General features: G+C 39.7%; 1 protein-coding gene across 1 annotated transcript; it reads left to right on the top strand.

Annotated features, from left to right (window-relative positions):
• The first annotated feature begins 21,039 nt into the window (after positions 1-21,039).
• Positions 21,040-68,670, top strand: MMP20 (matrix metallopeptidase 20). Its single transcript, XM_008522756.2, has 10 exons — positions 21,040-21,265; positions 28,697-28,944; positions 33,279-33,427; positions 35,258-35,383; positions 36,194-36,355; positions 38,674-38,815; positions 51,058-51,194; positions 52,200-52,356; positions 65,364-65,467; positions 66,510-68,670. Exons 1-10 carry the CDS (start codon positions 21,140-21,142, stop codon positions 66,608-66,610), a joined length of 1,452 nt encoding a protein of 483 aa, XP_008520978.1. The 5' UTR covers positions 21,040-21,139; the 3' UTR covers positions 66,611-68,670.
• Positions 68,671-72,089: the final 3,419 nt, after the last annotated feature.

The raw sequence follows: 72,089 nt of genomic DNA, 5'->3' as shown, positions 1-72,089 counted from the left end.
CGACACTACACAGAAATCACTCCTGGTTTCTTTTCTTTCTCATTTCACTTTTTACTTATTCTTCTGTAATAAAAACTAGCGGTGGGGGAGAGAGGACACCAAATTTTAAATGTCACATGCTAGACTTTTTTAACATTCAATGCTCCAAGGAAACAGGAACACCTCTTTTAAGAAATAGAAGAAACAAAACTGTGAAATAAGAAACTACGAAGGCTGCAAGATATAAACACACGAAAACAGAACAACCAGTTCTGAGGGAAATAAAGCCTACTGCAATGACAAAATGAAAAATAAAAGTATTAACTAAGATGAACTTTCTCTTGAATTCTATCTCCAAAAAGAAAAAAAGAGTTAATTGAAAGAGTCTGTATAACTTTAGCTAAAGTGCAAGTAATCATTGTTTTTTGAAGTGGCTGTTGAAGAGAAGACCTACCTTACAGTAAGTAAACCTGTTTTAAGTGATTGCTTTTCTCATTATAATAACAGAATAATCATTTGTAAAGGCCAGAAATTTTCTTTTAAAACAGCAATAGGGAAATGAGATGTGAGAATGAAATCTAGAAACTTCTCACTTGAGAAGAGAAAGAGAAAGATGACAGATGGTAAAAAAAAAAAAAAAAGAAGTGGAGGGGCCAGCCAGGTGGTGCAGTGGTTAAGTTCATATGTTCCGCTTTGGGGTCCCAGGATTCACCGGTTTGGATCCTGGGTACAGACCTAAGCATCACTTGTCAAGGCATGCTGTGGCAGGTGTCCCACATAAAATAGAGAAAGATGAGCACAGATGTTAGCTCAGGGCCAATCTTCCTCAAAAAAAAAGAAGTGGAAATAAGCCCGGATGACCAAAAAGAAACCAGCGCCCACCTAAGGAGAAGCCAGCAGTGGCTGTGAACTCAGACCTCAAGGTGGAAGGTGAGGAGAAGACACCAACAACCTCCTTCTGTTCCCTGTGGGCTTCAGTTTCTCAGGAATGCACATTTTCAGCCAGAGCCAAGACTCTATTCTTAGAGTCAACATATAAACAGGAAAAGCCAAGAAGTTTAAAATTGAAAGTGCAGGCAGGTTCAAAACCCCTTGAGGTTTATCCCTCACCTCCACAAGCTAAAGGCCAGGCACTTAATGGGGTACAGAAGACTCCCCGTGTTCTGCCCCCCAGCCTCTTCCGCCTGTGTCTTGCCGCTCTGCCTGCCCTTTAGGCTTTGGGAACGCTGGGTTGTCGCATTCTTGCACATTCTAGGCCATCTCATCCTGTCCCACTTCCTAAAGCACTACCCTTCTTCTTTCCTTTGCCGGGGTCACTGCTGCCCATCTCATCATCCTCCGGAAGCCTTCTCTGACCCCTGCAATAATCCCGTAACAGTGACTCCTATGTCCACCCTTGACCCCTGTTTTATAATTGCTCTTCTGTATGACTGTCTCTTGGACCAGCTACGGAGCTCCTGAAGGACAGAGCTGGGTCATGTTTACTACGATATCACTGGTGCCAGGCAAGTGGCCTTGTTAAGTGAACAAGTAACTGGAACGTTTGTAAACTTTAATCAGCTATCCTTTCAACTTCCGCTGGAAAAACTTCACAAGCAATGTTCTAGGGACTGTGGAAATGACCAGGGGGAGAAATTTTAAATAAGGAAATCCATAGCGAGCCCTGTGTCCTCAAGGGAATGCTTTTTAACTGTGGAGTGCTTGGGCAGGGGTAGGGGAGATAAATTTAGGAGATATTTAAAAGATTGAGGAGAAAAGTAGCAAAGAGAAGAAAAACAGAGAGTATGCTTATAACCACTCGTTAAGCTATACGCATTTGCTGAGCGGTTCTAAGCATGTTTGAAGGGATTCAAGTCAAAAGGGAGGGCTATTGGGAGGCTTTGCAGATAAAAGATATCTTATGATTATAATAATTATATATGATATTAAATTATAATTGTATGGTATATATGTGTACATAATATATAATGTATGATGCTATATAATAATAACAAACATTATCCAGCACTTTCTATGTTCCAGGCATTGTGCTAAGCATTTATACATACCATCTCATTTAATTCATACCACTTAATGTAGGTTTCAATATCCTCATTTCATAATGAAGAAACAAGCTTAGAAAGGTTAATTAACTTGCCCAAGATCACAAAACTATAGTGCATACTTACCTTGCATATATTTAAGAAATCAATAACTTAAGTTACTGAAATTTCCCGTCACTATGCATAAACAGACTTGTCCAAACAGTAGGTGTTCTAAAAAGAGCTTGCCAACACTATTGTCTTGTTACAAAAACATCACCCATGTCTCAAACGGACCAATACTCCTTTCCTAAAATGGAATGTTGTCTTTGTTTAGATTCTGGCTAATTGTAAGTGAATCATATCTAGTGAATTGTTTCTTTTGAATTTGTCCCAAATTATTAGGGAAAGGGTTTATGAAACAAATTAAGGTTTTATTTAACCATCATTTGGGTCTTGAGAAAATATTTATTGACGTAAGCACTTTGCAATTGCAGAATAAAGACATCTGTGATTTTGCCATCATGGAGATTAAAATAAAATTATTTGAGAAGCTTGATGAATGCAAAATACACTTTTAATTGCTGGGAACACTGAGCAGGAAGTCCTGTGGTTGTTTTATTGTGCACTCATGAATTACTATGATTATGTGGTTCAGGACAACTAGCCTTTATTTAGATACACTTTTTTTAAATCACTGCTACCCACATAACACTTAATTCAGCATTTTCCTTATCTAAAAATGCGAACTTTTATATTTAGCGACTTCTCAATTCTATTAGAATCCTGACTCTGACTGCATTTGCAGAATTTCAATATTAAAATTTTTTTTTATTCTTTGGACAGAAAGATTAAACATCATCATGGGCACTGAGGAGCAATAAACTAAAGGGCTAGCATCAAATTATTTTAAGTCATTACTATTAAATTTATTTCAAGTTCAATTCAGAGTAAGTTTCATTGAGTTCTACTCTGTCCACCCTCATAGAAATCATGGCTAATGATTGTGCCATCGTAAAACTTTGCCCCCTTTGTCTTCCTTGTACTGCCCTTTTGCAGATGAAAAATTTTTCAGTTGACTGATAGCTTCCAGTATTCTGCTTTCAGAGAAAGGCTCTGGCCACCCAACTTCAAATTGAAGGATTTTGTTGCTGCTGCTGTATTGCCTTCAATTTCAATGGAAAGGCTAGATTTGTGACGCTGCCTGGCGTCACAAATCTATATCACATATATCCCCTCTTATGTCCACTGGAGATTAAAGGATTTTTAAGAAATGCACCCCCCCTCCACCCCAATTACACTCAGTGCTAATGGAATCCACACCATTTAGATCATAGCATTTGGATGTGTAGTGGACACTATGGCACAATGTCAAGATGCCCCTCCAAACTAGAGGATTTATTGTCCCAGCTTTTGGGGGCACTGCAGCAGACAGCCCTCAGATGTTAGCGCTCTTCTGAATTGCTTCAACAGAAGGGATTTATCTCTCCCAAAACCATGTCCCCTTCCCAGGACAGATCACAACCAAAGACCAGTCCATGAGGGGGAATAATGCACATCAGTCAGATCTCAACTCAGCACAACTCTGAAGGGCCTTGTCAGCTCCAGAGCTGTCCAGAGGGTGGTGAGACTGTCCTGAGACCATCTCACAGCCCAGCTTCTGCCTCTGCTTAATCCTGCTTCCTTCCCTCCCCTTCCACAAGTGGTGGTCCCAAAATCACTCCCCAATAACTTCCTGCACTCTCATGTCCATCTCAGAGTCTGCCTCCAGGGGAACCCAATCTGTGACAACAGACAAATTCTTACTTTGAGAAACGTACCACAAAAATTAGCCTGTTAAATATTTCAATTACAAACCATATTATGTTTAACCTTTTTCTAGAGCCTAAAGAAACTACTACGTGCTATTATTCTTACCTACCAAATCTTCATTCCATTTCCATTTTTCACCGAGTAATTTTGTTAATTCACTCAACCAATTTGTTAATTCATTCAACAAATATATTTTGCTAATTTATTAAACATTTTACATTCAGGGGCGGGCCCCATGGCCGAGTGCTTAAGTTCGCGTGCTCTGCTGCAGCGGCCCAGGGTTTCGCCGGTTCGGATCCTGGGCGCAGACATGGCACTGCTCGTCAGGCAACATTGAGGCGGCGTCCCACGTGCCACAACTAGAAGGACCCGCAACTAAAATATACAGTTATGTACCAGGGGGCTTTGGGGAGAAAAAGGAAAAATAAAATCTTGAAAAAAAAATTTTGCTTCAACAAACATATTTACTAGATGTCAAGTTTCTTTCTTAAGGAGCTCAAAGTGTAATAGAAGGAGAGGCAGACAATTTACCCAACAGTGTGAGAAGTATTAAGTTACAGGTAAACAGATGATCCCCAAGCTGAGTCTAAGAAGACAGGCAGGCAAGGCAAATGTGGAGGAGGGCATCCCAAGTAGAGAGCACAAAATAGGAAAGGCAGAGCAGGATTAGAGCTCAAGCACAATTTGGGGGTGACAAGGAGTTGGTTATACATGTAGCAAAGGCTGCAATGAGAGAAAATGGGAAAGAGGCTGGAGGCTGCACAGGCGGCAGGGGAGCATCAAGCAAAGAATTATGGGCGTTTTCTTTAAGGCCAAGTGGAGCCATTGAAAGTTTTTACATACAGAGTAACATGATTATATTTTATTTTTAAAAATGTTACTTTGGTAACAGAATAGAGTTTGGATCACAAAGTTACAAAATGGATGTAGCGAGACTGCTAAGGAGGATATTTTGGTAAATCCAAGTGAGAAATAAACAGGGCCTGAACAGAGACAGTGAAGGAAAAACGAAGAGAAACAGACTTCAAAGACGTGGCAAAGATAGACTTAACAGGACTTAGTAAACTGCTTAGAAATGAGTTTTTGTTCTTTAAACATTATATATATATGTTTAAATGTCATTTAAAAATATTTTTTAAAATAACACAGATTATCTCCAGGTGGTAGGATTATGGGTGATTTCTAATTTACTTACTTTTTTAAACCTTTTTTTTTGTAAGTTATTGACAGAGGCTTTGTAAAAATGTTTGTAGTAAAAAAAAAAAATCATTAAAAATAAGTAAAGACTACCCAGTATCAATTAGCGCAGCTAGCCCAGATCTTGATTTCTAAATATTGTTCTCCAATAAAAGGAACCAGGGATCCTTGGAAAAAGGGCTGATTCCAGGGCTGGGCCAAGGAAAGTGCAAGATGAGCCGGGAATATGTTTTGGTGCCAGAAGACACAGAAGTGCCCCCAAAATAATGGAGGAATGTCAAATGGAAATGAGAGCCAACTTGAAGGGGCTCCTAATGGTCACATTTGGGCAATTTAATCAACAAAATAAATAATTACCCTAACAGATTATAGTGTACAGAACAAAATAAAAATCCATGAATCTATGACTGATATAAAAGAATGAATAACTAAGCAGGTGGCAGAAAAAGCAAAGCTCTTCCTTACAATTGAATTCCAACAAATAAATGCATAAGGAATGATGGAAATAGAAAGTCCCCACTGCAATCATTGTTTCACGCAAGAATCAGCAGCAGATACCAAAATTAGTGGGCAGAAGTAAGGGAAAACAGCAAGTGAAGAAATCTCCCAGACATCACCTGGACCAAGTGATCAGTTAACAGCACCAATAATGATGTGATGTACCAGGAAGGATACAACACAACTTCTACGGCATTCTTACCAAAAGTGCATAATCTGAATTTAATCTTGAAGAAGCATCAAAAAACTCCAAATCAAGGGACATCCTCTAAAACAACTGGCCAACACTTTTTAAAAGTATCAAGGCCGTGAAAGACAAAGAAAGACTGAGGAAATGTTCAAGACAAAAGGAGAATAAAGACATGATAACTAAGTGCAGCGTATAAGAGAACCATAGAATATAATTATATTTTCCAAGACAAAAAAAATTAGTGAGAAGAGTGGCATTGTTTTACATTTTTGAAAAATTTCTTTAATGTCTAGCTTTATAAAGGGAAATTTGTTTTTCATCTCTGCTTGTGCATTTAATCTGTTGCACTATCACGTGTCACACGGCATCTAGAAAACTCCACTATTCATTCATGAGAGATGAGACTATAAAAGGAAAATAATGTTTAGCTTTATTATGAGCAGAAGTTGATCTCATGGATTCCCTGAAAGTTTCTTGGGGACCGCCCCAGGGTGCCTGGACCACAATATGAGAACTAGCGGATTACATAACAGTATTGTATCAAAGTTAGTTCCCTGATTTTGACAATTTGGCCGAGGTTACATAATATGTTAACATTTGGAGAATCTGAGTGAAGAGTATAGGTGAATTCTTTGTACTATTTTTGCAACTTTTTTGTAAGCCTTAAATCCTTTCAAACAAAAAGTTTAAAATAAGAATTAAGTAAGGAATTTTCATAAATAAAAAGCCAGGGAAGAACAAATAGAGGTAAAGAGAAGCAGAAGTCAAGGATAAATTCCTGCTTTGGGTAGATGTTGGCAGGACTGATATTAAAAATATTTATCAACCACTATGGCATAGGTACCAATGAATCAAAAGGCCATGAGCAACCATGACAGTTCAATCAGTGCATGCCAGCTACATACCAACTCTGAAGGCTGATGTCACTGCTGAACTAGAGAATCTGAGAAGTAATAGGATGGGCGGGGGGGGGGGGGGGGGAGTGACAAAGACACACTGGAAAATATGGTGAATTTTATTTTATTTGAATTTGAGAGAATTAGTCTGAATTTTGAATGCAAGTAACAGGATTCCAGCTAAAATTAGTTCAGGTCAAGGGGCAATTTACTGGGAAGCTCACACAACCACAGAAAATGTGTGTATCTGAACCTCAAGCAAAGTGAAACCCTTTCAGCTCCTCTTCTCTTTCTTGCTCTCTCTATGTCACCTCAGCTTCATTGTCTCCTACTACCACCTGGCATTTCTACCCAGCCAGGGGCATGGCCAGAACTTCACATCTCCATCTTCAGAAAGAGCTGTCTCTAATCCCAAATTCAATAATCCTGGAAAATCAGTCCAATTATTTCAGTTGGGTCACTGATTGGCCCATAACTGGATCACTTAAAGGTGGCCAGGAAAATGGAACACTGTGATTGGCCCAGCATGGGGCACGTATCTTTCTCACCTGGAGCATTTCTCTCCCTTCCAGAGAGAGATGGCCTATGAGAATTTTCATTCAAAATACACTTTTGAAAGGATAGCTTCCCAGTGAACCAGTGTGGCTGTCTAAGCAGAGAGTATGATAGACAGCCACTACATAGTGCTTATGGGAAGAGAGTCAAGTGGAGATTCCAAGAGACTACTGGAATATATCTTAAAAGAAAAATCTGGGCTGAAGATAAAAATTTAAGTTTCACCAGCATTCACATGGATCTTGAACTACAGTAATTAATGAAGTTACTGAAAGAGAATACAGAGAAGATGAGAATATGTAGAAGAGAATACTCAACTAAGATGATTAAAGATGGACCCTAGAGAGAACCAATGTTTAAAGGCCTGGATAAGAAAAAGGCAGTGGATTAAGGACACTAAGGACATGAGTATAATATGGTGTAATACAGCTATGTTAGTATGAGGCCACATTAACTGAGCACAGTAATGGTAGATCTCTTTACAGAGAAGTACCCATCATTTTCTTGTTTTTATTATCTTGCTTGATAAAAATGTTGAGATATTTATAAATTCAGAGACTAATTAATTACTAAATTTTCCCAATTTAGGATGACTTGTTCCATGTACATTTAAAATTATGTCACATTTCCAGCCATTGTAATTTTTTCTGAGAATTTTAGAGGTCGTATAACTCTCCTTCTCCAATTAGGGCTAGACCAAGGCTAATATTTAGCCTGATAATTTGGCACCCTTTCAAATCTATAACCTTTGACTATTTCTTCAATATTTATGTAAAGGAGATCAGAAAAAAATGTTTTCTACTAATAAAGATCATATCTTTCATGTGTAAAAGGAGATTTATCACAGCACCTAATGAATCACAAAATGTTAACTTATTCGGATGTATCTTTTATTTCCATTTTCCCTTACATAATTAAGTGAAGCTGTTACTGCACAAAGGGCATGATCTCCTCACCACAAGACAAAAGCCAATCGTCAACAGGCAAGATGGTGGCAGAGAAAGGGCATTTTATTACAGCTTGCTAGCAAGAGAGAAGATGGCCGACTAATGTCCAAAAGAACCTTCTTAAGCAGGGCACAGAATCTTGAAGCAGTTATATAGGCCAGTGGGTTATAGCGGAGGGAGTTAGGGATACTGACCTTCTGGTGTTACAGACTGGGAGTAGCCACAGCAGATCTTTCAGTTTCATTGATGATGGCTATCAGCATAGACTCGCTGTTTGGGGGGTCATCACATTCCTAAGGATCTCAAAAGAACTAAGTTATCGTCCTATCCCAGCTGGAAGATATATGCACTAGCAGGGGTCATAAAGTCTAGAGAACAGGTGGCTCTCCTGGAGGGTGCAAATCCAGCCGGGTTAGTTAGTCAGAGGTCATTCAAAGTTGTGACATGGTCTCTTTTCAACAATATGGCTTCCCTTATGATGCGGGCTTGGCGAGACAAGGAGTCGAAAGAAAGATTTCTTGGACTCTCAAGGTCTGGTAGTAGTGTTCCTTTTTTCAGAGACTAGCATAGAGTAGCATGGGGACAGAACCCATGGGCAGCGAAGAGCTGCAGACATGGGAACAGGACCCATGGGCATCAAAGACCTGCAAGGGTTGAGGGCACGGCTAAATTTATAAGGCATAGGTATATGAGTTATTTCTTTACAAGACAAAGGAAAGAGTATGGGAAAAAATCGTTGAAATGGTATTGGTGTAGGTGGGGTCTGGTTATTGCGTGGTCCTATAATTTGGATAAGAATTAGATCAGATCAGGTCAGGACGTCCTATGCTTCCCAGAGGATGATACAGATTCTGTGTCGGGCAGGAAGACTTGGGCTTTTCTCCCTGGGGCAGGCTTGATCTTCATCATCCTCTGTCAACCTTGTGTTGAGTTGGTTTCAAAGCTAGAGTTAATTTGCATGGGTATGGTTTCACAGAATGTTTATAATATTTTTTAAAATTTTTTTCTTACTTGAGTATTGTCAAAATAGTTCCTACTTTTCTAGGGTATTTATTCCTCTCTTTGGTTAATACAACAATTTAAATTTACAAATAATTTTCACACTCTTTCATTAGCTCCTCGGAGAAACACTGTGAAGTAGGTCTATTTTTTAAAAAAGATTTTATTTATTTCCTTTTTCTCCCCAAAGCCCCCCAGGACATAGCTGTATATTCTCAGTTGTAGCTCCTTCTAGTTGTGGAACATGGGATGCCACCTCAGCATGGCTTGATAAGCGGTGCCATGTCCATGCCCAGGACCTGAACCAGAGAAACCCTGGGCTGCTGCTGCAGAGCGCGTGAACCCAACCACTGGGCCACAGGGCCAGCCCCTGAAGTAGGTCTTATTGTTTGAGTCTGAGTCCTATATTTCCAGCGTAGGAAATTGAGCCTGAATTATTTAGCTGGCAATTTAAAAAAAAAAAAAATTTAATGTCGAAGCTGCTTAAAACTTACAGAGAAGTTGTAAGAATAGTAGAAAGAACTCCCACCCAGAGACTTCATTCAGGTTTTGCCAATTGTGCCACTAATGTCCTTCATGGCAAAGGGTCCTTTCTGGCACCCGTTGTCATGTCCTTCTGGTTTTTTTCAACCTGGAACAGCCCCTCGGTCTTTCCCCCCCTTTCACGACCTTGACATTTGTTTTAATTAAAGGTGGTTATTTTATAGAATATCCCTCGATTTGGGTTTGTCTGCTGTATTCTCACGAACAGGCTCAGGTTAAGTATTCTTAGCCAGATACTACAGAAACTTCATTCTTTTCTTTGCAACCCATTGAGTGGCACACGATGTCTATTTATCCCATTACAGGCAATGGTAACTTTTTTCCTTGGTAATTAATACATAGTTTGTGGGATGATACTTTGTAATGATGTAAAAATTCCTTTCTTCACCCACTAGTTTTAGCATCCCTTGATGTTTCTTGCCTGAATCAATTATCACTAAGATGGTTTCCAAATGGTTATTTTCTAAAGCCATCATTCTTTCTACACTCATTTACTAGCTGGCTTTCTACTGAAAAGAAGGGCTTTCTCTTCTCTCCATTATTTGTTTCTTTATATCAGTAGAGACTCATGGGTTCCTATTTTATTCAATGGACTACAACCCATTACTATCATCATGTATTTTGTTGCTCAAAGTGTCCCCAGATCAGGCCAGAGGAGGCTCCAACAAGATGGCTTGTATCCTTTTGACACGTCTCCATCATTATTTGAGCACTTCCTTATTACCCGGCACCAGAGGATATTCCAGGTTCATCTTTTAATTTTCCTCCCCCAGCTCTAGAATCTGCCATTTCCAAAGATGTCGAGGTTTTTTTTGTTTTTGTTTTTGTTTTTATTCCACCAGAGGTGGTATTTGGAAACCAAAATCTGGTGCAAGGTGTGCATGTTGTAAGGGATGTATCCCTGCTCCCAGCCCTTTGACTCTTTCAGTGGACAAGGTAGAAAATGTATGTGTGTATACACATACACACACTTGCACATTTGGCTTCATGTTTATTTGTATGCCATGTGAGCTTACACCATTACCCTCACTCCCACTCACTCAAGCTTCATTGCAGCTTTCCTCCTGTCCATATCTGTACCTCTCTTTTCTGATGGTGAGAAACCTGGCTCCTGTCATCTTAGCCCTCTGTATGTAGCCAATCTCTTGACCTTGCCATGCTGCCGCCTCCCACTGACCCTCATACCTACACCCTGACCTCTGCTCAGGCCTGCTGTCCCCAAGTAGCCATCCCCCTTAGGTCTTGCTTAATGGCTTTTTGATAAAGAAGGAAGGAAGAGAGGGAGGGAGGAAGGAAACCAATAAATTATTTTTTAAAAAAGGAATGGGAAGACCAAGGGCCAGTTTAGGAGCTAGAGAAGCAGGCAACTAGATAACTTGTTTAATGCTGAAGAACCCCCAAGTCTGCCTTATTTCTCTTCTCTCTCTACTCTCTCCACAGGTGATCTCATCTAGTCTTGTAGCTTTAACATCATCTATACTTAATGCCTGCCAAATTTATGTCTCTAGTCTTAACCTTTCCCCCGACTCCAGATTTATATCCCACTGCCTGCCTAAAATCACATGTAACAGATCCAACACAGAACTCTTGATTTCCCCCGCTATCAAATTTACACCTTCCCTAGTCTTCCATATCTCAGTAAAAAATAATAATTGATATTCACTGAGTGCTTACTATGTGTCCAACACAGTTCTAAGAGCTTTATATTCTCTAACATTTAGTCCTCATGACATTCCCATCAGGTATGCATTATCACCATCATTCCCATTTTCCAGATGAAAATATTGAGGCACAGAGAAGTTTGGGTTGCAGACACTGTTAGTGACCCATTCTTATCCCATCAGCCTACACGAGAGGTTACCTACAGACAACTGTCTCTTTCTGAGGCATTTTCTGATCGTGGGTGCATACCCAGCTCGTGTGGGAGAGTCTGGACGCTCCTAAAAATGAATGTCCCAACCAGCTTCCTCACCCTTCCTGAGGACAATTCTGAAGTATGCTCCACAGTGAGGCCCCACTGGGGCTGAGTCCCAAATGCCCACAACAGTAACTTTCTCATTAATGTCCCCTTTATTGGCTTTCTTCCTTTCCCTGGGAAATGACACAGGAAGCCCCTCCTACTACTTCCGGTTTCACTGCACCTAAATTGTTGCCTCGGAGTCTACTTTTGTAGGAGACATTAAATAAATTGCCCAAAGTCACACACGTACTTAATGTTGGAGTTAGGAAATAAACTCAAGCAGAGTGCCTTAAAACGAATGCTCAAAATCACCATTCTTTACTACATTCCCTTCACCATTTGCTCAGACTGAATAGGATGCATTCTTGATGCCTCTCTGTGTCACCACATTCATGCCATCAGTAAGCCCTAGAAGTTCTCTCCCTCTATATCCCAGATCTGACAACTTCTTCCCACCTTGGACTAAGCTAGTGGCCCTCATACTTAAGCATCTATCAGAATCCCCTGGCAGGCTTATCAAAACACAGGTTACAGAGCCCCATACCTAGAGTTTCTGACTCAGTAGGTCTGGATGGGGCCCAGGAATTTACACATCTCCAAGTGATGCTGCTGCCGCTGGTCCAGGGGCCACACCTTGAGAACCACTGGTGTAACCATCGGACACTGAGCAGCCCTCCTGGCCTCCCTGCTTCCACTTGCACATCTCCACAGCAGCCAGTCACCCTATCAAACATGTTAGATCCTGTGGTGCATCTGTTCAAAACCCTCCAGGGCCGCCCCATCACACACACAGCACAGTGCAGGAATCCAAAGGCAGCCATGATTCACCCGCTGCTGCTCTGCTGCCTCCTACCACACTTTTCTCATTACCCCGCTCTAGCCTTCTCCTCGCTCCTGCCTCTTCCCCAGACACACCAGGCTCTTTCCCAGCTCAGGCCTTTGTAGCCACTGTTCCCTCTGCCTGGAACATTCTTCCCCTTAAATATTGACAAGACTCACTTTCCAGTACTTTCAAATCTCTACTCAAATGTCATCTTCTCACTTTGGTATCCCCTGCACTCAGAACAGTGCCTGGCACACATACAGGACACTCAACATTTTTGAACATATATAAAACAAAACTGAAGAGGGGGATGTGGTGGGGGGCATGGTAGATCCTTCAAAATGGTTAAATTGATTTTATGTATAGACAGAACTCTAGAGGAAAAAAATAGAGCCTTCAAAAGAAAACTGCTGGGCAAACTATCAACTTCTAGAAATCGCTGATTCGTACACTGAAATACGTCTATAATTTAGCAAATTGACTCACTAAAACGATTGGGTGAATGGAATGTGCTCTAATGAGACTTCTGACATCCCACCCTTTACCTGGCTGCTGGAAACACATTCACTACCCAACCTCAAAAGCTTACATGGGTGATCACTGCACAACACGCCCGGGATTTTACAAAAATAAACAAAATGCTAACTATACTGACATGCTTGGTTCTCATGGATCATGATCTGAGATAAACATAACTGTTAGCCCTCTGACTTGGGTCTCCTACAGCCCGCCCCTCAGTGACCCTCTCATCTCCATCCTCATTCCCCTCCAATCTGTGCTGCATACTCCTTTCAAAGCAATCTTTCCGTAAATACAAACCCAATCATGTCATTCCTGGGAAAGAATCTCTCCAGTGGTTTCCCATCACAAGCCGTTAATGTCTAGATGCCTTAGCCTGGCACACAAGGATCCCGTGACGTTGCCCAGTTCACCCCTCTCCGGGCCCTTTAAATAAACTCAGCAAGCCCTCAAAAGCCCTCGCTGTTATTGCGGCTGCTCCAGACTTGATCCATGCCATTCTGCTCACCTTCTGCCTTTTTTGTTTTGCCAACCATGTTCCAGCTCTGTGCCTTGGAACCTTATTTCTGTCCTGTCCCTTGGATCTGCAGCTTGGGTTAGAACTTGCTCTCCTGGCTTTCACCGTTGGCCATGGCTCACCCAGCAAATGACTCCTGGCCTCTGCCTTCCTGTTTGAGTCATCGGAACTGCGGGTGAGAGGTGTTCTCCAACAGACAGGTCTCTGCCTACCTTTCTGTCCTATCTCCTGGTGCTGCCTCCAAATCGCCTTATACATAGAAATGCCTTCAATTTCCTAAGAATAGATGCTTTTTTGACATCTCCTCACCCATTATCCCCTCAGCTTGGAATTCCTCTCTCCACTTCCCTTTTTCATTCCTCCTTCTCACCTCACCCATCTTGCGGGTGAATTCCAACTCCTTCAGCAATCAGCACTCAACTAAAGCTCATTATAATGGAAAGCACACTCTGATCACTCCTTTTCTCCATCCCACTCCCATTCTCAATAGCTTAGGCGGAAACAGGCTTTCCCTCTTCTGCTCACATTTGAATCTTTAAATACTGCTATTATTCCACTAATTACACTGTAGGATATTTTGAGTTTACATCTGAGTCTCTCCCTGGAGACTCTAAGACTCCAGCAGGAACAGGTTTTTATTTACGTTTTGTATCTCCAGAACTAAGGCTAGTACCACCATATAGAATAAATGCAAGTTTTAGACTAAGAAAATAGATGACGAATGGTCAAAAAAATGAAAAAGTAAAATATGCCACTGAGTTCATCATATAGGTCTTCTGTTTTGTCAAATACAAACTTAAAGGGTAAATTGACACAGTCTTTCAAAATTTCACAGACTGTTTAAAAGATGTACGGTAACGTTAAAGGAAAGTTTACGAGAATGGTAGGTATAAGTTCTTACCACCTTAACACTACTGTTTTCATTTCTCCAGATTTCCAGCTTTTTTAGTCTGTATGTACATACTTTTCTATAGCAAACAGAGAGTCATATTTTTGTCTGACTTTGTATTTTGTTTTTTTGGTTAGAATTGTTCTTTAAATTATGTAACATTGAGTTGTCATGACTTATGTAATCACTTCTCTATTTTTAGACATTTAGGTTGTTTCCAAGATTTTGCTTTTATAACTAAACATAAAATAAACCTCTTTGTTTTTATTCTTTTAAATGATTTTCTTAGTAGAATTTCTAAGAAATGGACTATGGCCTAAAAGATATGAAACCGTTTACAGTTTTGAGGATGTATTGTATAATTGCTTTTTAGAAGGATTCTACCAATTTGCAATATAAAGGCTCATTTTTCGCCACAAAGAGTCAGGCCATTTTTATGTAAGATCTTACTCAAGTTCTCAATCTTACTGCAGTAGTAAATTTTGAGCTCCTGGAGTGTAAAAATAGTGTCTCATATCTTTGTATTCCCAGTGCTTAAAAAATAATTGATGTTCAATAAATATTGAATATGTGAATGAATACAGGTATTTTATGTATATAGAATAGAGGTTTCATATTACATATACACACACACATATATAATTTGAAAGAATCACCTAACCTAACTTCTCCACGTACATCCTGAATCCAAGCAGAAAGGCAGAATCCCACGTAACTCAATCCCTTGTGAAAGTGTGGTGTTCTATCCTATAGTCACAGACTTCTGGAGGCAACTCCACAACCTTCTTTAATAGCTCATTATAATGGTAACAATTGCTGGATCAGATGTTTCCTTCTCTCAAACCAAAATCACCTATGGTACAGGGTGAGTGTGTTTTCCTCTCTTCTCCCCTCCTCTCGTTTCTTTCTTTTCCTACTCTTGGTAAAGATGAGCAAGTCAGTTTCTGAATCAGAGCCTGCCCGGCCCTCTCTGAGCTTCTCATTCTCACAAGCGGTGTCAGATCCTCTGCTTATTTTCTGTATGGGATTCAGAAAGTAGTCTTTAGTTTCAAATACACATCTTTCTTCTCTTTTTATTCCATCTGATTCTATAATATTTGTTTACCTGGAAATTCAGACCATCCATTATTTTCTATTCCTAATAAAAGCTTCTAAACTTTTAAAAAATAATATCATTAAGAAACAAAGTATGTGATTTACAAGTTAAATAAATAAACATTTTTTAAAAGGCAGGCATTCAAACTAGGATATATTTACTGAAGAAGTTTGGAAGAAAGACTGTGGTAAGGCTGGGTGTGGGCTAGAAGGCTAGCTGGTGGCTGATTGCTAGAAGCCTGACTCACTGAGAGGCATTCTTCAAGACTGTGACTAAACTTGGCAGCCCAGAAATTTAATCATTTATGAAAGCTAAATTCACTAGAGATAGAAATATAGAAACCAAAGTAACAATTGGATCATTTGCAATGAGAAACATCATCATCAGTTAGGGAGCTGGGCAGTCTGGTCAGCCCATCTTCTTTGTAGGCAGACTCACGGGAGTGCTAGAGAGCTGCTTGGTGACTGGAGTCAACCAAGTGGTCTGCCTACCAGCCAACTAGAGGTCCAGTATTCCCCAGGACACTGCTCACCATACACACCAACCAATATTCGCTTCCAGTAAGTGTTAAGAACACAGACATTAAGCACTAACAGATCTGGGTTAAAATCTTGGACCCACCACTTAATATCTATGTGCATTTCAACAAGTTATCTACCCTTCCTAAGCCCAAGTTTCTTCACTTGAAAAACGGAGCATTCTACAGTTGCTTAAAAAATGTACAGAAGGTGCTTGGCTCAATGTCTGGCATATAATAAAGGCTTAATAAATGTTCTGACACCTTAGGATAATGCCACACACCTTTGTTTGATTCTTTATATGGGTTCATTTAAAATTTATCCCTCTGAGGACAATCTTGTTTTTCTTATTCCTAGCTTTAATCATTCAATCAGTCAATCATTCATGCATTCATTTGTTCAGCAACTGTTTATTGAATGCTTATTTTGTGCCAGGTATTATTCTATGTACTAGGGATAATGTTGTGAACAGAATATATAAAGTCTCTATCATTATGGAGCTTACATTCTAGTGGTGAAAGACAGATAATAAGAACATAAACAATATATATAGTATGTCAACGTATACATTTAATGATGTAATTCTTTTTATCCCCACAATTGTTATTTTAATTGATGGTCAATTCAGTAACCAATGGTATCTTAGAAGTAAGAAAATGTCATGTATTCATTTTTTATTAACCCATCACAATATTTTTGGGAAATATTTGCAATTCATGGAAAAAGCAATTCTGAAGTCTCCCATTGTGAACTAGACTGAGCACTAAGCATCCATTGGCTGTTTTAATCCTCTCAACATCCTTCTGAGATAGGTATTATGCCCTATTTTACAAAGCAGAACATAGTTTAGGAGATTTCACAGATTGTAGTACACATTTTCTGGGTTTGGTTTTTGATTTGTCCCTTGACTGCCAGCATCAATTTCCTCTCTGGGGAACATTCCCAATACATATATATTCCCACTCCCATTATATGTGTATATATGTATAATTGGTGGTCTGTATGGAAGATGTCCTGCCTCTCAGTATGGAGGCCAAGTTGAGGAGGTCCTCCTGCTTCTTGCCTCTGGACATCAAGATGACGGCACATGAACCAGGCCCAACCAACAGAATCTCCCATTCCTCAGACTCTGAATGCTGAGAGTGTGAGACAAAGACAGAAACAAGAGCCCAGCAGCAGTCACCTTGGCCGTCCCGCTGGAATACTATCCAGTGGTAAGAGGCAAGGTCCCCAGCAACAGATCACGTCTCAGTTTTGGTTTCTAGTGCTCTTGGCCCTGCTGGTTCTCCCAGCCTGATACTCCGGCCTTCCTGACAATTCTTTGAGATACCTAATATTCTTTCAAAAAAAAAGCATATTTTCTCTTAAATTAGCCAGAACTTGTTTTCATAGCCTGAAACTTAAGAACACTTACTGGTAACACATCTAGAAAATGGCCAAGTCAATGTTTAATTCTTTATCTATCTACATACAAAGTCTGTGCCTTTTATTTAAGCAAGGCAACTAGGTAGTCCATTATTTATTCAACAATTATTCATCAACCCATCACATGCGTAGCAGGCACCGTCTCAGAAACTTACCTGTTGGGGATTTACTAAAACACCCATGGAATTGAATTCGGCTGGCACCTAGCAAGTAGTTCTCTACAGTGAAATTAATTCTATCATTTAAAACCCCATCTCCTTGTGTTAATGGTACATGGAAATTTGAGTTCTGTTTAAAGTTTCTGAAAAGTAGGATCCCCAAAACATCATTCCTGTCCGGAGGTTCCCAGCCTTCTGTTTCACGTATACTATTTTTATCATCCAATTTTTCTCCTCTGCTTTCCACATTTCTCTGTTGTATGGTCTCTAATTTCATTGCCTTTTCATCATTGACTTGCTTTGACATGATCATTTTAGGTTCGAATGATTTGGATTTAACTTAGATTTGATAAAAGAAAGATTGAAAGAAAACAGCCTATGCTCCCCTGTGAAGAGAGAAAAATCAGGATGAGGAAATGCCTAGTGAGAAACTACCAGCTTGAGTCTGTCACTCTCTTTGGAAAGGTCAAGAGTGTTGCGTAGCACTGGCCTCAAAGTGCAATCTATTCAAACCAACGTGTAAATGACTTATAATAACATAGCTTGGTATTTCTCTGCAGTTTTTGCACTTAACAATCAAAGTGTCATACTTGGGAGATTGATTGTATTTATACATTAGAAGAGTGGATACTGGAATCTTCTAGAAATATCTAGGTCACACCTTACAGGCAGTTATTTATCTCAATTTGCTTCCAAAAATGGAATTTAGCATACTCTTTAGAGTTCTAGAAGTGAGAATATTTTCTGATGTGGATTAAGGCTGCCCCAGCTAGAGAAGCCCAAGGTGACCTGGCCTACGTGCCAAACTATACGACCCAGTGGACTTTTTTTATGGTATGAATTAGGACTGCCCCAGGGAGAGAAGCCCGGGGCATCCTCACCTGCATGCCGATCTATATGGCCAGATTCGTATCTAAAGTTATATGACCGCACAATAACCAGACCCCATCTGCACTGAAATCATTTAATGACTTTTTACATCATCTTTTCTTTTTTTTCCAGTAAAAATAAGTCACGTACCCATGCCTTATTAGCCCTAACCCTCAACTCAGGGCAGCAGCAGGAGCTCTGACTGCCCGTGGGTCCTGTCCCCACGCACCAGCTCTGCCTGCCCATGGGTCCTGTCCCCATGCCAGCGGGGGCAGCAGCAGCGGCAGCAGCAGGAGCTCTGACTGCCCGTGGGTCCTGTCCCCACGCACCAGCTCTGCCTGCCCATGGGTCCTGTCCCCATGCCAGCGGGGGCAGCAGCAGTGGCAGCAGCAGAAGCTCTGCCTGCCCATGGGTCCTGTCCCCATGCTATTCCACACTATTCTCTAAATAAAAGAGCACTACTGCCAGATCTTGAGAGTCTAAGAAATCTTTCTTTCGACTCCTCGGCTCACCGATCCCGCATCATTTTCTACTGGCCCCAGAGTTTCCTTACTGTCATTCCTTCCACCCCAAAGCTTCCTCCCTGTTGGCACTGGGGCCATCACGATAGACTGGAGTAGTGATTTGGGAAGAAAATACGGGAATAAGATGACCAAATGGAGGGAAGTTTCAAGGACTCATTCCATGTGTTCTTCAATTTTGGCAGCAGTTATGAAGGTGTAGCAATTGCGCTGCAGAGGACAGGAGAGTATACAAACGCAAATTTTGAAAAATTACTGTACTATTCTTTTCCTTTCCTCAAACAAAAAAGTGACAATGAATATATGTTTGCACATTCACTCATTTATAAAACAAACTTTGTTAAGTGACTTTTGAATCATTCAATCTTCAAGGAGCTTACAATTTAGTTAGCTGAATATCTCCATCTACCAGAATCTACTAGAATTCTCTATCAGTAGAATTCTCTATCAGAATCTACTAGATCTGTGGTTGTCTTTCTTTTTTCTTGTGAAGATGATGTTTTGTGTGTCTCACAGTACATGACAGAGATGATATTCACATGTGTGACAAACTCTCATTGAGTACCTGGGGTTATTCGCGAGACCCCACACGCAGGCTGTCACTCCACTGTTTTCTCTTCTATGCAGGAAAGTATATCAGAATGCAACAGAGCAAGAGAGAGAGAGACACCACTGTAGTAACAATCTTGAATCTAGTCTAAGTGTGAAGGTAAGTCATTCACACACTTTCATGGCTTAACAAGCACTAGGAATAAATTATTTGCAACAGACTTCACGAATGACTTGCAAATACCAGGTATGTCACCACTAAAACACACTGCTGTAGATGGCAAGGGCAATACTGAATACTTTCTGTGACTGGGATGTTCTTGGCACTTTTGATACATTTTTTAATTTATCCTAGACCCCATAATTCTATTTGCTCAACTAATCCAGTGGTTTTCCAACTTTAGCATGCATCAGAATTACCTGGAGGGCTTGTTAAAATGCAGTCTGCTGGGCCCCACTCCCAGAGTTTCTAATTCAGTATGTCTGGGCAGGGCCTGAGAAGGCATTTCCAACAAGTCCCCAGGTAACAGTGATGCTGCCGGTCCATGAACCGCACTTTGAGAATCATTGATAAAGGTATCCATTCATCCCTTCCAAAAACATTTATTAAAACCTACCAGGTGCCTAACACCAAAGTAAAAAGACCAACTGAACATTATTCTATAAAAGCTAACCTCTATTGAGCACTCTGCTAAGGGCTTTGTTATGACCTGATTTACTCCTTTATGACAATCCTACAGTTAGGTATCTTTTCCACACAGTATTATTATGGTCAGTCTTTTTCAGATTAAAAAAAAGTCCTGATGTTCAACAAGGTTAAAGAACTTGCCCAAAGTCACACAGCTAGGAAGCATCTTAAACAAAATTTAATCTGTTTGTCTGATGCCAAAGTGTTTTTCTCACCATACCCTCTCTTCTCCAAGCTATCTCTAGATCAAGATCCGTCTAAATCAGAGCCAGGAAAAAGAACATGGCTCCAGTTAGCCAGTGTGCAGAGAATGGGGAGTTCTGTCTAACATTTTGGTTAGCTAAGACATATCTTTGTGTTAACTTATTCAAAAGCTTTCTAACAGTTATCAGTTCACTTTCTACCCTAAGTCAGCATAATATAATGTACTGTTTCCTTGATGATTCAGGATCTTACGTGTCCCAGAACCATCATTATACACAGCATTCGTTCCTGAGAAATGTCGAACTGACTGCAGAAGATAGAGGCAATTCGACTGAATGTGTGGGGAGCCCAGAATTACTGAGGACAGATTAAATTATATTCTAATTATTTCCCTTTTCTGTAATCAGAATGGAAAAGACTCGCAAAGTGAGACTAAACAAATGTTTCAGCTGAGCTGGGTTCAGATTAATCAAGTTTACCCCAATTTGTGTAAGTAGCTGACAAACTTCATTTAAAAGTCTTTTTCTCCTTTTGCGACTCGGTAACTCACAAAGAGCGAAGCTTTCCTTGACTCCTGTGCACCGTTGTGTTACCCCGTCATCAGGGAGAGAAATGAGCTGTATAATTACCTTTTGAGACATGAATCATCCTTGCTCTGAGGGCCCAGACCTGTTCGACTCTATAAAAGCAGCTGAAGGTGGAAGTGCAAACGTGCACTGTCTGTCGTCCCCCAGGCTGATATAATTACCACGCTACCGTGAGGAGATGAAGGTGCTCCTTGCATCTGGCCTCGCTGTCCTCCTCATCACGGCTTTGAAGTTTTCCACTGCAACCCCCTCCCTATTTGCAGCCACCCCCAGGACCTCAAGGAACAACTACCACCTCGCACAGGTTTGTGAATCTTTGCACAATTCCCTTTTCCTCCTCTTGCCCTGGAAAACTTAAAAGGGTATAACAAGAAAATAAGAAAAAATCTGTTATTGTTTTAAAATCATCGTCTAAGTCCGCTGAAGTCTGATAGATACTATCTCCTGGACAGCTAAGACTAAGGTCTGGTGCACAGTGGGTGTACATGTTGCATGAGTGAATAAATAAATGAATAAATATCTATGTAGGAATCTTGCTTCATACAGAATTTGAGGTGGCTTGCAAAATTACATGCAATACAATAAGACAAAAGAAATATTTGAAGAATAATGCAGGAGGAAAATAAGGGCAAAAAAATAAAAATCAAGGTGTAAGATTCCCACACTAGAGGTGGATTGTAAATTTAGTGCTAAGCTTCCTAGCAGTCACAATAAAAAGATTTCCTATGGGCACATTTTAGAAAATGGCTCTTCTACTCACAGTAAACTTGATCAAAACCTAAAGTGAACCAAGTTTGTCCTGAGTGCCTACCCTCTTTTTATTGAAGCGTCTTTCCTCTCTAAAGCATATTCACCAAGTACCTTATTTGCTTACACTTTCTGTATTTTCCTTTTTTAAAATCTCCCCCAAATAACTGTTGGTAAAGATCTGATACAAATAATTTGTAGTAGAATTTTTGCAAAGGCTACACATGACTCAAATTGATTCAATATACAGTCATGTGTCGCTTAACAACGGGGATGTGTTCTGAGAAATGCGCCCTTAGATGATTTCGTCGTTGTGTGAACATCATAGAGTGTACTTACACAAACCTGGATGGTACAGTCTGCTACACACCTAGGCTCTATGGTACTAATCTTATGGGACCTCCATCGTATATGCGGTCCGTTGTTGACTGAAGTGCCATCAGACGGTGCATGCCTGTAAATTTGCTTCAAAGTGTCATTTTGCATTTAAAAGGAAGGTGGCAATCTTCAACCTAAAGAAATGAGTCTCTAATGATGGAACTTCCAACGTTAGTGAAAGATGTGTGGATGAGATGTTTTTGCACCAGGGACTGTCTTTCAAAATGACAGCGTATCTGTGATTACCAGCTCTGCCTCCAGGTTGCTTTCCTATCTGTCGGGCTGCACCGTGTGGTGCTTCAGTGGTTGCGCTGCAGAGCTGACCTACACCCTGACACACCGGTGCGTCCCTACGGATTGCTTTGCTGCCCGTCCATTCTAACTGCTCAGTCCCCCTGCCATACCAGTCATCAGCTCTGCATATAAACAGAACAGTGGATGCCAAGTGCAGACCTATTGAATTGAAATTTCTTTGACTCAAGCCCACTTTTAGACGAACTAAATTCAAAAATAACATATCTCAGAATACTGGGGTCTATTTCAAATTGTATTTCACTGGTGCCACCTGGTTTTGAGTCCCTTCTCCCCAAATATAATTTTCCTCCCTAGCCTCGTGCCACTCTGATGCAGAAACTACAGAGTCTCTGCAACCTCCAAGAGGAGGGTCATGCAGAGGCCAGAACTGATCTGAGGTGGCCGAAGACTATGATTCTAGTCCAGGTTCAGACAAAGTATGGTCATCGGGCCAAAACTGGCCACATCTATTTGTTTACATACCATCTGTTGCTGCTTTTGCATCACAATGGTGGAGTAAGGTAAAACCAAAAATATTAACTATCTGCCCTTTACAGAAAAAATTAGCTGACCCCTGAGCAGTCTTACAGGAATAAAGCCAGAAAGTCTTAAGAAAAGCCATCCTTGCTAGGAGTATTTGCGAAGAATTAGGTGGCCTTGGAATGTTGGGGATCTTTGGTGATCCCTTACTTCTTCATCTCCAAAATAAGTCAGTGCGCCTCAGTCTCCCTTATGGCATACTCTCAGAAAGACTCCAACCAGAAACCAAGGAAACTTGTCAATACCTTGTCACCCAGCAAACAGCACCTTCTCTTGCCTGCAACGGGCTCAGTCACCAGCTCGGGACAGGACCAGTTGACACCTTTCAGCAGGCTGGAATGATCTGGGCAAACCTCTAAAGTGGATCTCAGTGACTTAGAAAGAATAATGTCTCACCTTATAGTTTACAGAAATATATAACAACTTTGGTGCAGCCTTATAATACAAATGAAACAACATGAAAATAGGCTTATTTCATGATAATAGCTTAAGGTCACTCATTCAACAACTATTCATTGAACATTTACTGTATGCTGTGTGCCAGCATCTCTTCTAAGTACAGGAGAAACGTCAGTGAGCAAAACAAGTAAAGTCCCTGTTCTTATGGCTGTTACATGGGGATGACGGAGGAGATGGGGAGGTGCTAAACAAGTCAGTCCATAAGCGCCCAATATGATTTCAGTAAGTGATGCTGGAAAATAAATTAACCAGGATGAGAGACAGTGACTGGGACAGTGGGGGTGCATTTTCACCTGAGTAGTCCAGAAAGGCTTCTCTGAGGAAATGACATTTGATATGAACTTGAACTATAAGAAGGAGCCAGTCATGTGAAGATCTGGAGACAGAGTAGTCAAGGCAGAGGAAAGAGCAAGTGCAGCAGCCCAGGGTGAAGAAGCGCGGATGGAGCATCAGGCTAGTGTGGCAAGAGATGAGAGACGACGGGAGGAGGGTACTGACTCAGTCCCAGAGTCAGGCCAGGCCAGCGGGTCATCGGAGCCAGGGAGCTGGATCAGGTAAGCACTTCCACACTGCTCTCTTCTTTCTAGATGGCTTGCTAAGAGAGAACAAGTGGTTTTTTGTGCCTGGAAACTCCAGACAGGAAAATTTCCAAATACCATTCGCTTCTTCCTAAACCCACGGTGACAATAATCTATGCTTGAAAACATAAACAGGTTTTTAGTTGATTTATTTAATGCCACTTGTATTCTTTAAATTCTAATTGGCTAGTTAGCATAAAGACTTTGAACATGATAGAAAGATAAAATGCTTACTTAGTCTCATAATCCAGGGTTTTATTCCACTTTTTTGTTTGTTTTTAAAAGGCAATATCAATACAACACTTAAAACAGATTGTTAAATTGTCCTGAAAAATAATATAGATTTTCATTATCATGTTATGAACTCATAATTAAAGAAAATGAAAAATAAAAACCTTCCAAATACAAACTGTTACATTCAGGTGCTTTTACTACCATTTTACTCTCTGTGTATAAAGCTATTTTTAAATTGTTATTATATTCAAAATTCAGTTCCTACTTTTCTGATTATTATGTCATAAGAAAATTTCGATTTTAATATTATTTTCATATTTTTAAAGAGTTGCAAATATTCCATAATATGAGCAAGTTATAATTCACTTAACTATCTCTTTTGTTGGACACACAGATTATTTTCATGTGAATAATGTTTCTATGAACACCTTGTGCATCAGCCTAATCTAAAGGATTATTGTTTCAGGATAGAATTCCAGGAGTGGAATTAATGAGTAAAAGGGTATATACACTTTAACGTCTTTTGATACATTTAAAAGCATTTTCACATTGAGGACCTCATTGGATCCTCACACCAGTGTGGTCAGTAGGACGGATTCCAATCCCGTTTGACAGATGAGTAAAATGAAATCAAAAGAAATTAGAATTGTTAGAATCCAGGATTTATCACACAGCAAAAATTTCCCATAGTTCCATTTTTGTGATTTAGCCAAAATAGAAAGAAATGTTGAAGAAACCATATCTTGAACTTCACCTTGTCCTGAAGCTTACTTAAATCTGAGTTTTGAACTCTTAACTCTCAGGAAGGACACTAGGAAAGTGCACTGAATGAAGAGTTGGGAGGGAGCTTGGGCCACTAGCTTGCTGGGACTGCCCTCTAAGGCCTCAGTTGTTTTTATCTATCAAATGTTGGAAGAGAAGTAGAGAGAGGACCACCTGAGAACCAATCTTATGATCTTCTAATTTTGACAGTGGGGGAGTGGGGAGGGCAGGGTGCAAATGGGACAACTCTGGTGAGTCTGAAATCTTTGACTCAGCGCCACAATCAGGTGTTGAGCCAACAACACACAAGTGTTAGAATTAACACAAACCCAATTCTAAGGGCACATCTAAATGCCTCATTGAACATTGTGACTCTAAAAAGTATGCTAAAACTTTGTGAATAACTTTGGCAAGAAAGTGCCCAGAATCATTTGGGCTCTCAGCACCTCAGAACATCTGATAATTCTTCAAAGAAGCGTATTTTCATATTTCACCTAAAGAAAAAGAGTTCAAATATTAACTAAACATCTACTCTGAGCCTAGAACTGTGACAGCCACAGGGCCTGTATTTGTGAAGGAGTCATGGTCCCCACAGGAAGGAGCTTGCCACCCAGCAGGCAAGAGTGATGAGAAATCTGTGGACAACAGTGTCACGTGGCAAGTATTTCCTAGTAGAAGAACCACATCCTGTGGGAGCAACTCCCTTGTATCACCATAGACACCAATTTTTGTTCTCTTTTTAAGTAGAATTAGTTTCCAATTTTATTTTACTTCACTAAAAGGTACTGTTTTAATCCTATCTACTATGATTGGTCTTAAGCCTTCTGAAGCGCAGGTCTAGCATCTTAGTCATATTTTAAAGTAACATTTTATTGTAAAACTGTATATGTTCACAGTAGAAAAATTATAAAACATATATAACTAAGAAAGAATTATCCTCAATTCCGTCACTAAGATGCAACCACTGTTAATCCTTCACTCTTTATCTTTCAAAACCACTTTTCTATGAGTTAGGGCCGGGACTAGGGCGACGGGAGGGAGGCAGGGTTGAATGCTGGCTTTACTTAAAAGTTTGATGCTTTGTGTATCATGTATTTTTTCACATTAATTTTGATATTTTTTCAATATTGCATTAAAATACTATTTTTCTTGATTATTTCAGTTTTTGGGCGATTTCTCACTTCCTCACCCTGGTGCCAGTTTATGACTATATATCTGTGTGTGTATCCATATACACACACTTTCATTTATAAACATGGCTTATACTATACGAGTAGTTTTAAACCTATTTTCTACTTAGTGTATCATGAGCATCCTCCGTTATACAACTATATTTTTTAATTATTTCAATCTAATTAATTTATTTCAAAATTAGAATATAGAGTGTAACATATAACCTAAGAAGGGAAAACATATTTGAAATCAAAACTGTCTCAGAAAATAAGAGCTTACCTCTGAAGAGCATAATCCAGATTTACCAGGAGCATCACGTTATCATAGCATCAACTTGAGCAAACAGGAATAGCTCAGAGAACCAACGTCATCTTGAAAAAGATCGGAAACACAAGATGCTTACTTAAGATGGTGGCCTAACCAGAGATGGACACGGAACCAAATAGTCACACCTCTGTTTTAGAGCACCTCAGCCAGGTTCCAGGGCCCGGGAGCTCGCTCCACACTGCCTCTCCCTTTGCCTCCTCTGGGCTCTCCTCTCACTGAGATTTGTAGAAGGGATGGCCACCGGGGAAGGGAGCTTCTCTCACAAGCAGGGCAGGGAGCAAGGGTCAGTTGACCCCACAGTAAGGAAACAGCACCTTGTCAAACAAGTGAGCAAGTCTTACTCCTTTTTTTCTTTCCTTAACAATTAAAGTCCATGTTCATAGCAGAAAACTTTGGAATATAGGAAAGGGCAAAGAATAAACTTTCACCCATAGTTTTACAAGGCAAACAAGGTTAATATCCAGGCATATTTCCTTCTAATATTTATGTTACTCATGTTCATTATAAATTATATATATAACAAATTATATGTATTACATATAAGTTATTTATTATATATCAATATGTGGATTAATATCTTAATTTTAAATATTAACATATATTTATATATATATAGTGAACATGAGAATAAGATAAATACATACACATATATATTTGATTTGGTTTATTTATGAAATTATGATAATTTGCATAAAGCTTTCTCCTCTGCTTATTTCAATGTTATCACTATTATATTGAGTGCATTATTCCATATCATTAAATGTTTTTCAAAAATGTGTCTTAGGGGAGGCCTAGTATTACTTCACGTGAACATATAATAATATATCTAACAAATCCTCTATTGTGAGATATTGTTTGCTTCCAATATTTTACTACTTATATATATAAATATGTATATATAACATATAAAAGTCATATACATAATTGATAAAAAATATATATAGTTAATGTGATATATAAATAAATATTATTATGTACAGTAAAACGACTTACATATAATATATAAATATAACATTTTATGTATAATAAAAAATATACATAAATCTTTAGCTGCTCTTTGTTTATTTTCCTGAAATAAGTTGGCTGGGTGAAATTCCTGGGCGAACAGCAGGCTCTAACCCTGCATTTGCCTGACTCTGCCTTGCTCACTTCACCTAAGCAGCATAGACAAGTTTTTGAATCATATATTACAGGTTCTAAGCCTTTACGTACAAATGAAAGCCTTATAATTTATGGTTAATTTTACCTGTCTCAAGAGGCAAAGAGCCTGTCCCAGGAATCCTGCCTCATGAAAACAATCTCAGTCCCACATATTGAACACACTAGAACTGATTAAAATCTTCAGTTGGGAAACAGATTGACGCTCTGCCCACATATAAGATGAGAGGCTGGAACATAACTTTTGAGAGTTAAAAACATACTGAGCTTGCACAATGTATAGTGAAAATACCAATAACTGCTTACCTAGTGGTTCAGTGGTTAAGATTTGGCGCTCTCAGCACCACAGCCGGGGTTCATTTTCAAGTCAGGGAAGCACACCACCCAACTGTCGGTTGTCATATTGTGGCGACTGCATGTTGCCGTGATGCTGAAAGCTATGCCACCATTATTTCAAATACCAGCAGTGTCACCCATGGTGGACAGGATTCAGTGGAGCTTCCAGACTAAGACAGACTAGGAAGGAGGACCTGGCCATCCACTTCTGAAAAAATTGGCCATGAAACCCCTATTAAAAGCAGCTGAGTGTTGTCTGGTATAGCACAGGAAGGTGAGAGGATGGCGCAAAAAGACAGGACAGGGTTCCGCTCTGTTGTACACAAGCTAGCTAGGAGTCAGAATCAACTAGATAGTGCTAGCAACAACTGCTTACCAGAGACATAGGATAGACTGTTTCATAAACTGGGTAAAGATTTCGATGCCAAATGATCCATGGGGAAGAGGTGTTCACATCATTTTCCTTCCATTATTTCTCCCTCTTAAAATATCTACTCATTGCAGAAAAACTATAAAATGTAGGTGAGAAAAAAAAATCTAAAATTCCCACTACCCAAAGATAATTATAGTAATTTGGCGTATATCTCCCTAAGCTTTATCTATGCAAATATATCTAAGTTTTTTCAAAGATGGGAATATGCTCTACACTGTAATTTTAATATATCAAGAATATTATTCTTGTCTTACCTGAGCAGGAGTATTTCCCAGAGACTGTGCTATAGATGTGTCAGCCTACCTCTCCATTTCAGGCGTACCTCGACAAGTATTACACGGTTAAAGGAGGCCACCAGATTGGTGAGATGGTTGCACGAGGAAGCAATTCCATGGTGAAGAAGATTAAGGAGCTGCAAGTGTTCTTCGGCCTCCCGGTCACCGGGAAGTTAGACAAGTCCACGATGGATGTGATCAAGAGGCCTCGCTGTGGAGTTCCTGATGTGGCAAACTACCGCCTCTTCCCAGGTGAACCCAAATGGAAAAAAAATACTTTGACCTACAGGTAATGAGATCTGAGTCTCTCCAAATTCAGAGAGAAACATCCTTTCTCTTTCCTCCTTTTCTTTTAAAAATATCTTCCTTCTGATCTGTATAAAAATCATGACTCATCAAAATCATATAAGAACACTTAGGTTGAATCTTTAGACAATGACGATGAAGACAGCACAAGAAAGTATGATCCCCAGATTATTGTAGTGGCTGGCCATCTTAGGCTTTACAAACAATTGTATCAGTTAGGGACAACACATTTATCTTTAAAGAAAAATAATCTAGTCTAGGATTAATAACCTGACAGTGCCAACCAGTTTTCTTAAAACAACCTGCTTAATCAGAAGGATATGATGAAACTCACCAATCAATAAATTAATTTCCATTGATTCCAAAAATCATTTATTGATGATTTACTAAGTGCCTACTATAAGCGTTCAGTTTTGGAAATATAAAGGTGACTAGATAACCATCTCTGACCTTAGGGAACCCACAGCCCTTTGGGAGAGGCACACACACAAGCAGATAGTTGCAGCTCTGTGTGAAAAGTGTGAAACCACAGGTCTGAGCAGAGAACTGTGGGAGTACTTAGAGGGAGCTACCAAGTCGCCCAGGGACCGGGTAAGTGACATCTGAGCCTAAAGTCAAAGTAAAGTAGGAGCCCGTCTGCCTTTAGCCCCAGGCTCCCCAGTCACCCATGGTATCCCTCCCACCACCACCACACTGTAGCATGCCCCCAACCTGGCCATCCCCTGGCCTCCTCCTGCCTCGGAACAAGGATTCTGTGTTGTCCGAGGGGGCATGCCCAACCAGAGTCTGGTCCTCTTTGCGCTCTGCTTATTCAGGCTGAAATTCCTGCTCAGCAGTCTGGACCCACTTGCTGGGCTGGCCCAGCCTCCTTCCCAGTTCAGTCTGGGTTGGACCACCCATGGTGCCAGCCCTTCCGCCTGAATGTGGGGCTGGAGGCAGGCTCAGGGAGCCTGGGTATGTGGGCTTCGTGCGTGCCAGACAGCGGTGGCATCGGAAAAGAAGGGCGGCCTTCATTTGTACTTTTGTCCCAGGCCTCGCAAACGTTAGGTGTTTTCCACTTTGAAAAGCAGACTGAGCAAACAGTGGCAGAGGGTGGCGGGAGTAGAGGATGCAGGAAGGGGAATGGTGGGAGGCCGGGCTGGAGAGACAGCCTGAAGGGCAGCTAGAAGGTGAGACTCAGCAGTTTGGGCTTTTGCCGCCGGTTGTTAAGTTTCCAAGAATTTTGTGAGCTGGTTGCCAAACACAGCCATTATTAAAATTAAATTATGTAAACTTACAATTAAATACATTTATTAAAAACAAAGGTAATCAAAACGTCGCTTCCTAATTATTTTTCTTTAAGATTAGCACCTGAGCTAAACACTGTTGCCAATCTTTTTTTTTTCCTGCTTTTTCTCCCCAAAGCCCGCCAGTACATAGTTGTATATTTTAGTTGTGGGTGGCTCTAGTTGTGGCATGTGGGATGCCACCGCAGCGTGACCTGACAAGCAGTGCTATGTCCGCGCCTAGGATCCGACCCTGCGAAACCCTGGGCCGCGAAAGCCGAGAGCATAAGCTTAACCACTCGGCCACGGGCCAGCCCCCTAATTATTACACTACCTTTTACTATTATGTGTTCACGAAGTCTTTTACATCTATTTTATCTGCTTAGTGGAAATGATGTCCTGCCCCATATCTCTTCCCAACTTTGCGTTCTGTGGTGGCAAGTTGGTGGCTTGAAATTCACCATAGTGAGAATGTTTACAGTATGGAAATGGGCAAACCCTATAAATCAGGAGGATTGGTTATGGACGCAGTTGTTAAACTGTACCAGCACACTAGCCAGTCCCCGTGGTCAAATGAGAGAGGGCGCAAACCCCGAGAGAGGCTACATGATTCCTGAGGCCACTTGTTAGCTGCTATGAGTCTATGAGCCCATAAGGTGGTGCTCTGAACACAATTATTAGCCTCTGCTTGAGCAAAACAATTCCATGAGAATCAAAACATTTGGGGAAGAAACCCCACAAAAGGAACCAAACACACGAGTGATTATGACATAATTAAGAGTAAGATAGGAAAAATTTACATACACTCATGGAGTCTTTTCCACCATTTTCTTAAAATAAACTGTATCATAGAATTTTAGTCTATGACTGTGAACAGCAAAGACAGGGGCATAGATCAAGATAATTTAGGATTTGGAGAAGTATCATATTCTTGTGATAAGTTGGGCAGACCCCAAACCCACAAGCTCCCACTGCCCATCCCCTCTCGCTCTGGAACAACTCCCCTGCCCCCTCAAAAAAAAGAAAAAAAAAAGCACTAGGAGCTATCTTAGTATTCTGTCTGTATAGCTACTGGATCCCAGAACAACTTCTTATAATATAAGCCAGAGGATTAAAATACATAAAATATATCATAGTGCTTATGTGCATAAGCTTTGGAGTCAGATAGAACTTGGCTCAAATACTGACTAATCATAAAATGTGGGTGATTACTAAGACCTCCTAAGGGTTGCTGTGAGGATTAGATGGCATACCACATTAAAAAAGTGCTTAAAACTGTGTCTAGCACTTAGTATGTGTTCAAGAATATTAGCCATTAGCACTGTTGCTTTATCAATTTCTAGACCCTGGGTCAGGATTTTTCTCTAGATTCTCTTCTTTTCTGGTGCTGTCCGTTTTGGCAACTCTGTCTTCTCTAGCTCAGCACACACAGTCAGCTCAAAGATATGGCTGGCTTGTCTACAATGCAAGGGAATTCAAGGTATTACCCATACAGAGTCGTGATAAATCAGAGATTCATATTATATAGTGGGCTTGGCATATGTATATATGTGTGTGTGTATATAAATATATATATATATATATTTTTTTTTTTTGGTGAGGAAGATTGGCCCTGAGCTAACATCTGTGCCAACCTTCTTCTATTTTGTATGTGGGACGCTGCCCCAGCATGGCTTGATGATCCGGGATCCAAACCAGCAAACCCTGGGACACTGAAGTGGGGCACACAAACTTAACCACTACGCCACCATGCCGGCTCAGGCTTGGCAGTTTTTGAAAGCACTAAATGATCCCTTTTAGTGTCCTGGTTTCCTCTTCAACTCTATAGCTCTTTCCTCTTGGCTACAATCCCTGGACTTAAAGATCTCCTTGCTCCTTCCCTCTCCATTGCTAAATTGTGCTATGTACCATCCTCTGTGTAGGACACGTTCCCTTCCTTTTGGGCCCCAGGACTACTGCTGTGGGTTTCTGGTTGAGATGGCACCACTCGTATCAGACTAAACTAGGATACTTGTTAAAATGCAGATTTCAGGATCACACCTGTGTATTTAACAACCTTCCTAGGTGGTTAGCACAGGGCCTAAAATTTGAGAACCACTGAGTCGGTCCTAAAAACCACTAGCTTTTATTCATTAATTCACCCATTTATCAAGCATTTGCTAAGCACCTACTCTGTGCAAGGCTCTGGGCTAGGAGCTGGAAAAAGAGAAGGTAGGCTCAGTCCCTGCTGTCAAGGTTGGCTCTTACAGACCTAGCTTCTCCCTCCACATTCGTCATTCCGTCCCAGCCCGAGGTCCCAAGTGGAAGCTCCTCTCTCCTGCCCTGTCTTCACACACATGCTGCCAGAAACCCCCAGCCCCAAGCTCCAGAGCAGCACGTCCTAGAGTCACCAATTGTCCTAGAGAACCACCAAACTGTCTACTTGCTTTGTCCAAAAAGCTCTATACTTTTCTGCCTTTAGATGTCACTGTCACACAGCATTTGATGAAAGCCTCAAGCCTTTTTTCAGTCCAAGTGAGAATCCTTGTTCAAGGCTAGCACTTCCTCTTTAAGAAATGTATTATTTTAAGAAAAAACATTCCCCCGTGGCCCTGGGGAAATCCTGATGGCCTTTGACTAAGAATTTGCAAAACCTCAAAACTCCACGTTTTTGTTTTTTACAATTCAAAATTTTCAGTCCCTTTTAGGGAAACAAAAGCTCCCTTCTCAATTAAAACCGCTTTAGGGACAGAGGACTTCTTGACACTTGTAAAGTTACACATGGTATTACTCTTTAAAATTAGTGACAATATAGTAACAATGAAAGCCCAGCTGATTCAGCACCAGATTATCTCAACTCTCATTTCTCCCCTTCATTTCTCCTATGGTTTAACATGTTTCAGTAATTTAACAAAATGAAAGCAAAACCAGAATTATGGCTCTGGAGAAAAAAATCTCAATTGTAGATTTATGTTCAATGTTTTGATTTTTAACACAATCTTGACGTAATTCTTGCCTTCTTCACTTAGGAGCATTTTACTGAAAGGAAAACGTGTTCCTTCTATTTTCACAGAATATCCAAATACACAACTTCCATGACTCCTGCTGATGTGAACAAAGCAGTAGAGATGGCCCTACAGGCCTGGAGCAGCGCTGTGCCCCTCAACTTTGTTAGGGTAGACTCTGGAGAAGCCGATATTATGATATCTTTTGAAACTGGAGGTACTGTGGGGCTTCTTGGATACTGTCTGCTAATCCAGAGGAGAAGTGTTCCAATACTTTTCCTTCTACAAAATTTAAGCCAAGTGATCAATGCCATCCTCCTTCACACAGTGATGTTATGGGCAGAAGCCAAGGTCACGGCAAAGTCATGATCTTCGTCTGACCAGAAACTAGAAACTGGGGAGTTCTCAGCATTTCTTGTCATCATTAGACTCAGCCGTAGAAAGGACTCAGTATAACAGTTCTCAGGATGGTTTTGCCCCATTAAGGGCGGATTCTGTCAGATTTAGCTTTCCTATTGTCTAGGAGGCCATCTGACCTCATGCTATTCCCATGATGTTGTGCATCACTATATACCCTATTCCATATTAGCCAAGAATCCTCACCTCGAATCCTCGCTGAAGGCAATCAATTCCACAGTGGCCCTGACGGCTTTCCCCCTGCAGCAGTGGTTAGGAGAGTGGCTTTGCTGTCTTGCCTCCATTTGCAGACTACCTTTTGGGAGTCACAGATTGCCTCCAACTTACCCATTTTTTCTCCATCCCCCCACTCACTCTGGTAAGTTGTGGAGGTATAACTTTGCACAGGGATGGGTGGTGGACTCTGAGCCCTTTTCAGAGAAATATGTCTAGTTAGGAGATAAAGTTAGCAGTTAGCAGATAAAGTAGATGGCCCATGAGATTCTCTTCCCTTCTCAACTTTCTAACAGTGAAGGAAGTGAGTGCCACTGCCTTTTTCCCTCCACAGATAATGTTTCTAGACGTCCCTGCTATTTCAAGTCTTGATCTTAATTTTAATCTGATGTCACTGGGGGAAAACATGCTTAGGAGCTAGGAGAGAGAAGATTAAGCAAGTACTGAGTATGAGCCCTTCAGAGATGGCCCTGGGTGTGACCTGGCCCATGGCAGGTCCTGCTCCTCCCAGAGGACCAAGGCCACCCCCAGTGAAGTGGCAGGGCAGGGTGGCGCTCTTGATCTTTCAAGCTTGTACTCTGTCCCCTAAAACACAAGCTGACTAAGGACTGCGCTACCATTCCACCAGGCCCTCAGGGCACGCAATCTGATTAAACGGGACAGCACCAAATCCTCAGAAGTGGCACACTGGAACTTTGTTATGTTGGTTTTTAATAAAACACCGTATCCTCACTAAAATCCTAAAAAACTGTGAAAAGTGACTTCTACTGCATCCCTCATTTTATTCTTCTTCATTTTCTATTAAATGTAATGAACTGTTAATTATATATAGACAAACAAAAGCATATAAAGCCTTAAAAGTTAAGATTTTATAAACACCTTTATTACTTTCATTTTACATATCAAAGTATATGAAAATTACAGAGAAATTTTCTTTTTTTTGGCACTTCCTTAAATTGTATTATATTGTGCTGTAGAAACAAAAAGCACACGCTTCTTCAATTTACTGTTAATGTCTTAGCTGAATCATATGTTGAAAGCTACACTTTGCCAACACGTTCATCTTCCAATCAATGGATGAGATTGCTGTTGGATGGCCATTTGTTCTTTCTCCGTATGTAATCTACAGCATGCGCTTAGTCCACAGTGTGCCATGTGGCAATTAATAGACGTTGCAGTAAAAACAATAACAAAAGCATATTTTTAATGTTTACTATCGTTGAAATACAAAATACCCCTTTTAATTTTTCGATGGACAGATTACTCATGGACATGAACTTCTTACAACAAAAATCAAATATTGGAAAGTAATACTATTTTAGATGTCGATGCTATTCAAAAAGTTCTCCATTCCCTGTACCCCTCAAAAATTGCTAGAAAGACTAACTCCTGTTGACATTTCTCCTCGCTTACTTAGATCACGGGGATTCCTATCCATTCGATGGGCCTCGAGGGACTCTAGCCCATGCATTTGCCCCTGGAGAAGGCCTGGGAGGAGATACACATTTCGACAATGCTGAGAAGTGGACTATGGGAACGAATGGTATATATGCACAATTCACCATAACCTGGAAAATATTGTACCTTCTTCTGGGCCTCCATCATGAAACCTTGAGGTTCAACGTCCCAAGCCACCCTTTAACTAGGGAGGCTGGCTAGGAAAAACAAGTAAGCCAAAAATCCAAAAGGGAACACCATAAGGGAAAAGATTCGCCCTTGATTGTGCTGTAGACTTGTCTGATCTCTGGTTCATAGCATATAATCTCAAGAAGTAGCAATGCTCCCCGCAACACACAACTTTTTTTCTTTAGCTATACAGTATTTAGTGTTTCTTACTTGTACTTGGAAATAGGCTATGTTCAGAAATATCCTGAGGGAATCACTAGTCTCTTGAAAAATGTGATGGGAATGGGTATAAAAGTTCCAGAATATCATGCATGTCACCTGGATATCTTTAGTGTGAAATTTTTGTAGATAAAAAGAAGTAGGCTGTCATAGCAGGGAACTAGTAAAACATTTGTGGCCTAAATCTATGAATTATTGCCAACTATTATCATTTTGCCATTATTAGCTCTAAGGCCCTTCTATCAATCTATTTAGCATCACTGACAATAAACAAAATGGATTGACTTACATTTCCATCCTCTCCCACCCCCAAGCCTCTTCTAGCCAAGGGGGACAGAACTAGACAAAAGTCAGCAAAGTGCCAGAATAACCTATCAACCTTTAAATAATCCAGTTACGAAAAGAAAAGGAGTTAACTGTGATTTGGGTATATTCTCCTGTAAAGACAGAAGATATGGATGATAAAACCCTGTGTTGATACTGTCTTTTTCTTTCTCATATTGTCTAGGTTTCAATTTATTCACTGTTGCTGCTCACGAATTTGGCCATGCACTGGGCCTGGCCCATTCCACAGACCCATCAGCACTGATGTACCCAACTTATAAGTACCAGAATCCTTATGGATTCCATCTCCCCAAGGATGATGTGAAAGGGATCCAGGCATTGTATGGTACATTCACTCACAATTCTTTGACCACTAGCCCTGAAAGTGACAGGCATTCAGTCTCCAACTTAGAGAAACCATACTTTGCCAGGAGTTACCAGCATAGGTAAAGATTAAGCTAGAGACCACAGCCCCAAATATGACCTCTTGTGAAGAGCTTATTTACCAGAAATGAATAGTGCTTTCTTTTCTAAAATGTGTGATTAAATTTTACATCTTTCCTCCAAAGCATGTTGGTCCCTTGATAGCCATAGAAAATATAGGCATTCGTTTGTTTTTTGAGTGTAGGTCAGCAGTTAGACATTGGGAGAGGATGGCTATATTTTATAGTTCATATATTTAATGCTTACCCATTTGCAGATAAGGGACTTTTATCTTCCCAAAAACAGCAATGATGATGATGATAACTACACCACTCAGTCATATAGACAATCTACAGTTTACAAAACATGTTCATATGAGTCATCTCACACTATCCTCATGACCAGCCTGTGGGATGTGAAGTGCTTTCCTCATTTGATAGCTAAGACATCTGAGGTTCAAAGATTAGTAAGTATCCCAAGATATTCAAAATTATCTCATCTTAACATTCTTTCAAAGGTAATAAAAGATTATTAGAAATTCTATATCCAATTTTCCTTAACAGAAATACAAATCCATTAATCCAGGAGAAGGAATCTTGAAACATCATTAGACATTTGACACGTTTTCTTTAATGGGTAAAAGGAAGAAAAATCTAGGAAACTGATTTCCATTAAGCCTCAGAGCCTGGCTATTCAGCCTTTACTTGTCAGAGACTCTCTTCATCCTCTCAACCTAGAAAAGGACCTGGAAAGCCTAGAACCCTCATGCCTTCCTCCACGTTGGCCAATCCATCTGGCTGTTTAAAAATGGGCACACAGATCTACAATCAGATTTCGCATATAATCTGAGACATAAAAGACAAATTTATCCAAAGATGTGTTCAGCCAGCTCTACCTACTTGAGAGGCAGCTTATGTGCCAGTTCTGTCTCCCCTTTGACTGAAAGAAAAAAATGCTGTGAAGGTCTCCATTTTACAAACTTGGCTCCTGAGTGCCCATTGGCAGAGCTCTAATGTGAAGCAGTTCTCGTGGGCCACCAACAAGAACTGAACCCAAAGGCTTGCCTGCACTTTACAGGTCCTTGTGAATTAGAGAGCCAGCACCATTCTGATAGCCACTGTCACTCAGCCAGGAGCTGAAGCATATATTTTGATATGGCCATTTTTGCATGGATGAACAAAATGTAAAAACATGGTTTTATATTGCTGAGAAGCATACACATCACCCACCCCTGACCACCTTGCCACCCTTGACCATTAGTACAGTACTTGGCACATAGTAAATATTCAAAAATTGATAGCACATTTCTGATCTGACCAATTTCCAGTTCCTGATCTTTTCCCAAAGCCTCCCTGCCCCTCTGATCTTCACCCCATTGCTGACCCTGCTCCACCCCTGATCTCACCCATCCCTCACCTTCGTGGGCCCTTCCCTGTGCCGCACTCCTTCCCTGATCCTCACCTCTGGTTACAGCAAGACTTGATCACGGGCAGGGACCTGCTGGGACCAGCGGCTCAGGCAGCCCCAGCTCATTCTCCTGTAGCTGGCAGATAGTCCTCAGGAACGCACTGTGGGAGATAAAAACTCACCAGCATCTTTCCCAAGCAGCGGGTCCCTGTTTTACAAGAGGATCGCCCAGAAGATGCCTTTCAATAGCAAACACCTTCAGGGTACTTCAATGCCCCAAGAATGTGCTCAGTCTTTCCTGGATGCCTGGTAAAAGGCTCTGCACAGTGCAGGATGCCCAGAAGTGGACAAAAATAATATGAAAACACACAGGACGGTTATAATCTTATTGAGTCAAAGAATTAAATTAGACAAATAATCAGTGGCAACTTTGAAAATACGTTTCTAATTTGGAACACCTGTAGCGATCAAGGAAGTTGTGTAGAATGATAAAATAATAGCTACCATTCTTTGGAGATTTACCATCTGCCAAGCACTCTACTAAGTGCTTCTCAGGCATTATTGAATTCTCACAAAAACTTTCTGAGATAGGTACTATTATTGCCACCTCCCATTTTACTAACGAGGAAACTGAGGCTTGGAGAGGTTAAATTATTTGCCCACATCACACAGCCCAGGAACTAGTGAAGCCCGAATTCAAACCCCAGTCTGCCCGCCATCAACAGCCATGCTCTTTATCACCTTGTCATATGCAGGGAAAGTGGGTCTGTAGAGAAGAAGAGCACAGACTCTAGATTCCTGGTACTATCTTGACCAAGTCACTTTGAATCCTAGGACCTCGGAGAGCATTCCTGGGAAAGCCCACCATGCCCCACGCCCCACCTCGTAATCCATCCATCCCTGACCTCTGTGACTCCGGCTCATCCTTTGATGCTGTGACAATGCTGGGAAAGGAGCTCCTGTTCTTCAGGGACCGGTAAGACAGTGCCACCAATCCTTATCAGGCCTCAGCTCCACACATTGCTCTAGAGGGACCTGTTGCTGCCGTGTGTGAAGATCACACAGAAATACTGTCCTGTATGGCAGAGGGGTGGGAGGCACAGGTCTTTAGGGAGATATGGAACTGCCAAAACTACTGTTTGTGGAGCATCTGCTATGCTCTTGGTGCTGGCTAAGTGTGTTCCGTAGGTGCACTGTATTTCTTCTAACCCTTTCCACTGTGAAGCAAAGATTAGAATCCCCAATTTACAGATTAAGAAAGAAGTTCAAAGAGAGCAAGTAACTTTGACAAGGTGACTCAGTTTCATTAAGTGACTGAGTTACGACACTAGCCCAGATTTCTCTGATGTCTCCCTTGTTCACCACTGTATCCCTAGTGAGAGCACATGGGGATGCTCAATAACTATTTGGAAATGAGGGTTGGATAGAGGGACAGATAAGTGGATGGATGGACAGATGGATGGCTGGATGAGTGACCAGATGAATAGATAAATGGGTGGATGGTTCCAAAGTCAGCACTCTTAAATCCCTCTTTCTCAGGACTTACTGACTTTTCAACTGTCAGTTAGCTATCAGATAATGCAGAGAAGGGGGAATATTGGTAAGTTTTTGTTATACTACAAAGATAGCTACTGAAGAATGCCCTGAGGTTTGAGTTTCTAATATTGTTGTTTTAGGAATGTTTCTTTTGAAATTATTAGTAGAAGTTTTAGTAGTTCTGTGAGTTGTAAAGAATGGTGAGGTGGAGTTGGTATTTAAATTTAATAGCACAGGGGCCGGCCCGGTGGTGCAGCGGTTAAGTGCACATGTTCCTCTTCGGCGGCCCGGGGTTCAGCCAGTTTGGATCCCCGGTGTGGACATGGCACTGCTTGGACAGCCATGCTGTGGCAGGCGTCCCACATATACAGTAGAGGAAGGTGGGCACAGATGTTAGCTCAGGGCCAGTCTTTCTCAGCAAAAAGAGAAGGATTGGCAGCAGATGTTAGTTCAGGGCTAATCTTCCTAAAAATAAATAAATAAATAGATAGATAGATAGATAAATAAATTTAATAGCATAGGAGATGGAGTAATTTATGGTACTGGAAATGCTGGGGTTTTTAGTGAAGATGTTATAGGAATATCGGCATTATTTAGCTATGAGAGTTGACTAGTGGTGGTAGCTGGTTGTTCTTTATTTATTATTATTATTATTATTGCTATGGTGATTACTCATCGAAATTACATAGAAGCAAGTAAAATTAGTGTAATAAGGAAAGAGAGGAAATATAATTTCATTAAGACTTTTTGGTTTGAAATTAATGTGGAAGTTTTTATTTGGAAATAGGAAATAGGTTTGGGTAAGAAATTTTCTAGTCAAATTAAGTCTAACAATACTGATGCTAGTTTTTGGCTTGCTGAAAGATTGCTGAATGGTGAGAGGCAGTAAGTAATAATCGGAAAAAAAACCGAGGGGGTTGGAAAATTTATATAGGTGGGAAAGAGATTAAATTTTAAGTTTTGTGTTATAAGGTTAAGTTCAAATGCTAGAATGAAACCTGAGAGGGTTATGGTGACAGCTATTAATTTTAGGTGTCGGGTATTGTTATTTGTAGATTAGTTGTTGGAAATAAAAAACCCAGTGGAAATGCTTCCAATTAAAACGCATTTAATAGAATTATTAGGAGAGGATTACTTTCATTCATTAGAATTAGAGTGGAGAAACAAGGTTGTAGTATAAGTGAGAAGAAAATAATTGGAGTGCTGTAGACCACTGTTAGGGAAGTGGCAATGAGTGTCATTAATAGGGCTCAGGCGTTGGGATCCAGCGTTATAATTCTGCTCACCACTTCCAATGTGTGGGTTTTTTTATGGAGGCTTCATTACATAAAAATTGATTAAATCATTGGCCATTGGCGATTGATTCAACTTCCAGCCCCTCTCTCCTTCTTGAAAGTCAAGGGGTCAGGTCTGAAAGCGTCAACTCTCTAATCTCATGGTTGGTTCCTCTGGTGATCAGCCCCCATCCTGAAGTGCTTTCCAAAAGTCACCTCAATAACATAACAAAAGACACCTTTGTTGCTCTCATCACAGAAAATTCCAAGGGTTTTAAGGGCACTGTGCCAGAAACCAGGACAAAGACCAAATATATATTTGTTATTATAAATCACAACATCACAGACATGTCAGTGGTTTTGATGATTAAGACTTTGGAGTAAGAGCCTGTAAGGAAATGCATTTCTGTGAGAGCTAGGCTTCCAATAATAAGTGAGGTTATAGGAAAATGTAAACCTTTAAATAAGATGCCTACTTTCTAGAGAATGTCTTCTTCATCGTCTAAGTTATGAATAATAGACCCAGAGGATGTAAATAATATGGCTTTAAAAAATGCATGAGTGCAGATGTGAAGGAATGCTAAGTATGGTTGGTTAATGCCAATAGAAACCATTAGGCCTAATTGGCTTGAAGTAGAGAAGGCAACAATCCTTTTAATGTCATAATGTCTGTGAGAGCTCAGATTGCTGTAAATAGTGTGGTAATAGCACCTAGATAAAGTGTTAATGTTTGAATAATTTTATTCTTTTCTATCAATGGGTAGAAACAAATTAATAAAAAGACACAAGCTACAACTATTGTTCTTGGGCGAAGTAAAGCTGAGACTGGCGCTGGGCCTTCTCTGGCTAAGGGAAGTCTCGGGTAAACGCCAAACTGGGCGAATTTACCAGTTGAAGCTAGAAGTCCAATTGGCAGAATGCAATCAGGATTAAGATTAACTATGAAGATTTGTTGGAAATCTGATGAGTTTAAGTTAAATAGTTCCTTTTCTCCTCAAACTCTGGCTTCACAGGGAGCATGGCTGCTGTCTCCATGACACTGGTTACTGTAATTGTCTCTTTCCTTGGAGGAAAAGAGAAACTTTCCTATACTCACCTCCATTTCTCCCTTTACTGGGGACAGAATTCAATCGCACCAGAATAGGCAGAGGTAGCTCAGAAATGTGCATGTGTGACATTATTTTTTATGCTTTTTTCTTCATTGGAAAAGTATTCATTGAGCCCATACAGTGTTCCAAGCACTGTTTTAGTGGCTGGAGATGGAGCAATACTCCCCCGGCATACCTCACAGTTACGTGAGGAATAAGGACATTCAAAAAGCACTGCCATCTCACTGTGTGCTCACATGAGCTCTTCTCTGTGCATCTGGAGAGAGAGAGAAAGCAAGCTCTCTGGTGTCTCTTCTTATAAGGGCACTAATCCCATCAGTCCAGGGGCCCACCATCATGACCTCATCTAACGCTGTTTACCTCCCACTGGTCCCATCTGAATACCATCATACCATCACTTTATGGTTTAGGGCTTCAATGTATGAATTTTGGGAGGAATCAAACATTTAGCCCTGTTGGAAAAAACAAAATTCAACCAAGTAAATTTGAAGACCTAATTGGTTTTATTAAATGATTAGTGAATCAGGCAGCCTCCCATCTAGCATGCAGAAGGTGCTCCAAGGGGTTGTACAAAATGGAAGGTTTTTATAGGAAGAAGGGCATGGCAAGGGAGCTATTAGCAAAAGAAAACAAAAGATTGTTATTTTTAGGCCAGGCCATCCCCTTTTGGGGGAAGGAAACAGCAGGGGGTTTTATCACTCAGATCACCCCTTCCTCTTCTGAGGATGGAGATGGCCTATGTGACAGATCACCTTACCAGTGCTTGACCAGAAAATCCCAGACTGGATTACATTTATGCGAGAGGTTGAAACTGCAATTAGACCAGATGTTACATCTAAGTTTCATATTGTGGGCTTTAGCATGAGTGATGCCATTTTGGGCTTGTGGTTTTCTTTTTAATAGTGCATAACACAGAGCAATCACATTGTTAAACTTGTTGTTGTATATCCTTCCAGATTTTTCTCTGGATGGGGGGATATATTGTAAGTATTGGAGGGGGTACAGGGATGTCCACAAAAATGGAATTTTACTAGATATGCTGATTTATAAATTTTTTTTAGTTTAAATCTGTCTTTTTTTAGTTTCTCTTAGTTTAGTTTATCAACAGCTCATTTTTCCATGTTGATGAATTTTCATCTTCATCTTCATTTTATGTAAGTATATGTTATTCCAATGAATAGATACATCATTACTATTTAACCAATCCCATACTTATGAAGATCTAGATTGCTTCTAATTTTTAAAAATTAGGAAGAGGTTGAACTAAATCTTCAACAGTAGATGGACATCCACTTTTCAAAGGCAAATTAGAGCAGAGCCCAGGAACTCAGGATTGGTGTCAGACTAAGTTGGTTTAAATTCTAGCCATTCTTCTTAGTGATCGGGCAAGCCGCCACAAGTAATATGCCAAACACATAGTGAGCACTCAATAATTGGCACTTACTATATTTAGCAGTGGGAATCAAAAATATGTACAATGGGTTAAGCCTTAGAAACAACTTGAGATATTTTTCATTATTTATTTTTATTGATTCTTTTCTATTAAGACATTGATTATTGGCTTGATTTTATTGATGATTACCAAAAAGTAAACCAAAACAGAATTGGTAGGCATTGCCCCAGGAGCAATAGGCAAGGCACAAAGAAGGAGGAGCCTGGAACACCAAGCTAACTAAGGTCTGCTTCATCTGAGGGATAACATTTTCAAATTCTGCACTGCCCAAATGAGTGCATATAGTACTCGTTCAGTGATAAAGAAATGACATGCTAGCGACGGTGTAGCAGGTAGCTTATTCTTTTGTTAATTATCAGTGGTTGTGATGGGGCAAAGGAGAGAGTGAAGTCAAAGATATTTCACCGTTTCATGCAATTATAATTGCTTTCTTAGAAAAGCAAAAAAAAAAATCTAAAAAAAACCTCTACTTATCAAACTATGAGCATTTAGCAATTACAAAGGACTATTTGAAGATGACACATCTTTTGACAAAGTCTTGACTATAAAAACTGAGAGTGGTGACAGAATAGGGAGGCAGAGATGCAAGAGACATTTAGAAATGAGTGGTTCGTTGGGGGGGATTAAAGAAAGACAGGTGGCTGCCCAACATGTCTCTGCTTGGTCATCACCTTCTCATCTTCTCCCATTTCTGACCTGATGAGCTATTGTGGCAGGGCAGGTAATGCCAAAGAACTAGGAAGGGCTAGAAGGAGGACCGAGAGTCAGGAGTGGTCCCCTTCTGGCACAGGATTTGTTACTAACTTGACATGGGACCTTGAACTTCTCTTCCTTCTCTTTAAAATGAGGTGTTGTCTGACATTAATAGTGACTTTAATGTGTTCAGGACTTACTGTCTAAGGATTCTGTTATCAAAGCCTTACAATGGCCCTGTGAGGTGTGATTATTATTCTCTTCTTACAACACACAGAGAGGATAAACAATTTGTTCAAGATCACATAGCAAGTGAGAGGTGGAGCTGGTACCTCCACCCCTACTATGGTATGCCAGAGCCCATGCTTCTAATAACCTTGTCCTCCCACCTCCTATGATGCCATCCAGAGCTAGAATCCCATGACTCTATGGCTCTGATCCCTTCCTGGCTGTCCCCAAAAGTCCCAAAGTGCTTGCTAAGCCTGGACAAAGAACAAAGAATACTTTCAAGCCACAGTTATAATGGCAACCTGGGGGCCATTATGAAAGAGCTCCCAGTCTGTGCTCTCCCACCCGCCAGCCTGGAATTCCCCATCACCAACCATAATCTGTTAAGACATTTCAAACTGTGGACGTAATAACCACATGGTTTGTTTTCAAAGCAAGATGGAATGTGGTACTTTTAAAGTCACCATGAGATTGTTACATATTCTTCATAGTGTATAAAGGTACATTGGTACATTCAAATGTTCTGTTTGAAGAGAAATAAACTTTAGCTATAATAAGTTGAAAGTCATATATATATTTAATTCACATTTGTTCTTTGTAATAGATGACAAAATATTAATGCTATCTCAGATTTCCTTAGGCACTTAGGGAAGAGAAGAAGGAAATGACCAGAATTACAGCCATACCAAAATTAAATTTGCGTCTCTCAGATTATTCTGGGTTTTGCACAATATAATTTTAAGAATAAAATCAAGAATACCACAATCAGCTATAAACCTCAGAAGAATAATAACATTTTACTAAGGGAATAAGCATAAAGGTTGATCATGTCCAAATCCTTTGTTAGAGGCAAGAAATCTAAACTCAGGTCTCAGTTTAGCAGAAGCTCCACTGCAATCTGGGTGTTTTGACTCCCAGTCCAGAGTCGATCCCATCACTCATACAGAAAACTTTCTGGCTATGTAATGGAACTACCAAGAGAAGCACTAACAATGACTTGAATGAACTTGTGCCTTTTGACAGGTATGCATTTGAGTTAGTAGAAAAAACACGTCAGGGCTACTCCTGTGCTCCCAGGCCCTTGGCCTGAAGGTTGGATAAACAGCCACAAGGAGGACGATATTCTTAGACTATCCAGGTTTCCTAAAAATATTTGATAGGCTTCTCCACATTCTGTTTTATTCTCAGAATAAGATTATTTAAAAATGTCTGTCAATTGCCAATTGTCATGTTTTGAAAGAGATTATATATCTTAGGTTAGAATGCAAAGAAAGACATTTTTAAGGGTTATGCACATAGGAATTGAAGAAAAGGATAAATGTAAGAGGCATTCTGAGAGAGTCACCAGCAGGACTTGGATATTAATTTAATGAGGAGAACAATGGAAAAGGAAGAGTCAAAGATAGAAGCATCATTCACATAGACAGGAAAATCAAACAGATTTGTTGGACACATGAAGAAACACTCAGTGTTAGATGTGTCAGATTTAAGGGGATAACAATTCTAGTGGAGTTTTATAGAAATAAGCTAGTGCTCAGGGGAGAGGTCACAAGTGGAGGTGTCATAGGTATGGAATCTCCCACATGGAGGAGGCAGTTAAAGACTTGAAAACCAACTACAACAATAAATAAATCAGGGAGAATAAGATTCCTTTTTTTTAAACAATCAGTAGTGGAAAATGCTGCCAAGGTCACCCAACTGAGGACTGAAGAAGGACTGACTGGCCAAGATAACTAAAGAATGTAGTTTCAGTGGAGTAGTGAGAAAAGAATCCAGATCTTGTGGAGTGAAAAAGCAAATGGCGGGAAGTAAATGGAGATGGCAGCTATAGATCATTCATTTGAGAATCTTGTTAATAACAAAGGGAGGTAAGTTAAGATAATAGCTGGAAGAGGCAGCAGGGTCGACTGAGGATTTTTCAAGATGGGAAATAGCTGGGTGTGTTTGAAGACCTTGAAAGGGAGCCAATAGAGAAAGAAATGCAAAGCACTATGGGAAGGAGGGACAAAAAAGTCAGTAACCACTACTATTAGGTATGACGTTTGGAATTTAGCCTTTCCCAGGGTTCCATGGGCTTGAGGAAAGCCCGCACAACTGAAGAGGACTTCCTCCTTCGCAGTCTCCCTGGGGAGTGTCTTTTTCTGGCTATAAGGTTGCATCATTGAAAACCAACAAATGACATTGTAATTTACTTAGACTGATTCTCTATTATGTTTTAAGAATTCAGACAAAGAGGCAGAAGGTGTACTAAGATCCCTGACTCATTGTCATTTCTTCTGAACGCCCTCCTTCCGTCTAAGGACGGGGCCTTTTACATCTTCGCAGGTTATGGCTTATAAATATGGATCCCCATAGGCTCTTCAGATGGGTATAAATACTTAATTCAAGGACACTGTGCACAGCTTTGACTATTTTTAACTACTGTTTACACATGGGTTTTTAATTTTATAAGCTGTATTTTTCTTGGCCTCAGTGAGATGAATGCTGCATGTTTGATCTCTTGGCTTCTAAAGCCGAAATAAGCAGCCCTTCTGATACAAGCAGCCCTAGTCAGTGGTCCCCCCAAATGAATGTCTTCTCAGACAATAACATGATAGTTTGTACCTCAAAGTTTCTAGTGACAAAAATTTTGTATCAGTGAGATAAATTTAGTAGGAAACTTAGCTCCATTGGTAAACTCCGCTTAAGTTTTGCATATTATCAATTAATAAATTTGTAAGATGAAAATATATCTTTTTTAAGTATTTACAAATAATTGTAAGAGTAGTCCAAGATTTATAAAATACTTTCCTATGCATTATCTATGCATTATCTCAATTGAACCCTTGAAGTATTAGCACAGATATTATTATTATTCTCTTATTTGACAGAAGGAAATTGAGTCTCAGAAAAATTGACTCATATGAGGTCACATATCCAATGATAAAACAAAGTCTCAAGCATCCCTTGCTTCTCTGACTGCACTGCATTGCCCAATATCAGAAAAGATGAGTACCAATTCAAACTGTGAGCCACAAAAGATAGAAAGAAGAAAGACACCTCTACCCCTTGAAACTAGGGAAAGGATGACAGAGAAGACGAGAGTCAAGGAGAGTAAGGGATTGAAGAGGATGGAAAATGAAGGTTCCCATTCAGCTCGAGCTGAATTACCTTGACAGCCCAGCAAATAGGAGATGAAGGCACTTACTGAAAATGAAAGACTAATAGGATGGGCTTTGGTAGGTGGGGAGTAGAGATGGCTGAGTATAACAAAAAAAGAACAAAGGTCCAACAAACATAGATTTAGTCCCTATTGTGCCAGGCTCCAAGCTACACCCGAGGATAAAAAGATGAATAATAGAGGACCCTGCCCCAGACTGGCAAAGAGTGAATGTTACCAGTGACTTAATCGCTAACTTGATGGATTAGTTGCTGTTCTTTAGTAAGAGGGAAAGAAAATTTCAGAGAATAAGAAAATCGATGATCAAATAAGTTCCACTCAACCCTCTGGCACCCATTTTATCTAGCCAACAAGTATTTATTGAGCCCTGACCATGTGCCAGGCATGGCATTGGCTCTTGGGTACACAGAAGTCAACAGTGCAGTAAATATCTAATCAGCAGGTCTGTAATATCAACAAGCTCCATTGTTTTGCCCTCCTTATCAAACGTCTGATTACAGACTACTGATGTGATCTGTTTATCTGTTTTTATTACCAGTTTCAATACATCTTGCAGCTATTCTTTTCCAACAAGCTCATAGATATTTTTTGGTTTTTTTTTTTTTTTGCTTCTATTTTAAATCCCTTTACAGATGTACTGGGAGTTACTTGCTATACTCTTTTTTTTGTCAATTTTAATTCATTTATTATTATAATCTATAGCTCTAAGGTCGTAAGTTCTCTGAGTATGTGTTCTCTTGCTCTGTTACACACCAGACATAATTTTTCTTCAATAGCATATTGAAAATTTTCATGATTACAAATTCTGTTGGAATTTGTGATACTTTAAAAAAGTGATGGGTAGTGTTTATTTCTACCTCATGCATACAGTGTATACAGTGTACACACTATAATATGTCACAACAGTGTTTACACCAGGGTTTCTTAACTTTGGCACCACTGATATTCTGAGCCAGTCTTTGTTGTGTTGGGCTGTCCCCCGCATTGTAGGATGTTTAGCAGCATCCTTGACCTCTACCCATTAGACTCCAATAGCATTGCCCACTCCCAGTTGTGACAACCAAAATTGTCACCAGACCTTGCAGAATGTACCCCAGGGCACAAAATCACTCTTGATTTAGAATGACGACTCTACTTCAATTTAGTCCTCACGATATCCACAATGTCCTAAATCAAGGTTTATTTAGTAAGGAATTTAAGGTTCTGCTATCTGTGAAAAGTTCCAGAGGTACATTTTCAGTTTGCCTGCACTCTTAATAACTACACTTTACCACCTTTCATATTGAATCATTCGGGACATCAGTGTACTGTCACTTCAAATGAAAGGAAGGGTTTAATTTTGCCTAGAGTCATTTTGCTGATTTTTTAGTGAGAAATGCAAGAAAATTATCCTAGCTTTAGGGTGCCCAAGGAGAAAGCAGCTGGAAGTCAGCTGTACCTTATCAGAGATGTAATTCAGACAGAGCCTAGTTATCATGGGAGGATGTGTCTGCTCCTCCTTTTACCTGCTTTCCACACTTCCTTGTCCCCACCATTAAAATCCCCTGAAATGCACACTTTGTGCCTTAGTAAGCAAATAGCATAGTGACATGAACATGGCCATATTTCAGAACTAACTGTTGAACTGAATTAATTGGAAAACACTTGCTTCTTGGGTTCCTTATCAGATTCCCAATTAATCCGTTGTTTTACGCTCCTGATCAAAGATAAGATTAAGGGCTGCTGATGTGATCTGTGTATCTATTTTCATTGCCCAATTCTTCTGGATACCCAAACCTGTGCTCATTTTGTGGTGGTGGAGAGAAAGGAGAGGGGGAAAGCAGTCCCTCTTGCCTTCAGAAAAGGCTAGGTCTGACTGGACAAGGGGTCAAGTTATAAACAAAGACCAGAGATCACAAGGCTGAGAATGAGCCAGTAGGTAAAATACTATGGTATGTGCTGAAAATCCAGACAGCTGGAGTCTAATGCTCCTCTGTCTGCCTCTAACTACCAAAGAAGCTTTGGGCCCATCAGCTTTTCTGGGTCTCAGTTTTTCATCTGTTCATACATATGTCCTAGATAAGATTGTGATGTCTGGGGCCCGGGGTGAGGCAGTGAACCCTAAATGGACTCCTGCCACCCTGTGTGTTATCTATGGTGGGTGCCCAGTCGGTGGGTAGTTAAGGCCTAGGCAAATAACTTTTTAAATGAACGGTATCTAGCCATATGGCACTTTACAGTGCATTACCTCATTTGATCTTTCATATGCATTATCTCATTTGGTCCTCATAATGATCTCATGAGATATGCTAGGCATTATTATATGCACTTAAGAGATGATGAAACTGAGGCTCAGAGATGCTGGTCAGCAGTGGAGTTGAAACTCTAGCCTACATCTTCTAAAATACAATGGGCTTTTCCTGCTGCATCATCATGCTGCTTAGGAAACATGAAGAAATATTTCTCTCTTCTCAGCAGAGTTCTCTTTTAGATTTCATCATCAGCTTAAATTGCCTCACTGAGACACCTTCACCAAATCTCTAAATGCAACGGGATATCCCTCCTGTGGGGTATGCTCTGTGTTCACAGAGCATTCTGAGCTTCACTCTCTGTAACACTAACCACTCGGAATTATAATTGCCTAATCACCCATCTGTCTCTACTACTAGATCAAAAGCTTCTCGAGGGCAGGGCCTGGGTTCTGTTCAGTGTTTCATCCTGGAGGTCTACCCCAGTGCCTGCTGATAGGTGCTCCATAAATATTTGTTAAATTAACTGAATAGAAAAACTCAATGTAGGATTTGAGGAGTTTCTACACTAACTACACAGAAAATTAAATTTCAAAACTTCACTACAGTTTCCCCTTCCACAATTTTATGTATTGATTCTAGCTTCTGTGGAGTCAAGTAAACTAATCATATTTTACAAAAATGATTTTCTTCTCCAAAATTCAAAATGACCACATTGATATTCAAAGTTTCAGCCCAGTACCCTCGTGTATACTGCCACAATTTTACGGAAATAATATAGGATAAGTGGATGGATGAGTTGTTAAACCTTAAGCTAATTTGCGTCTACCAGATTTTCTGTTAACTAGCCATCAGGTTCAAAGATACAAACAATTCCGATAGATGAGTATATAGGCAACATGATTATTTATAATTGTTAATGTTTTTGCTTTTTTTACTGGGAATAATTAGCGCTTCCCAACACAAAGTTTTGGTTCATTTATATAATACTCATAGTGTTCACTTGGATCATATTTATGTTCATGAGATTTTAATTTTTGAAAGATCAGAATAGGAAAGGGAAATTTGTATTCATTGACATTTGGAATAGGAAGGTGCATAGCTTAAGTGTGTACATCATTGATGTTATTTCCTTGTCATATTCGTCCATGTTTTGAACATCCTTAAACAAATGAAGGAAAGAGGATTGCAGAGATACTAAGAAAATGAAAAGAGAGTCCACGACTAGAAGGACCCACAACTAAGATATACAACTATGTACAGGGGGGATTTGGGGAGATAAAGCAGAAAAAAAAGAAGATTGGCAACAGTTGTTAGCTCAGGTGCCAATCTTTAAAAATAAAGAAGAAGAAGAAGAAAATGAAAAGACAGAAGTTGTTTACTGAGGTCAAAAAACATGTTCTCCTTAAAAACAAGACAAGGGCAAGTGGCATTCAGCAATGGCTTCTGAAGTGTGGCTTGCAGTACAGTTCAGTCCAAGTTCAATTAAAGATCTAAATCAACCTTTGATCTTGATTTCTTTTGGATTGCCCAATAGGATTTTCTGGCGTCGGCAGATTCACTTGGCGGCAGGGATCCGGCCCAGCATGATTACCAGCTCCTTCCCCCAGCTTATGTCTAACGTGGATGCAGCTTACGAAGTGGCTGACAGGGGCACTGCTTACTTCTTTAAAGGTACCCCACAGATTTCCCAAAGAAAGAAATGGCAGGGGGCAGTGCCCTCTGTGTTTGGAACATCCAGTGCTAACAGTGTTTGTTGAGTGATCATGGAGTGTGTTCCGGTCACTCCTCCTCAGGTTGGGTATGAAATGCCACTCAATGGTATTATAACAATGACAGGAATGACGATGACTATCAAACTGTTCTCAGAGCCAAAGCTTTAACCTAGTGAGAAACTGCCAAGTCTCAGTGGCCGGGGAGCTAGAAACCTGGTTCCTGACCCCAGGACCTCTGCTCAGAGTGACATGACATACCCCACGGAGAGCCTCTAATTAAAAAAGCCAATATGGAACCCAATGAGGAGAACAATACCTTTGCTGCTATGCCATGCTCAGAAGCAATGGGGAATGGAGAGATACCTGTGATTCCAGAAGGTAGCACACACAATATCAATCTCTAGCTCCAGCCCTTTACTGCCTGAGTGACTTTGGGAAGTTACCTAACTGTTCTGAGCCTTCATTTCTTCCTGTGCAAAATAATTATAGTAATATCAATCTTGAAGATGTGACAATGGCTAGCCAATGGGAGTTATCCAATAAGTGGTAACTATCAGTTTTAGCTTATATTTTCTTGATCCTAAGGGATAAGAATAGAAGGCTAGTTTGCCAATATAAGTTAAGAATCATAGCATTTGCAAGTCACTTGCCCCCTGTCTCTCACAGATATATGAGACTTAAATGAAATTATAAATGAAAAGCTATCTTGAAAATATTGTGTTAAGATACAATTGTATCAACATTATTCATTTCTGTAGGTATCACAAGGGATTTTTGCCTTTAGGACAAACTTTAAGTCTTTCACTGAATTGAATAGTTAGAGGCTTATATCTCTTATTGGGTTATAGCCATGGCAAATACCCCAGAAACTAGCCCCAGTTATGATCCTGCCTAGAAATCCTCATGAGTGAAGTGCATCACTAAGTGGTACAGAGTTTTTGTAAACTTTAATTTCCGTTTTCAGGCCCCCACTACTGGATAACACGAGGATTTCAAATACAAGGTCCTCCTCGGACTATTTATGACTTTGGGTTCCCAAGGTATGTGCAACGAATAGATGCTGCTGTCCATCTCAAGGATGCACAGAAGACTCTTTTCTTTGTGGGAGATGAATACTACAGGTATGCTTTTCTCCTTTTGATTGTTCAAATGTATTCAATGGGAAGGAAAAAAGCTTTTTGCAGAATGAATGAAAGGCAAGTTTGCAATAGCCCATTGACTCTTCTTGGCCACTGGGGTGCCATTTACTCTTGGTTGACACTGTCTTCTAGATATGGAACTGTCCAAATGATAAGTGAAACATTCCTTCATTAGTCCCATTCTTTGGTGTCTGGGACCAAACATCCCGACCTTTCAATGCACTTAGTAACTGAACATCTAGTGGCCCAAAAGAGTGGATACAGCATCCCCAAATACATAACTACCCACTTGGAATGCCTGAGGGGAGAACTGACTCCCTGTTATGTGAGTACCAATGCATTCCTGAATACTCTGTGATTTTGTGCCAAATGGATGTGGTCACGACTATGGGGCTCTTTGAAGGAAAGTTCTGCTGAAAGGAAAAGGCATTATTGCTAATTCCTTTTATCCAACCTAGGACATGAAGATACTTCTTATGCAAAGTGGATCATGTATAATTTCCATGCCTGTCTTGCAGAGGGTTATTGTAAGCAGATCTGAGTAAGGTGTCATCTGTCATCTAATCACTGCACATGGGGTCACACTTCATCTCGCCTACTGGGTTTCTATCCTTAATTGACTCATGTTGAAGAATGAGTGCAGCTCTTTGCCAAGCTCTGCTTCTGCATACCTCCTCTTTATTCTCACTTCTCACTTTGGCATTGTTTGTTTCGCTGAACTTCAAAAGAAGGAAGCAAAAACAGATTGTAAGCAGGTGACAATGCTAAACACTTGAGGCCCATGATAGGGTCTAGTTGGAAGCAGGAGAGCACCCAACTTTAGTCCAAGGTTTCCATTTTATTTTATATCATCTATTTTTAGTAACCATTTCTGTGGCATAAAAGAAATTTATAAATAAATATTTTCCTCTTCTTCCACCTGACTGATATTATCGCCCAATTTGGCACTGAGACAGTAAAGAAACTGGAACGTAGATATATTTCATGAAAAGGAAAATTTATTTTATAAAAATGAATGCCAAACAAACGTTGACTCTTCTGGGCCACTGAGAGCCCTGGTAGCATTGCTCACAGTATCATGTGGTGTCATGAGCTGTCACTTTCAGTGCAATGTTTAAACCACTAAGCCAGCTATTTTTCTTTTAGATCTTGCTTTCTGAAACTGTGATAGTAATTCATTTATTAAGCCCCTAATATCTGCTGGACAGATTCTCCAAAGTCTTTCTTAAGTTAAGGTGGCTGTAATCACAATGCTGATATACGGGAAGACACATATTAAGAAACCTAATTCCCGTCGTGGATTTTCATTTCAAAGAATGAGATCAAGAGATGCATGTATGAGCATGCGTGTGGGAGTGTGAGGGCAAAGCTTGTTCACAGCCTCATTCTCGTTGGGGGGATTATCCACTCTCCTGTTATTTCTCTTCTCCATTTATCGTCTGATCTTTGGACTAATCTACACCCACCAGCACCCACAGTAAAGCATGCACCTCCACCCAGGCAGGATTGAGTCTTAACAGCTGACACAAGAGGCCTGATGAAAGTTTAAAATTTTCCGTAAATTTAAGGTTGAGGAGAAAGAGGGTCTCTGATTTTAATGATACCTGATGCCCCCTCAGGAAATAATATGGAACCTTTCTAACTGGGCCTTTGTGAGTGTCTATTAAGGAAATGTCTTTAGTAATCTAGAAAAAAATGAACCATTAAAAAGTTGGTCTAAGGTATGAACTCGAATGTTAAAGAGCTCGTTTTGCTGGTAAGGGAAGGAAATTGTGGTAGGCACTTTTAACATTAACCTTCTCCGTTATTGAGAGTATAAAGTGAGATAATGCATGTAGACACCTAGCACAGTTCCTGGCCCATAGTTGAGTACTTTCAAAAAAGGTAACTGTTCAGGATTAGAAGGAATTTAAGTGCTAATTAACAAATAACTGCTTTAAAAGCTGTGATAATTAACAAATGATTGCTTGAATATTCCTCTGAGCAGCAATGCAGTCAAAGAGGGGATCAAAGGGAATTTCCTTTCTAAATACTGAAGGGTTCTGACATTGCACTGAAATTACTCCTTTTGGCAAAACATAGGCAATCCTTTCAGCAATGACAGTCTTCTACACACTCCAACACACATCGGCTTATGCACGAAGGAATAAAACAGACAACCTTTACCTACAGCTCAAAAGCTCAGAAAAAGCTCTTGTATCAGCTCTGTTAAAAACTCGCCTCTGAATTCTACCCATTTTGTTTAGCAGGGCCTCATGTATATGACATATTATTGTCATGTAAAGCCCTGTATTGGTTAAAAATTGTGCTCAGCTACTAGTAACAGAGACCCCAAAATAATTGTGGCTTAAACACATAAGAGTCTGTTTTTCTCATATATGTAAATGTCAGAAGTTTAACAGATTTAGGGCTGGTAAGGTGGGCCCACGGTCATTAGGGACCCAAGCTTCTTCTGACCCTTTGCTCCACTATTAACAGGTAGCTTCCACTCTCATGGTTGCCACCAGATTAGAGGTGACCAGTGAAGCTTCAGTCATTACATTCCTGTTCTAAACAGGAAGAAGGGGGAAGCTGGGAGGAAAAGGCAGAGGAGACAAATGAGTTTTACAGGTAAAGCACATTGCCACACTCAAAAATATAGAAGATGAAGAATTTACTATGTTGACACCCATTGACAGTGTGTTAGGACTTATTTCCCTCAGTCCTTCCTCAGGTTCTTCTTTGGTCCCCATGCTTGTTCAGTCTGTGACACCAATAATGTGCCAAGGGAAGAAAAGTCTCTGGATATGCTTGCTGTCAGGGAAATTCTCCAGGAACTTCTAGTGTTTGGGACCAGGTTTAGTAAATGATGCCATGAGGAAACTGTGGAGTGGAACTTCCTCCACTGAGGACTGAGGGTTGCTTGGGGCCAGGTTGGTTTAGGCTCTAAGAGTGAGAACACACATGTCAGCGTGGTAGTAACTTAGAAGGGAGCTACCCACAGACAACCACAAAGTAAAACCTAAAAGGGGGTTCTACCATGCTGATGCCGTTACATGCTATGTCACGGGTTGACGTGCTGGTTAAACTTTGCCAAGTAGGGCTACTTCTCCACACATCCATTTGCTTTTATTCCTTCTTTCCTCTTTCTAGCAGGCTCCAATGATCCAGCCAGTTTTTCTTTCTTTACATTACTTCCACCACCTATAGCTAATTTCTCCCTTTAGATGTTAGCCCTTACCTACCAATAGAGCAGAGGCTACACCAAGAAGTTTCTGGGGAGTACCATCAACTCCATCATTCTTTGAGATGGTCAGTGTTTTCTGAACTTTATGTAAAGTGTATTGCAAATCTGTAGGTTCCATTCCTAAGTCACTCTTTCTATACAGATAGACTGGAGGCATAAGTGATGCTAAGTAGGACACAATCTTCTGCATTCTTTCCTTCCTGGATGCCTCAGGAATACTGGAAATGGATTTATTTATTTAAAAATCTGATACTTAGTCACCACAGAAAAATAAATAAAAAGTAATAAAAATAAGAAAGATGAGTAGAGTTAAATATCTTGCTTTTTAATCTTACATTTTAAAAAATGCATTACCAAATCAGCACATTTAACCTACATATATTGGGCATGATAATGTATCAGGCTCTGTACTAGGACCTTGACCCTCAAAAGAAGAAAGGCATAGAGTTTGCTGTTTAAGGGTGTGGGCAGGAGTAAGAGAGTGCTAATCTCAACTCTCACAGCAACCACCTGGCAACCTGGATCACCTTTCTGTTTTAGTTTCATCTTGTTCCAAATGGGGACAGAAATAGCATCTACTTCACGGAGTTGTGGGAATGAATGAGAAAAATGTGAAATGCATGTTGTATAACAAGTACCCAATTCATGTTGGGTGCTATTAATGCCCTCAATAAGTCGTACAGTTGAGAGAACATATATAGATAAATAATTACGAGCAATCCAAGCGCCACAAATCCCCTGACGGAAGACTGCACAGGGATCAGTGGGGCAAAACAAACAAAAAATAGTCAGCTCTAGCAAAGGTATCAGGAAAGAATTCTTAGAGGAAGCCATGAGTGAGCTTCATTTTGAGAGTTGTGTAGGAGTTTCCCAGGCAGGAGGCGGGAGGGGCGGGGGTGGCTTCCAGGCAGAGAGAGCAGATGAAGCAAAGGCACTGATGCATGAAATAGCCTGTGTACATGGGAAAAACCTCAAGCAGTTTGGTATGACTAAAACACAGGCTAAAATGAGCAATGTGACTCAAGGATAAGCAGGGTGTAGATCACGGAGGGCCTGTGCTTCTCTAGGGAAATCAGTATTTATTACACAGAAAAGAAGAATATCTTGAAGCATCTTCAATAAGGGAGTAAGCCAAAAGATTTGTGTTACAAAAATAGCACTCTGGCAGCACTGTGACTGGATTAGACAGACAGGACCAGACTGGCAGTCAGCTCAACCAGTTAGGCCAGAAGGGAGTGGGAAATGAATTCAAAATGCTCCAAGAAAAAACCATTTTTCAAACATGAAGGCAAAATAAAGACATTCCCAGATAAACAAAACCAAGAGCATTTGTTGCTAGTACATCTGCCTTATAAGAAATACTAAAGGAAGTTCTTCAGACTGAACACAAGTGAGCCCAGACAATAATTTTCATCCACATAAAAAAACAAAGAGCACTAGTATATGTAATTACATAGTTATAAGAAAAATAGTATAAATGTATATATCTTCTCCTTTTTTCTCTTAACTAATTGAAAAATTAACTGTATGTTGTGGCTGGCCTGGTGCTGTAGTAGTTAAGTTTGCACACTGCTTCAGCAGCCCAGGGTTCGCAGGTTTGGATCCTGGGGATAGACCTAGCACTACTCATCAAGCCATGCTGTGGCAGCATCCCATATAAAATAGAGGAAGATTGGCACAGATATTAGCTCAGGGCAATCTTCCTCACAAAAGAAAAAAAAATTAACTGTGTAAAACAATATATATATAATTGTATTTTGGGCCTATAATATATAGAAATATAATATATTTATCAATAACAGCACAAAGGAGGTTGATGAGAGAAAACAAACTTTAGATTCAAAGATACAAAAAGATTGAAAGTAAAAGGGTGGGAAAAAAATATATATGTAATGCAAACAGCAACCATAAGAAAGCTAACGTGGCTATACTAATATTAGGCAAAAGACTTTAAAATAAAAAATGTAACTAGAGATAGAGAGGGACATTTTATAGGGTCAATAAAAGGGTCAATCTACCAGGAAGATGTACAATTATAAACAAACATGAAGCTAACAACAGAGCCCCAAAATGCCTGAAGGAAAAACTGACAAAAATGAAGAGAGAAAACAACAATTAAATAATAATAGTTGGAGACTTCAATAATGGAAAGAACAACTATGCGACAAGATGAATAGGGAAAGAAGACTTGAACAGCACTATAAACTAACTAGACCTAACAGACATCTATAGACCACTTCACTCACAAAAACAGAGTACACATTCTTCTCAAGTGCGTGTGGAACATTCTTCAGGATAGATGATATGTTAGGCTACAACACAAGTCTCAATAAATTTAAAACAATTGAAATCATACAAAAGATCTCCTCTGATCACGAAGGAATAAAGCCAGAAATCAATACCAGAAGGAAAACTGGAAAATTTATAAATATGTGAAAATTAAATAATATACTCTTAAACAACCAATGGATCAAAGAGGAAATTACAAGGAAAATTAGAAAATACTTAGAGACGAATGAAAATGAAAATACAACATACCAGATCTTTTGGATGCAGTGAAGGCAGTGCTCGAAGGGAAATTTATAGCTATAAATGCCCATATGGAAAAAGAAGAAAAATCTAATACAAACATCAACTTATTATGTTATATATCTGAATATATATATATATATATATATATCTCGAATCAATAACCTAACCTTCCACCTTAAGACACTGGGGAAAAAAAAGAGCAAATTAAACCAAAGGCAAGCAGAAAGATGGAAATAATAAAGATTACAGTGGAAATAAATGAAGTAGATAGTATAGAAGCAATTTGAGAAAAATCAACAATACTAAATTTGGTTATTTGAAAAGATCAACAAAATTGACAAATTTCTCATTAGATTGACTTAGTAAAAAAGAGAAGACTCAAGTTACTAAAATCAGAAAGGAAAGAGAGAACATCATTATCAATCTTTCAGAAATAAAATAGATTATAAAGGAATACTATGAATAATTGTATGCCAATAAATTAGATAACTCAGGTGAAATGGACAAATTCCTAGAAAGATACAAGTTGATGAAAGTGAGTCAAAAAGAAATAGTCTGAATAGACCTATAACAAGTGAAGAGATTTAATTCATAATCAAAAAATTATCCACAAAGAAAATCCCAACCTTAGATGCTTCACTGGTGAATTCTACTAAAACATTTAAAGAAGAATTCATCCCAATTTTCCACAAATTCCTCCAAAAAATAGAAGAGGAGGGAACACTTCCCAAATAGTTGTATGAGGCCAGCATTGCTCTGATACCAAAACCTGACAAAGACATCACAAGAAAATAAAGCATCAAACCAATATCTGTTGTGAATATGGATGCAAAAATCCTCCAAAAAATACTAGCAAACCAATTCAGCACCATATAACAAGAATTACACAGCATCACCAAGTGGGATTTTTCCCAGGAATGCAAGTCTGGTTTAACATCTGAAAATCAATTAATGTAATACATCATATCAAGAGAATAAAGAACAAAAACCATATGCTCATCTCAATAGATGCAGAAAAAGCCTGTGACAAAATCCAACACTATTGCATGATAAAAATACTCAACAAAGTAGGGATGGAAGGAAACTTTCTCAACCTGATAAAAGGCATCTATGAAAACCCGCACATATCAGCTTGTAAGACTGGATGCTTTCCCCCTAAAATCAGGAATAAAACAAAAACTTCCATTCTTGACACTTTTATTCACCCTGTACTGGAAGTTCTAGCTAGGGCAATTAAGCAAGAATGAATGGAGTAAAAATCATCCAGATTGGAAAGAAAGTAAAAATATCTTTATTTGCAAGGCACATCATCTTTTACATAGAAAAACCTATGAAGTCCTTTAAAGAAACTGTAAGAACTAATAAATGAATTTAGCAAGTTTGCAGAGTATAAGTTCAATATGCAAAAGTCAATTGTATTTCTATACACTTCAATGAACAATCTGAAAATGAAATTAAGAAAACAATTCCACTTACAATATCATCAAAAAATATTTAGAAAGAAATTTAACAAAAGAAGAGGAAAACTTACAACCTGAAAACTATAAAACATCACTGAAAGAAATTAAACAAGATCTAAACAGAAAGATATGTCATGTTCATGGTTTGGAAGCCTTAATATTTTTAAGATGGCAGTACTCCCCAAATTGATCTACAGATTCAACACAATCCCTCTCAAAATACCACTGGCTTCTTTGTAGAAATTGTCAAGCTGACCTTTAAACTCTTAAAAATATGGAAACTCGTAGGTCCTAGAATAGCCAAAATATCTTGAAAAAGATTAACCAACTTGGAGGACTTAGACTTCTTGATTTCAAAACTTACTACAAGGGCTGGCCCCATAGCATAGTGGTTAAGTTCCATGTGCTCCACTTCGCTGGCCTGGGTTCATGGGTTCAGATCCCAGGTGTGGACCTACACCACTTGTCAGCCATGCTGTGGTGGCAACCCACATATAAAAATACAGGAAAATTGGCATAGGTGTTAGCTCAGGGCTAATCTTCCTCAGCAATAAATAAATAAATAAAACACTATAAAGCAACAATAGTCAAGACAATATGACACTACCATGAGGACAGAGATATAGATCAATGGAATAAAATTGACAGTCCAGAAATAAACCCATATATCTATGGTCTGTTGATTTTTGACAAGGATACTAAGGCCATTCAATGGGGAAAGAATAAAATTAACAATTAAAGGATTAAATAGGAGTTCCATTTTGTACATGTGGAGTTTGACGTGCTGGTGGGACCCAAGAATGGGAATGTCCAGAAAAGAGTTGGATATACAGGTCTTAAACTCAGAGAACTCAGCCTAGAGAGATAAATTTAGATTTTATCATATAATCAGGTGGTAATTGAGGCCATTGATATTTTTCCACTTTGTTACAAATTCCTTGTTCCAGAGTCTTCTCACAATTATTTTCCTCATGGGCTCCCAGTTCCTGATTCTTATCTGGGATAGTACGCCACATCTTCTCATTCTTCTCACTTCTCTTCAATCCTGACCACTCTCACCTCTGCCCTTTTCTAGTGTAGATCACAAAAACCCCTTCCTCCATGAAAGCCATGTGATGCCTGGCTAGAAGTGGATTATCAGCTTCAAAGGGGGTTCCAGATATCCATTTCCCTAGAAAGGCCTCATTGAAGAAACTTCCTGAAAACTTATATCTTAGGTATCTTACGAATAAATTCCCCTTTTTGCCATCCTTTTTCACATTCTGTTTAAGCCTCTTTTAGCAGACTCAGCTCCCCGTTCAGTACTTCAAAGGAGGCAGAATGGAATCATTTGTGCCGTTGACATATGATGGAAATCATCACAATCAAAACACCAGAAATCCCTAACAAATCTAAGTTCTGAGTGTAAAATTAAACAAAATGCAGGCACTTTACCAAAATAGTCCCCAAGACCTTAGATTACAAAGGTGAAGAGTAAGATAATATATCTGCAAAAGCACGTCAGATATCTATAGCACTGTGACACCACTAGTAAAGGTTAACTGTCAGCCATGATTTACTTAATATCTATACCCGTTAATCAACAATAAACTATGAAACAAATGCCCATAAAGAAAACAAACAAAATTACAAGCCAATCACTTTTAGTTGGTATTTATGTTTCACAAATAAGACCTCTGTGATGAGAAAATGTATGCAATGATTTTAACAGGTACTAGTATATAGTTTATTCACAGTAAAAATTTCTCTCTTTCCTTAATATTCAAATTTAGCTAAAATTTATTAATGGTTTACTATGTGTTAGGAATCATGCCGAGTACTTTTCTCATATTCTCTCATTTTCCCGTCTGCCTTCTCAACAATCTTGAGAAGTAGGTATTGCTATCTCCATTTCACAGTTAAACATGTCAAATCGCAGAGATTAAGTGATTAGGTCAAGGTCACACAGCTAAAAAATGATCCATCTGAGGGTGTATTTCATGTCCTCTGACTCCAAATCCAGAAGTTCTTCCCATCCACCACATATAATCGTTCTTCATTCTCTTCACCATTTACATATTTATTTACTATCAATTAAAATACCCATCCCCATGATTCTCATCTTGTCATATCATTTCCTTTTCTTTTACCCTTGGTAAAATCCTCAACATACCGGTAGACCTTCTTAATGTTAATCGTTTCTGTGATTTGGTTCTCTGGTCCACCTCTTTTTAATCTCCAACATTCTCTAGCCCCCCGTCTCCACCTCTTCTTAAGCTTGCCTATTACTGCAGAATGTTATCCTGAAATGTGTGTAAAGATTAGGTAAAAATTAAACTCCTTGATGTCTTGGGATCTCAGATCAAATCACAAAGTTCACTCAATCTCGTACGAGCCAGTCAGAGTAAATGCTTCTTGGAGCCAAAATAAACTACAAAGTCTTATGGATTGGGCTTGCCTGGGTGCCTACATGTGCCAGGCAGCAGTGTGTGTGTCTGTAAATTGTCTCTCATCCTCTTGACCACTGTTTTCCAGATAAGGAAACCAGGGCTCAGAGCTCAGAGCACTTTCCCCTGATCACAGAGCCAGCAGATAACAGTGAAAATTCAAGCTCAGAGCCATGTGACTGTTCATGTTATTCTCTTTGCTCAATAACAGAAATCCTCAAATATCTGTCCACAATCCAAGGGCTAGATCATCACAAAGTTTTTCACTAGTCCACACTAGTCCACAGCAAAATGAGAACAACAGCACAATATTATAAATGTAGGAGGTGTGGTCTGTGTCAGTATAAAGACGTTATTGGCAAGAACTATTTTTTATTCTGAGATTATGTTCTTTCTGTGTTTTTGGTGTAAAAGTTTCTTTTCTTTGTGAAATGACGATGAAAATAGGTGGTAATTTTTTGAGGGTTTGATGGTAACGTTCTTACTTGGTAAAATGAGAAGTAGGTAACCCTATATTAGTTTTTTAGGTCCTGTCTGCATCATGCCTACATAAAAGATCCAAATGAAATATTAACATGCTATCCGCTACTCCAAAATGTTGATTTGTGTGTCAGACTGATATTTTGAAATATTTTGAAGTAGAGTTTGTTAAGAGTAATGTTCTTTGGAAAACAGTCGTAGGATAAAGGTTGGGAGGGCAGAGAGGGAGAGGCACTATTAAATACAGTCCTACGATGCTAAACGATGGGGGTACATTCTGAGAAATGCATCGTTTGGTGATTTCATCATTGTGCGAACATCATAGAGTGTATTTACAGAAACCTACATGGTATAGCCTACTACCCACCTAGGCTATATGGTGCTAATCTTATGGGACCAGCGTTGTATATGCGGTCCATTGTTGACGTCGTTCTATGGTGCACGTATATAAGTGCACTGTATACAAGTGGTGGAAGGGGTGGAGGAAAGAAACAGTGTTTTTACAGTTCTGCCAAGGATTTTGCCTAGGTTTTTATAAATATGACTGAGAATTAAAATTCTGAGCTGGATACTGCTTCTCTAAAATTTCTTCTAAAATTTTATTTACATATAGTATTATCACCTCTGTTATCTTCTGAATAGGTATATATAAGATTTTAGATGTCACCACCACCCACCTTAGTGAACTAAGTGGACAGATAAAAAGAGAAAAATTTCTTTTTCACATCTTTCTGTTGAATTAATATTTTCTCTTTAAAAGTTATTACTGTATTACTTAAACTGTCTCTATTCTCAAGAAAGAAGATCTTTGCTCTGTCTTTTCATACTTTCCAGACTTCCCCATCCAATTTATATATAATAGAAGCAGATCCCAACTTGTAATAGGTTTACCTATGAAGATTCTTCAGTCAAGCCATTTGTTTGAAACTGAAAACACATTTTGCCCTAAAACAGTATGAATGATGATTAAGTTTTCACACTCATTCGTAAATGTGTGTTTAACATACACAAAGGTAAGGCATAGCTCTAATTTTAATAGCTCAGCTTCCTATCTTCTATTCAGAGCAGACAAAAGAGGATAAAGACATGAAAGGCATTCCACCATTTTCCCTAAGCATAGGGTCAACATTAGGCAAAGAATTCAAAAGAGGTCAGATTCTCTGCTGTCCTCCCCCTGCATCTCCCTCTATATCTACACTCACCAAAGGCCTCTTAGTCACTTTGTCTTTTCTTTGGCATCCTGCTCCCCAAATGTTTTAAGCTTTAGAATTATCTTCCTCACTCCCTGCAATCAAGGCTTTCATTTTCTTAATACAACTGTCTCAGGGAAGTAAGAGAAGAAAAACAGCTTAATGAACAAAGATTAACATGTAAGCAAGCTTCACTTCCATTTTTAATAAAGGACTCCAGATTTCAGCCTCTGCAACAAAGTGAATAAAAGAATCTAGGCCATGGTGGAGTCAATGTGCCTGGACTGTTTCTCTTTTTCTCCAGTTTTTCCTAACTCCACTCTTGACACCTTCCAATCACCCCTGCTAATACTGTACGGGTGCCCTGTCCCCACACTCTGTATTGGCACTTCTGATGAAGATGAAACACAATAAGTGATTTCCATTTTCATCTGTGCTCCAGTAACTCATCTAGTTCAGTTTTCCCCTTGGCTTACTGGAAGGTTCTAATGGTTCTCCTGGAAAGGGAGTTTGGGGGAGTTAGCTTCCCTTCTATCCTCAACACTCCATAAAGCAGCTCACCCTCTAGTCAGTTTCAGCCTAACTTCTTTCCCAGTGTTTGACTCCTGCTCAATATCGTGAGAGATCTGCCCCCTGACCTGTGTAGTCATAGCCACATGAGAGGCAGGAGAGGGTCCGTGTGATCTGTCGCCATAGGAAACTGCCCAGTGGCCGAGGCACCAGCAGACATTGTCTGACCTTTTGGTGGGAAAGGATCGGGTGTCCACCTTGGGAATGTACCCACTGGGAGCTCTGCTGATAAAGAAGGGACTTTCTCACACTTCAAATGAATTTTTCTTGAAGAGGGGAGAGTCTGCTTTGCCTACTTGCTGAACTCATACAAGTCATGCTGATTCATATAAGTCACAGGCTTTTTTACAAGGGGTAATTTAGATGACAAAGAGATGCATTAATCAATCTTCAGAATTATCATTGCATGGTGGTTGCTGATCCAGAAAAAAATACCTAAACTACTATTCAGTCAGTTGTATAATCTTTCCAGGAAACAAAAGCGATTTAATTTACTTTAACTGATTTAAAAGGCAGAGGCTCATATTCCACATTTTCTCACTTCTTAAATCTATCTATTGACCATTCACATATTTGTTTATTCATCTGTTGTGCATTATTTGTTCAATCCGTCCTCCATGGGTACGTGGCAAGAAACCCATGAATAAAAGCCCCAGTGAAGGGCTTGCAACTGGTGAGCCGAGAAATTTACACATGGAAAGAGAGAGAGAATAATTACAACAGTAAATACAGCACAAAAAAATATATGTAGAGTTCCTTTTGAAAGATAATACATATTTTTTTAATTATAGGAACATGTTGCTATAATATAGAGAATAGCTAATTCTAAGCAATATATCTAGCAGTTTTTTAAAGAGATTGTTTAGAGCAAATGACTTCCAAACTAGTAGTCCCAGAACCTCAGGACCCTGGGACAGCAGTGATAGAATGTGTGTGTGTGTGTGTGTGTGTGTGTGTGTGACAGAAAGAGAGAGGGACAGAGACAGAGAGAGAAATTTAAAATAGGTCATAAGTCAGCCCTAGCTAAATATGATTGAGCAGCACAGCGCCATCTACAATCAATAAAAACCTCTTATTAATATTGTTTATGAAATGATACTTCCAGCTATGATGAACGAAAAAGGAAAATGGAAAAAGACTATCCAAAGAGTACTGAAGAGGAATTTTCAGGAGTTAATGGCCAAATAGATGCTGCTGTGGAATTGAACGGTGAGTGTTTCCACCAAAAACTTTCTTCGCGGCAATTATAACAAGAAATCTGGACTGTGCTTTAACATAACAGAAAATGGTTTTCCACATGGGAGTCCTTGATTCTTATTTTGGGTCCTGAGTCCCTTATAAATTTAGCGAACCAGATTAACCACTAGAAAGAATAAGTATAAAAAGTCTGCCATGGTTGTTCTCTCTTTGCAAATGAAAAGGTTTAAAAATGTAGCGTCAGTTCATTAGTCAATCACATCATAAAGTCCACCCAGGGCAAAATTACCCGTGTCATCTTTAAAATGCACATACTCTCAATCTTCTCAGTGCCTTTCCCCACTCCATCACCCAACACCTGAAAATTAACACATAGCTGGGAAAGTCGAATGGAAATGAACTGGGTTGAATAAATTTAATTGAATCTTTTGAATCAGTCAACACAGTTTTCCTGAATATATCGTATAGAGCTGGACACTGTTCAGAAATGCAAAGATAGTTCCAGATGTGGTCTCTGCTCTTGGAATGGTTAATATCTTTGGGAAATACCCCTCCATGTAACACAGATGAAATTAGTAACAAGCAAGACAATCTGTAATTTATATTGAATTCTGTGTTAGTCTTCATAATAATTGCAAGAAGTGATCTGAGAAAAAAAAAGATCAGAACTAGAATCAGTAGTTGGAAATTTCATGGTTTTGAAGAATGGCTAGAGGTTTGACTAGGGAAAGAAATGGGAAGGTGATTTCCAGGAGGGGACAGCCTGGGCAGAAGCATGAAACATAATTGAGCGTGAGCTGTTGGATGACCCCAAGGAGGATGCCGTACCCTGGTTAGGACAGAAAAATGAGAGATGATTGAGAAGTCAGAGATATCAGATTCGAGGGCTTGGTGAGAGCTGTCACCAGAGGTAATAGAGGACTAGCTAACTGCCACCTGACAAATTCCAAATTCCCCTTTGACACCAGCTCAAGAAAGTTAAAATCACAATCCTCCCATTTAGGTACTTGCAAGTCATTTTCAGTAACCACAGTTTCAACTTTGTCTCTTTTAGGCTACATTTACTTCTTTTCAGGACCAAAAGCATACAAGTATGATACAGAGAAGGAAGATGTGGTTAGCGTGCTGAAATCTAGTTCCTGGATTGGTTGCTAAACAGAGAAGTCTAGTCTTTCCTAAGGAATGAAGATGTCTGCAAGCAGCTGGTAATTGGATCTTAAGGACTCAGGCAGAATGCAGGATAGGGATTCTTCCCATGGCCTTCAAGTTTAAGGACAATTTAGAGTTCACTGAAAATAATTATGCTTCTAAATTTTTTCACAGTTGTGGATTCAGAATTTTAATCCAAACGGGAAATTCCTATATGATCAACTTTACACAAAATCAGAATCGACACAATGCATTCTTCTGTTAGACACTCATTGTTTTTTTCTTACCTAATATATTGAAGTAAATTGATAAGTTAGGTTTTTATTTCTAGGAAGAAGCCTACTTGTGGATTCCCTGACATATATTATAATTCTTTTAATAGGAAATGTCGTTACTTTACAAACTATAATTATTCTTTACAAGTGCTGGCTTTTGTGGCCTTAACATTTGTTATGATGAATATAAATTTATCCATCTTTACTTTAAACATATCACAAACAAAATACTGTGTAAGTTTTGTTTCTCACTGTTTGTTTGTTTGTTTGTTTAACTCTATGTGTACCCACTGGTCTTTGAAGCAGGTTATGGTGGGCAAACTTTTTCAAATCAATTTTCGTACTAGGCAAGAGCTGGGCACTTCGCAACAGGAAAACTTTCAACAAAGTCGACAAAAAGGTTGTATAAGAACGGTTCCTCATTTCTCTTTTCAGTTAATACTTACTAGCTTCTATCACACTTTATCTGGCAACAAATTCTATGTGCCAGTAGAAAACTCAGAGCTTGAGATGGTATCATGAGTATGCAGACCCAGAAGAAATAACAGTAAGTCACTCTATTTCCTGCTTCCTGGCATTGAAATGCCTCAATGAAACTGTCTTTAATCCATTGAAGTGAGTCTCTTCTGGATAGCTTTCCACTTACGGGAGTTTGTCTTTTGTTTTAGTTTTTCCTACTTCAAGCTAAACTTTTTTTTCCTACCTAGTCATCAGTATAGGTAAAATACAGCTGTCTATGATTCTTACGTTTTTTTAATCTTACCCTCTAGAATGTAAGGATTCTAAACCATTTTAGTGGATCTAAAAGTAGATGACATTTAACACATTAAACTAAATACATTTAACGTGCTACACAGACTGCCTGGAACATCTACAGTGTTTAACACGTTAGCTATTACTGTTACTACCATTTATTAAATTTGTTTCATACACTCACTAAAAAGACTTAGTATTAAGAAGGGATAGGGCAGTTACTCAAAGTTACTCTAAGCTTTCCATTTGGATTCAGTTACGGAAAGTGGTTATTTATAGCCACTCAGATGTTGAATCTTTACTGTTGAAGACAAAGTCTAGTATGCTTGCTTTCCAATGTCAACTGCCTCTATAGAATAAGAAAAGTCAGTTTTGCAAAAATAGTCAGCTGAGAAGAACTTCTTAACATCAATAAGCAACGAGGGAAAATAGTCCGGCAGCTCCTCAAAAGGCTAAATGTGGGGTTACCATGTAACCCAGCAATTCCTGTTCTAGGTATATACCTGCAAGAAATAAAAACATACGTCCACACAAAAACGTGCACACATTTGTTCATAGCATTATTCATAATAGCTGAAAAGTGGAAGCATGTCCCTCAAATGATGAGTGGATTTTTTAAAGGTGGCAAATTCATACAATTAAGTATTATTTGGCAATTTTAAAAAAAAGAGGGACTAATACATGGCACAACATGGATGAACCTTGAAACATTACACTAAGTGAAAGAAGCCAGGCACAAAGGCCACATATTGTACGATTCTGTTTATACGAAATGTTCAGAATAAGAAAATCCAAAAACACAGTAAGCTGACTGGTGCTTCTCAGGAGCGGGGGGTAGGGGGAGTAGGAGGTGACTGCTAATGAATATGGGGTTTCTTTGTAGGGTGATGAAAATGTTCTGGAAGTGATGATGGTGATGCTCACACAACTCTGTGAATTTAATAAAAGCCATTAAATTGTACAATTTAAATGGATGAATTGTATGGTATGTGAATTATATCTCAATAAACCTGTTATATTAAAAAGCTAATAAGCAAGGAGATCAAGGAGATATGATGATCTGTGCATGTCATGCCATCTGGCCAGCTGCGACAGGAACCACATGGCGATGGAGAGTCAGCCTGAAGACATCTGGTGCTGAGCACAATCAGCCAGATGTCCTCCTGTGTCCAGCGCTAGCCCAGGGGCACGAGCATTATAGACACTTCACTGAACGAATGAATGTTCCTGGAAGCAAAAAGCATGTGCTCTGAGTTCTGACTGACTGGATTCAAACCCCAGATCTGCTACATTTAGCTCTGTGATGTTGCTTAAACTCCCTAATCTCTGTCTCAGTTTCCTCCTTTGTAAAATTAGAATAGGAAGAGTACTTACCTCCTAGGGATATTTAGAGGCTTAAATGTATGAGTCAAAATATGTAAAGCTCTCAGGTAACCCCTGGTACCCTCTAGGAGCTCTATAATTGTTTGTTTTTGAAGCAATTGGAATTAATTTTGTTTTGAGATATTTTGGAGAATCTGTGTATATCCCTTGAGATAGGTGTACACGTGATGAACTGTGGCACCACAAGGATTGATAACCAGTGACCTGAAATTTTTCCTTCCCAAATTGCAAATGAAGGCAATAAGCAAGTAATATACTGACTGTGGTTAACCCCCATTCCCTAAAAATAATTCTTATAAATCTTCACTCTTTTGTTGAGCAGGAGAGCTCCTGGCTCCCAGATATAGTTGTGTGTATTTTAGAAAGATACAGTCTCTCTAAAGTACGAGAAATAGTGATTGTGTTTATGTCAAAACTCAATCAGAACTTTTATATGCTCACTTGAAACCAGAATTTTGTGCAGAAATAATTTATAACATGTACTCCCCACTTGGCTTCAGAGTAACTAAGTACAAAAATGTTTTGTTAAATAACAATTTTGAACCAAGTATGGTTCAACTGCTGCTTTTAGGATCAAGAAGCAGCAGAACGAAGTTTGCTTTCTGATGACCTCTGTGTATTGTCCTATTAACCTCAGTGATAACTGTTGATGGGCAGTCCAGAAGCCCATGGAAAGCACCAGAAAGGCTACTAAGGGATGAATGGATTCACCCAGGGCGCATGGGGGTGGTGGGGGCGGTCAGGGGATGGGGGCGCGGGGTTGGGAGGAAGATTCCCTGATAGTTCCACATCAAGTTTTCTGTGGCTAGAACCAAGCTCGCTTCCGTTTAGCCTGGTGTGAAATGGCAGACCCAGCTTTGCTGAGCCCTCTGTTCCTTTTCCAATGTTATATGCAAACACCTTAAACTTGCATTTCACATAGGCGGTGACAAACAAACTACGTAGTTTTTTATTTAGAATTCTGTGTGCTATACTCAAAAATTATCACAGAGTCTTCGAGTGCTTTCATTTATATCTTACTCAGGTGTTTTCTCTTTATGCCTGTTTTTCGTGATTTCCTTCTACAGACAATGATATTGAAGGTTCTTTGTGAATATTCATAGCTAAAATTACCTGATGAAAAGGCATTTGAGAAGAAATGCCTAATGCTGGTCAACAGGTTGGAGTTTTAGGCTCCTATAACAGAGTATAGGAAAGTCTAGGCCAAAAGATTTTCTGCATTTGTTCCCTGGAGGCCTGAATAAAAGGAGGAAATAGTATCCTCTGATCATCTTCCCATTTCCATCCCCAAGTGGCTTGTCAACATGATCAAACTAAAGCACATCCTGTTACTCTCAAAATGCCGTAATCCCTGCCTTGCTCCCGCCACCTAGACTCTTGAACTGAAATAAGGGCAGAACTGGGAAGCCTGCTGGTAAATAAATTATGGTAGGAAATTAATGAATGACTTTGGGGTCCAAAAGAGGTTTCTTTTTTAAGGCACATATCCTCATTTTAATCTCTTCTCCATTAATCTGAGTCCAACATCCTTTCCTTTAATTCAATACATCATTTTAAATGGTTGGGGATGAAATTAAACATGTGTTGCACAATGCAGCACTTTGTTCTGACAAAAGTGGGAGGATAAATCAGGAGAGAAAAGGATGGGAGAGACACAATGAGAAAACAGTTGCAAAAGACCAATTGAGAAATATAACCTAAAAATGTAACATTTTAGATCATCTGCAGTGGAAAAAAAAGCATGTCTGTATATATAGTTAGCAATTTGTTTATTCTTGGAAAATCCCGAGCCTGTAATGCAATGATAAATAACGTGAGCTCTTGAGGTTGGGTAGTGAATGTGTTTCCAGCTGCCTCTATAGAGGACGGGATATCAAAAATCCTATTAGGGCGCATTCCACGTGAATCTCAGACTGCCCATGATTGTAGTAGTAACCTTACAAAATTTTAGACATATCCGTATATGAATTGGCAATTTCTGGAAGTTGATATTTTTATCAGCAGTTTCTTTAGAAAGATTATTTCAAGTTTTATCTTCATAAATAATTCATTCAGGCTTTTTGAAGGACCTACTACCCCCACCATCTCCACCCTCACTATTCATTCTTTTTTTTTTTTTTAAAGATTTTTTATTTTTTCCTTTTTCTCCCCAAAGCCCCCCAGCACATAGTTGTGTATTCTTCGTTGTGGGTTCTTCTAGTTGTGGCATGTGGGACGCTGCCTCAGCGTGGTCTGATGAGCAGTGCCATGTCCGCGCCCAGGATTCGAACTAACGAAACACTGGGCCGCCTGCAGCGGAGCGCGCGAACTTAACCACTCGGCCACGGGGCCAGCCCCTCACTATTCATTCTTAATTCATTAAAAAATATTTATGAGCCTTGACTTTATGTTGGCACCAGCCTAGGTGCAGCTGCTTTTCTAGTGTAAACTGCTGCCCTCAAGGAGTTACATTCTCATGGGAGAGACATTGAATACTCAAATGAATAAATAAATCTAGACATATTGAAAGACACTGGAAATGCTTTGAAAAAAAGAAATAAAGCAGGGAAGGGGAAAGGGTGTTGGAGTGTCATTTTATAAAAGCGTGTTTGGGGAAAGGATAGACTGAGTCGGGGATGTTTATGCAGAGATGTGAGTGAAGGGAAGGAAGGAGCCATGGGGGTCTCTATGTAGAGGAAGCCATTAGTGCAAGCCTTTGAGCTAGGAGGGGGTTGGGTATGTTTGAGGCACAGCAGGAAGGCCAGTGTGGCTGGGAGCAATGAGAGAGAAGAAAAGTAGAAAGAGGTGAAGTCAGAAAGGAAGCCAGCCAAACTCTGGAGAGCCTTGTGGGAGACCTAAGGAGACTGGATTTCACAGTAATGAGATAAGAAGGGTTTTGAGCAGACGCATAACATGATCTCAGTTATGGTTCAAAGGGCACTCTGGCTGCTGGATGGCACACAACTTGTAAAAGTGTATGAGTGAATGCAAGGACACCAGACAGTGGCATTTTCCATGGAAGAGATGATGATGGTGCTGATCGAGGAAGGAACAATGAAGATGCTAAGAATGGTCAGATTGAAGAAAATTTTCCA

The sequence above is a fragment of the Equus przewalskii genome, chromosome 6, assembly GCF_037783145.1.
Source record: "Equus przewalskii isolate Varuska chromosome 6, EquPr2, whole genome shotgun sequence".
In the NCBI taxonomy this organism is placed as follows: domain Eukaryota; kingdom Metazoa; phylum Chordata; class Mammalia; order Perissodactyla; family Equidae; genus Equus; species Equus przewalskii.
This window is presented reverse-complemented; position numbering and strand designations above follow the sequence as displayed.

Coding starts and splice junctions, on each gene's coding strand:
- MMP20 (XM_008522756.2), top strand. CDS start 21,140: ATGAAGGTGCTCCTTGCATCTGGCCTCGCTGTCCTCCTCATCACGGCT. Junction 38,816..51,057: donor CTCCTGTTCTTCAGGGACCG/GTAAGACAGTGC, acceptor ATTGCCCAATAG/GATTTTCTGGCGTCGGCAGA. Junction 52,357..65,363: donor GTGGGAGATGAATACTACAG/GTATGCTTTTCT, acceptor TGATACTTCCAG/CTATGATGAACGAAAAAGGA.